The sequence below is a fragment of the Salvelinus fontinalis genome, chromosome 4, assembly GCF_029448725.1.
Source record: "Salvelinus fontinalis isolate EN_2023a chromosome 4, ASM2944872v1, whole genome shotgun sequence".
NCBI lineage: Eukaryota > Metazoa > Chordata > Actinopteri > Salmoniformes > Salmonidae > Salvelinus > Salvelinus fontinalis.
The window spans coordinates 11,778,764-11,850,852 of record NC_074668.1 but is presented as its reverse complement, the minus strand read 5'-3'; the positions used below and the strand labels follow the sequence as shown (position 1 = coordinate 11,850,852).

General features: G+C 45.0%; 1 protein-coding gene across 2 annotated transcripts; it reads left to right on the top strand.

The window, feature by feature from the left end:
• The first annotated feature begins 20,298 nt into the window (after positions 1-20,298).
• On the top strand, positions 20,299-43,912 carry LOC129853088 (transducin-like enhancer protein 1). Of its 2 annotated transcripts, none has more exons than XM_055918783.1 (20): positions 20,299-21,001; positions 21,347-21,447; positions 21,983-22,046; positions 22,546-22,590; positions 28,081-28,143; positions 28,243-28,347; positions 30,277-30,463; positions 30,729-30,745; positions 33,883-33,999; positions 34,211-34,264; positions 34,505-34,657; positions 34,854-34,992; positions 35,436-35,635; positions 36,468-36,544; positions 36,658-36,907; positions 37,079-37,326; positions 41,426-41,573; positions 42,117-42,267; positions 42,945-43,021; positions 43,170-43,912. In XM_055918783.1, exons 1-20 carry the CDS (start codon positions 20,978-20,980, stop codon positions 43,275-43,277), a joined length of 2,328 nt encoding a protein of 775 aa, XP_055774758.1. In that variant the 5' UTR covers positions 20,299-20,977; the 3' UTR covers positions 43,278-43,912. The 2 variants fall into 2 exon arrangements, with proteins under 2 accessions (XP_055774758.1, XP_055774759.1); XM_055918784.1 differs by having other exon boundaries at positions 20,300-21,001; positions 35,454-35,635.
• Positions 43,913-72,089: the final 28,177 nt, after the last annotated feature.

Sequence of the window (72,089 nt, the reverse complement as noted above, 5' to 3'; positions counted from 1 at the left end):
CCGTTACTTTCCCCAAACGATGAGCATCATTCACATTCCTTATTTCATTTTGTATCTACACTTTAATAATGTTTACATATTGCATTGCTCATCTCATATGTATATATTGTATTTTATATCGTCTATTGCATCTTGCCTATGCCGCTCTGTCATTGCTCATCCATATATTTATATGTATATATTCTTATTCCATTGCTTACTTAGATTTGTGTGTATAAGGTAGTCGTTGTGAATTTGTTAGATTACTTGTTAGATATTACTGCACGGTCGGAACTAGATGAACAAGCATTTCGCTACACTTGCAATCACATCTGCTAACCATGTGTATGTGACCAATAACATCTGCTAACCATGTGTATGTGACCAATAATATCTGCTAACCATGTGTATGTGACCAATAACATCTGCTAACCATGTGTATGTGACTTTCATTTTTGTCTTTACGTATATTAAATAATACACACTGATTGTACAAAACATTAAGGACACCTGCTTTTTCCATGACAGACTGACCAGGTGAATCAAGGTGAAAGTTATGATCCCTTATTGATGTAATTTGTTAAATCCAATTCAATCAGTGTAAATTAATAGATGGGAGGAGACAGGATAAAGAAGGATTTTTAAGCCTTGAGACAATTGAGACATGGATTGTGTATGTGTGCCATTCAGAGGGTGAACGAGCAAGAAAAGATGTAAGTGCCTTTGAACGGGGTGTGGTAGTATGTGCCAGGCGCACCGGTTTGTGTCAAGAACTGTAACGCTGCTGGGTTTTTCACGCTCAACAGCGTATCAAGAGCGGTCCACCACCCAAAGGACATCCAGCCAACTTGACACAACTGTGGGAAGCATCTGAAGGCAAAAAGGGGGTGCAACTCAATATTAGGAAGGTGTTCTTAATGTCTTGTATTCTCAGTGAATGTGTGAAATTAGTTTTTAGTTAATGGGCCATTAAATCGTCAGTGCTCATATGCTGGTTTGTTTCAATATCTATGTTTTTGCATGTTCATTAATTGATTAATTCATATTATGCTACGTAAATATAAATAAAAATGTGTTAGCTAATCCAATCTATTGTTTTCTCCGGTTTAGATGCTTAAGGTAGTGTCATATTTTATATTTCCAACCTGGCAGTCACTCTGAATGCAGGTTGCAGGTGAATAAAAATTCCAAATGTTGGATATCCCTATCCCCAATCTGGCTGAATTCCAATAGGAATTACACATCACTTTGCCAGCCAGCATAATGTGATTATAAGTTTCAGGCCATTTTATTAGGGTACAACTAGTATTATTGAATTTTAATGATATCATATTCGCTTAGGATCTCATTTGGTGAAGTCCACAGGACTGAAAATGGATGAATGTAACAACCATGTCTCTGTCACTAACAAAAACAGTCATGGGTGGTAACTCGAAAGGCATGGCACTCTGGGAAATATGCAAATAAGGCTTTACACTAAGCAGTGTGTTAATTTAACGCTGAAAAGTGTGGACCCGTATAGACACTGGACCGGTTTTACATTTAACACTCTCAGTGTTGATTTAACACTGTAGAATTTGCAGTGAACACCATAACAGTGTACATTTAACACTGACCTAGTTTTAACATCGAATTCTAAAGTGTTAAATACAAGGCATTAGTGAACACCATGTTAGTGTAACATTTTAATGCCACTGGTGTTGGAAAGTATTGGTGTTAAAAGTGCAACACTTTGAAAACTGTAAATTCAACACTTTCTGGTGGTTCTAATGTAAACACTTCAAAAGTGTGAAATAGAACACCCACAGAGTTCAATGTTCTGTGTGCACCTGTCGAAACAGGGATTAAAAAGACAGGTTATCCTTGAATGGAGGACGTTTTTCCGCGGTTTATGCCAGCCAGGTAGGCTACTCTGGTTGTAAAGTGAAGAAATGTGCTTAGTATTAGGAAAGTTGAGAAATAAATATAGTAGACCTAGCCTATAGAAATCTGATGGGATCCTCCTCTTTTTAATAGAGGCCATCAAAATATTTTTTGCTCACGCAATTCCATGGCATAGCCTATAGAAATGTTGCGTGACATGGGTTTATAGGAACACCTATTTCGTTCCATGCATCAACCAGCTACGAGGAGCTGGCTCTCGCTGAGCAACGGGTGATCCTATTCCACTCAAACTCTGAATGCCAGGGCTCTCATTAAGTGTTTGATTTGATTTGCGAATGCATTTGCATTGATGTCAGAGTAATTAGAGGGACTGAGTACCAGGCCATCAGCGACTGGCCATTAAATTTGGTAGGTAATACGGTCACCGTAAAAGCTCAGACACACCGGTAGGATTGTCAAAGGCTTGCCTGCGATAGCACTTAGCACCTATGAACAGAGTGTCGGCAGTCAATCTCTTTTGTGGTCACACAGCAAAGACCTTGGAAGTCGGCAGTCTTGTTAAAATACTTCAAACCAGAAGGTGGCAGTAGCATTGTTTGGCAATGCATATCCGTGTGTTTTGCATATGGTCTAGATTCCAAGTTATCTTTGCTGATGTTGCTATTTCGTAGAAAGCCCTTGTTGATACTAGCCAAATGGCCACAGCTAGATAACTACCTAATGTTAGCATACTTGCTAGATAGCATGACATAGCTAGCTAACTAGCTAAGGACACTGCACTAACTCGGCAGCTAACACAGGCATCTGTTTCATTGAAACTAGCTAATCCATTGGGATTTAATTATAATGTCAATACTAGCTACAGTAGTTAGCTAGCTTGGAGAAAGTATTTAGTGTTGTGTGCATTGCGTCTGTGCACTTCGCTAACTACCATCCCATAGCCTACATTACATATGAAGTGTGACTGGCTCATCTGTGGATGTACAGAGAAAATGCCCTCTTTTTTCCTTTTTTGGGAGGGGGGGGGGGGGGGGGGGGTTCCCTCACGTGGGGTTCATGCTCTCTGATTGGCTCAAGTTGTGAAGTTGTTGGCCACTGACGAGCATTGCGATTCTACAAGTAGAATTGGTAGGTTCATCGCTACCGGATCAACACGCAGCAGGTACTGCTTTTGTTTTAGCAAGAGAAGGATCTGCCTTCCACTGCGATAAGTACCTATTGGCAGTCTATTTGCAGGGAAGTTTTCGGTGTGGTTCACAGGGCTTTACAGCCCTACACATGTACACACACACACTCTACAGATTAAATCAGCCCCCCACCAACCCAGTTGTTTGTGTTTGTGTTTATATTTGTCTTTGTTGTGTGTTGTTGCTATGCTGATTTCAGTGCTACTCTCTCTGTGTAGATAATCTTCTAATCCTGAGATAGGAAACCGAAACAATGTCATCAGTGATTCACTCTCCCAATGTCTGCGTTCCCTAGGCGCATAGGAAAGAACAATCAAATCGAACACAGCCTACATGAAACCTGGGGGGTAGAGGGAGGGGAGAGAAAGAGAAGATGGAGGAGGGGAAAGAAAGGGAGAGACATAGAACAGAAAATGGGCACGTGAGAGTCAACATAATTAATGCATGTACTTGTTTTGTTTCCGTGTTTGTCAACCCGTCCTCCCCTGGTGAAAAAGCCACAGGTTCTGAGAGAGGAACCAAACACACCCTACAAAGAGTTGATAAATATTTACAGTTTACACACAGACACAGTGTGTGTGTGCGCCTCAGCCGGTTACATGTGGTGCCTGAGCGTGTGACCACACACCGTAACCCCAGTGACCCCAGATAGATAGAGAGAGAGAGAGAGAGAGAGAGAGAGAGAGAGAGAGAGAGAGAGAGAGAGAGAGAGAGAGAGAGAGATCAAACACATTCGGTCATATGGTCTGAATTAGGGTGTAGTCCTCATGTTTCATTATAAAATCCAATAAAGCAGCTCTTACATAACACACACACACACTTAACACTGCTCATACACCACAAACACTGCATACATAAACATAACACACAGACATGTGTGGATGTGGTCGCAGTTGGGAACATTTTTTCCTACACCACAGTCCCACAGTGCAGCATGAGGTTCTGCCCCCTGTAGGTTCCGTGTTAGGGGCTAATGGGCCCACCCACAAACAGGAAACGGAACATGTACACACACACACCGACGCACGCAAGCATGCACGCACACACATGCCCAAACTTTATTACAGCTCACACAATGTCCCATTATAAGACGCTCTAACAAGCCTTAACATCCTGTTGGAGATCATGTGTCGGCAGTCTGATATTTTAATACTGTTATTTCCAGTGAAACAGAATGGACTTATTTCCTCATCCCAGCACACCTGACGGACACACCGTCCTGTGTCTTGGTCCATCTGAAGTAAAAGGGTGGAAAACAGCTAAATAAAAGCTGAGTTGTCAAGCTCTCACGGTGACTTTATGCTTTTCATTAGAGCCTGAAACTCCCCAGGAGTCCACCCCTTCCCACACACGCATGCACACAAACGCACATACAAACACACATACAAACACACACACACACAAACACACATACATGCCCACACGCACACACAAACACACATACATGCCCACACGCACATACAAACACACATACATGCCCACACGCACACACAAACACACATACATGCCCACACGCACATACAAACACACATACATGCCCACACGCACATACAAACACACGTACATGCCCACACGCACATACAAACACACGTACATGCCCACACGCACATACAAACACACATACATGCCCACACGCACATACAAACACACATACATGCCCACACGCACATACAAACATACATACATGCCCACACGCACATACAAACGCACATACATGCCCACAAGCACATACAAACACACATACATGCCCACACGCACATACAAACACACATACATGCCCATACGCACATACAAAAACGTGTACAAACACACAAACCGAGCCCCCATGTGTGAAGATGTTTCAAATTACTCAGGACACACACAGCACTTAATGCGTCAACAGCAGGAGCAGCCGTCCTCTCAGCAACTGAGCTGCTTTGTTCTCAAACATGGAAAATCTCCTTTTAACTATACTAAATGTGATAGCGATCACTACAGTGCACACAGACAGAAACACACACACACACACACACACACACACACACACACACACACACACACACACACACACACACACACACACACACAGCCTTGATGTGATACAGCTGCTGCTTTGGCGGATGATTAAACAGGAGCAAGACACAAATAACAGGGGCGCCAAAAACCACACGCCCTGGCCCCGGAATATTCCACAGCACCACCGCTTTGCTCTGCTCTGCTCTACCACATGATGCACAAACCTGCTCAGCATTATAGCTCTATCAACTAGAAGATATCAAAGCTGATCTCAGGGAGTATCCATGTTCATCTAGAACAGGGGTGTCAAACTAATTTTTCCTGGGGGCCACATTCTGTCTTTAACACAGCACTGCATTGAAAATTGGTTATATTTCCTCGCTGTCAAAATCTTCTCCAGCGTTTTTGGAATTTACAAGGCTCTCTGACTGTCAAGCTTTCAGTTCGGTGATTATTAAAGAGCTGGACAAAGAAACCGTACAATGTAGATCCATTATAATTTCTACACATTATCGATTTGGTTTCAGTCATTTTAAAGTATATTAAGTTTGTTTACCCCCCTTAAAAAATATATTTATATATATATATATATATATTTATTTATTTATTTTACTCAAACCGTGCCGGACTAAACCCTGTCGCGACAATATGAGGCTGTTACTGTACAGTTGGCCTACCACAAGGGAGTGAGGGTAGAGAGCTGTGTGGAGAATGGGAGCTAAGTATTCCAGGTTGAGTAGTAATGGTATAGACCCAGTCAGTATTAGACAGAAAGCCTCGACCTTGCTCACATGTGGGGAAAACAACTTGTGGTTACCTAGGTTACCCCATTGGCTCACAGTCAAAACTTGTACTTAAAAAAAAAAAATGGTATCCCCTTTTCGCCCCAATTTTCGTCGTATCCAATCCCTAGTAATTACTATCTTGTCTCATCGCTACAACTCCCGTACGGGCTCGGGAGAGACGAAGGTCGAAAGCCACGAGTCCTCCGAAGCACAACCCAACCAAGCCGCACTGCTTCTTAACACAGCACGCCTCCAACCCGGAAGCCAGCCGCACCAATGTGTCGGAGGAAACACCGTGCACCTGGCCCCCTTGGTTAGCATGCACTGCGCCCGGCCCGCCACAGGAGTCGCTGGAGCGCGATGAGACAAGGATATCCCTACCGGCCAAACCCTCCCTAACCCGGACGACGCTAGCCCAATTGTGCGTCGCCCCACGGACCTCCCGGTTGCGGCCGGCTGCGACAGAGCCTGGGCGCGAACCCAGAGACTCTGGTGGCGCAGCTAGCACTGCGATGCAGTGCCCTAGACCACTGCGCCACCCGGGAGGCCCGCTTGTCCTTTTTTAAATGCAATTTTCTTGTTATTTGCTTGTTTTAGTCAATTACAAAGCTAAATTTAAGAAAATTACAGCATGTCTAAAGATGACTTGCCTGATCCCGAGCGATGTCCCTACTTAGAACAACATAATACTGTAGGGCTTCCCTCATGCCCCTTTTCATGATGATGCTACGGTCACTTGAGTGAGTGTTAGCTAGCTACCGACTGAAACATTTAGCTAGCCGAGACCAACAGCACAAACAAACAGACTATAGAGCTACAAGTAGTGATTGGAGTCCCAACATTTCCCACTCTCCCCCACGAATAGCCTGAAGCCACAAGGCTCTTCTTGCGAGCTCTATTTCCCTACGTGGGAGCATTGCGAACCGTAGGTCGGGATCTTTGACCTGGCTAAATGTACATTGAACAGCACAGCAACTTTTGTTGTTGTTATTTCTGTATAACAAAATATCTACAACTAAGTTGTCTCGTTTACAATGGGGGTCATTAGGAAATCATGTTTTTTGTTTCCCCCAATTTGTGGGCGTGGTCGAGGGGAATTCCTTATTATTACATGAATATCGACTGGGACTATGAGATGTATTCTATAAAATGGGTGTAGGTGGTTCTGTCACTTCTTCTTCAAAGTGTTTGACTGTTTCTGCAGAGTAGGTCAAAGCCTCAGCAGGTCATGCATGCTGGTCAGCAGGTCATACATGAAGGTCAGCAGGTCATACATGCTGGTCAGCAGGTCATACATGAAGGTCAGCAGGTCATACATGCTGGTCAGCAGGTCATACATGAAGGTCAGGGTTTACAGCGATCACCAGAAGACCAGGTCTGGCGAGATGAGACGACTAGACGACTAGTCACAAAGGTACTTTAGTCTGAGGGCCAAATGCAGCCACATCACAAGACTGTTCTGAAGCACCCAGCAGACCCCTCCATGAGGTCAGGTGTTACCCTGGCCACACAGGGTTATGGTCAAGATTAGGATGGGGGTGGCAGGGGGGCATCAGATGGTTGACGGTGCTTTGAAAACCTCTTTTATCCGAGTCTGTTAATGATAACCGCTGATCATAAATTCACAGCCAATGCTCTCTTCTGGCCTAGTACTCTAATTCTATTTCACAGATCCTCAGCACATAGGATGTATTGAGTGGAGGAAAACCGTAGCACGCGCAGACACGCACATGACTGCACATCAGCTCAGAGGCATAGAGACTGGCTAATCAGAACAAGATCATCAGAGTCGGGACCTGTCATTATTGATTATAGACTCCAAACTGAGACAGTTGTTAGAAAGACTCATCTTAATGTATATGAGTGTCTATTCATGTATCTGTAAAAATGTACAGTTACAAATCAATAATTTCCATTATGATGACATTAAAGAGAGAGAGAGAGAGAGAGAGAGAGAGAGAGAGAGAGAGAGAGAGAGAGAGAGAGAGAGAGAGAGAGAGAGAGAGAGAGAGAGAGAGAGAAAGAGAGAAAGGGAGAGAGAGAGAGAGAAAGGTAGAGAGAGAGAGAGAGAGAGAGAGAGAGAGAGAGAGAGAGAGAGAGAGAGAGAGAGAGAGAGAGAGAGAGAGAGAGAGAGAGAGAGAGAGAGAGAGAGAGAGAGAGAGAGAGCAGATAAGAAGAGAACACATACTGTATCTGACCCTACAGGAAGAGTGTGTTGACTCTGTCCTGCTCTCTACATCTCTGTAGGGAATATAGCTTGCTAATTCAGAAAAGGTTTGTCTCTTCCTTTCAAGTCCAGCAACTCAATTTCCTGTGGCAGGGAGTGTGTGGAGCGAGGTGTGAGTCTGGGGAGCGAGGGGTGAGACTGGGGAGCGAGGGGTGAGTCTGGAGAACGAGGGGTAAGTGTGGGGAGCGAGGGGTGAGTGAGGGGAGCGAGGGGTGAGTGTAGGGAGCGAGGGGTGAGTGTAGGGAGCGAGGGGTGAGACTGGGGAGCGAGGGGTGAGTCTGGAGAACGAGGGGTAAGTGTGGGGAGCGAGGGGTGAGTGAGGGGAGCGAGGGGTGAGTGTAGGGAGCGAGGGGTGAGTGTGGGGAGCGAGTGGTGGGTGAGGGGAGCGAGGGGTGAGTGTAGGGAGTAAGGGGTGAGTGAGGGGTGAGTGTAGGGAGTAAGGGGTGAGTGAGGGATGAGTGTGGTGAGTGAGGGGTGAGTGTGGGGAGCGAGTGGTGAGTGTGGGGAGCAAGTGGTGAGTGTGAGGAGTAAGGGGTGAGTGAAGGGAGTAAGGGGTGAGTGTGGGGAGCGAGTGGTGAGTGAGGGAAGCGAGGGGTGAGTGTGGGGAGTAAGGGGTGAGTGTGGTGAGTGAGGGGTGAGTGTGGGGAGTGAGGGGTGAGTGTGGGGAGCGAGTGGTGAGTGAGGGGAGCGAGGGGTGAGTGAGGGTAGCGAGGGGTGAGTGAGGGGAGTAAGGGGAGAGTGAGGGGTGAGTGTGGGGAGTGAGGGGTGAGTGAGGGGTGAGTGTGGGGAGCCAGTGGTGAGTGAGGGGTGAGTGTGGGGAGTGAGGGGTGAGTGTGGGGAGTGAGTAGTGAGTGTGGGGAGCGAGGGGTGAGTGTGGGGAGTGAGGGGTGAGTGAGGGGAGTGAGGGGTGAGTGAGGGGTGAGTGTGCGGAGTGAGGGGTGAGTGTGGGGAGTGAGGAGTGAGTGTGGGGAGCGAGTGGTGAGTGAGGGGTGAGTGAGGGGTGAGTGTGGGGAGTGAGGGGTGAGTGTGGGGAGCGAGTGGTGAGTGTGGGGAGCGAGGGGTGAGTGTGGGGAGTGAGTGGTGAGTGAGGGGTGAGTGTGGGGAGCGAGTGGTGAGTGTGGGGAGCGAGGGGTGAGTGTGGGGAGCGAGGGGTGAGTGTGGGAGCGAGGGGTGATGGAGGCAGATCAGCCTGGCAAGCAGAAATACACAGGGCCTCATGTGGACAGTCTGATGCCTCTGTGTGTGTGTGTGTGTGTGTGTGTGTGTGTGTGTGTGTGTGTGTGTGTGTGTGTGTGTGTGTGTGTGTGTGTGTGTGTGTGTGTGTGTGTGTGTGTGTGTGTGTGTGTGTGTGTGTGTGTGTGTGTGAGCATGTGAGTGTCTCACATGAGCATATGTTTGTTATAACACTACCCGTTGATTATGCATCTGCTTCCTGATTTTATCCCGTTGGGGCCACGAGACACCCCCAGTCTGCGAGGTAACCTCCAGTAAGCCTGCTGATTGGCCCAGATGTGTGCCCTTGTTAAACCTAACTGCTGCTTACACTAGTCTGATCACAGGATCAAGGGCCCTAATGGACTTTACTGCTTATCCCTGGGACCGGTCTCTCCAGCACACCCGGGTGCTCCAGGTTGAAACTAAAAGCTATAAAAGCACTGTTCCACGAAGACCCATCACTGAGCCATTTATTTTAGACTCAGAGGTCATGACCTCTGTGTATAGACATATGAAGAGTCCAGGGATCAGCCACAAACCAGAACATCCATTTAATTTAGTGTAAGCTAAATATTAGGTAAAGACCAGTAGCATAAGCTAAATATTACATAAAGGCCAGTAGCATGAGCTAAATATTACATAAAGGCCAGTAGCATAAGCTAAATATTACATAAAGGCCAGTAGCATAAGCTAAATATTAGATAAAGGCCAGTAGCATAAGCTAAATATTACATAAAGGCCAGTAGCATAAGCTAAATATTACATAAAGGCCAGTAGCATAAGCTACATATTACATAAAGGCCAGTAGCATAAGCTAAATATTAGTTAAAGGCCAGTAGCATGAGCTAAAATTTACATAAAGGCCAGTAGCATAAGCTAAATATTAGATAAATGCCATTAGCATAAGCTAAATATTAGTTAAAGGCCAGTAGCATGAGCTAAAATTTACATAAAGGCCAGTAGCATAAGCTAAATATTAGATAAAGGCCAGTAGCATAAGCTAAATATTAGTTAAAGGCCAGTAGCATGAGCTAAATATTACATAAAGGCCAGTAGCATGAGCTAAATATTACATAAAGGCCAGTAGCATAAGCTAAATATTAGTTAAAGGCCAGTAGCATAAGCTAAATATTAGATAAAGGCCAGTAGCATAAGCTAAATATTACATAAAGGCCAGTAGCATAAGCTAAATATTACATAAAGGCCAGTAGCATAAGCTAAAAATGTGTGAAAGGCCAGTAGCATTAGCTAAATATTACACAAAGGCCAGTAGCATAAGCTAAAAATGTGTGAAAGGCCAGTAGCATGAGCTAAATATTAGATAAAGGCCATTAGCATAAGCTAAATATTACATAAAGTCCATTAGCATAAGCTACAGTTTAGATAAAGTCCAATAACATAAGATACAGTTTAGATAAAATCCATTAACATAAGCTACAGTTTAGATCAAGGCCAGTACCATAAGCTAAATGTCACATGGCCTATGTACCTGCTGGTAGTTTGAATAAGCAAATGTTATCAGGAATAATTCAAATGAGCCAATGTAAAAATAAAAATAAACAGTTGTGAGTATTAAGGGTATTATAGGGCATTGTACATTCATTTACACAATGTAAATTGTTTATCATAACAATAATATTGTCACGATCGTGTGGGGGAGAGACGGACCAAAACGCAGCATGTGGAAAATAAGCCATCTTCTTTTATTTTGAAGAAGGAAAAACGAAACAAAACACTTACAAACTAACAAAACAACCGTGAAGCTATAAACGTAGTGCACACAGGCTACAAACGTTCAACATAGACAATTACCCACAACAAACTAAAGCCCATGGCTACCTTAAATATGGCTCCCAATCAGAGACAACAGAAACCAGCTGTCTCTAATTGGGAACCCATTCAGGCAACCATAGACTTTCCTAGACAGCTACACACAACATTAAACCATCTATACACCTTAACCCTCTAAACCATACAACACCCTATACAATACAAAAACACACAAACTTCCCCATGTCACACCCTGACCTAACTAAAATAATAATGAACACAAAGATATTAAGGCCAGGGTGTGACAAATATGTTACATTCACTGAAAAATGTAACTACATTTCACCGTCAACATATTTTATGTTGAAAAAAAATCTGTGACTCACAAATGGTGGTCCTAAAGAGCTTTAAACAGTGATTTGGTGGTCCTAAAGAGCTTTAAACATTGATTTGGTGGTCCTAAAGAGCTTTAAACATTGATTTGGTGGTCCTAAAGAGCTTTAAACATTGATTTGGTGGTCCTCAAGAGCTTTAAACAGGGATTTGGTGGTCCTCAAGAGCTTTAAACATTGATTTGGTGGTCCTAAAGAGCTTTAAACATTGATTTGCTGGTCCTCAAGAGCTTTAAACATTGATTTGGTGGTCCTAAAGAGCTTTAAACAGTGATTTGGTGGTCCTAAAGAGCTTTAAACATTGATTTGGTGGTCCTCAAGAGCTTTAAACATTGATTTGGTGGTCCTCAAGAGCTTTAAACAGTGATTTGGTGGTCCTCAAGAGCTTTAAACATTGATTTGGTGGTCCTAAAGAGCTTTAAACATTGATTTGGTGGTCCTAAAGAGCTTTAAACATTGATTTGGTGGTCCTAAAGAGCTTTAAACAGTAATTTGGTGGTCCTAAAGAGCTTTAAACAGTGATTTGGTGGTCCCTGGAACAGAAGAGGTTGGGAACCGCTGACCTAGAGAGTGTGATGTCCTATAGTACACACAATGTGTGTGTGTGTGTGTGTGTGTGTGTGTGTGTGTGTGTGTGTGTGTGTGTGTGTGTGTGTGTGTGTGTGTGTGTGTGTGTGTGTGTGTGTGTGTGTGTGTTTTTCAGGACTTGTTTGTAGATTAACACATTTCTAATAGCCTTAAAAGTGGGTGGTATTATGCCACCAGTTACCAAGCAAAAACTTAAAATATGGCCAACTTTCTTTCTATTCTCACATTCTCTCTCTCTCTCTCTCTCTCTCTCTCTCTCTCTCTCTCTCTCAGTGTCTCTCTCTCTCACACACACACACACACACACACACACACACACACACACTTCGGGTGAGACATTTTGAAACAGGCCTTGATTAGTGTTAATCCTGGATCAGATTGGGTTAACAGGAGCTTCTCAGTCCTGGCCCTGTTGTAAACTGTTGTTGGATAACACAGGCTGTTTTGAACTACTTTTAGAGATCATAGTGAGGACCTACAGGGCTTTATTTATTTTATTATTTTCTATTTTTTGAACCTTTATTTAACTAGGCAAGTCAGTTAAGAACAAATTCTTATTTACAATGACGGCCTACCAAAAGGCAAAAGGCCTTCTGCGGGAGCGGGTGCTAGGATAAAATATATATATATATATATATGTATATAAATATAGGACAAAACACACATCACGACAGGAGAGACAACACAACACTACATAAAGAGAGACCTAAGACAACAACAATATACTGCATTATACTTTATACTAGTCCTACTGAGACTGGGGCTGTCCTAATATGGACACCTTACTTATTGATCACACAGTGGCCTTATGGGTCATTCCTCCTAGTCTCCTATACTCAGTTGTCGTGATCAGGGTTTACCATACATCAATATAGGTCATCTTGTCCAAACCTCCATGGACAAAAGTTGAACATCAGGTCAACCTCAGCTGTAGTACAGCGAATCATCTGGTTGTTGGCTTTGATGCTTCCTTGTGTCAAGTTACAAGCAGAGCTATCATTTAAGAGAAAAATATAGTAAAGAGTGAGCCCCATGTGCAGACGCACACACGCACACACAAACACACACGCACAAACACACACAGTTTTAATATGATAACTAGTGGTCTGTCTTGTGGAGTGCAGGATGCTGGATCAGTCATGGGATGTGTTTGATGGCTCTAATAAACACCAAGGATTATTCTAGAACATTATATTAGGGCAAGAATTTGTCACAGCAGCACGTTGCCGTGGTGACAGAGGAGCGTTGTTGCCAAGGAGGTGTTTTGGAGATCAGAGGATCAGAAGATCAGAGGATCAGAGAGCAGCCTTGTTACTGGAGGAAGTAAACAAGAAAATGGATTCCGCCCCATAACACACATTACACCCCATTGTGTCTTGAGTAACATCAAACCATGAAGAATCCCTGAATGTCTGGTCTATGGCCCAGATAGCCTTTCTCTCCTTGTCTCTGTACAGAGGAGGACTTAGCCCTCCCGGATAGATGGATTAGGTGTAAGGCAGTCAGAGAAAGGGCATGATTTACCCCCCTCCACCACTCCACCTCTCCAGTGTAGGCTGTATGACTTGTATTTTTCTCCCTGGTCAATTTCATATCCAAAAACAAACAGTGGATCTGTGCCCCTGTCTACCTCAGGGGAGGCTAGGGAGGGGGAAGGAATAATCTGATTGTTATTTCATATTTTCCTGGGTGTAAGCTGCTGTGGTGATCCACCCCTCCAACCTCCACACCCCTCCCCGATTAAATGAATCGGCCGCAGAGGCAAGTTCCCAGGCACTGTGATCCGGTCTGATCCACTGTGATCCGATTGCCTGGCAGGCAATGTGGGATGCAAGGCTAAGCCTTGTTAACACAAGTGTTTAATAACTCAGCTAAATCTGCTTAGTTCCTCCCCTTGTCCCCCCCCCCCACACACACACACACACACAGGGCCATTAGTGTAAGTACAGGCCTATATAGGGTCACATGGCCACAGCAAGCTGCCAGTATTATCCTGTGTTGAGGGTATTTCCCAGAGCGTGTTGTCATTAGTGTTAAACAAACGCTTTTTATCCAACTATGGAGCCATCTTTGTTCCCCTTGAGCTTTACAGTAATGTCACTCAGATCACGGGTTCATTATCACTGAGCTTTCTGAAGACACAAAGAGAATGCCTTTTACAGAAAAACGCTTCCACGTACAGCGATGCCTCAGAAAGTGATTGAGCTAAATCGATATTTTTTCTCCTACAGATATAAAATAATTGTATGCTGTTGAGTGCATTGACAACTAAGTTACAACCAGGAAAAATACTGCTTTCTTTTTTATGTCGTCAGAAAACTTTTCAAAGAGAATGGAGAGATCAAGTAGAATGCCCTAACGTTAGCACTGTCACCATGTTTTAAAAGAAAAATGTACTTCTCCTGTGAATGTGAATCAGTGTGCGTGTGCGTGTGCGTGTGCGTGTGTGTGTGTGTGTGTGTGTGTGCCTGCTCCCTTAACCCCCACCCCACTGTAGGGAAAACAAGACCAGGGTAAACACCACAGTGCAGTTCAAACATACCCAAACCACAACAAGTCAAAACGAAAACAAACCCAGACTCAACCCAAACACACACACACACGCACACGCACACACACACACGGTGGGCCGGTGGGAGGAGGGCTTGTAGAAGAACAAGGGAGGTCTTTGGGATCCTCGAAGCAGGATGGTGTTGATATTGTACTGGTGCTCTGTCCTATCGAATCAGCTGCCCATAACTACGTCTACCGTTCATTGATGAAATGAAGCATCGCTCTTTCTTCTTTTGACAACCTACATGTCCTCCAGCAGGTAGAGAGGTGTGGTCAGAGAAGGGGTGCAGCTTGGCCTGTGGGTTGTTGCGTTGTTGGGTGGTGTTAAGCATCACTAATCAGAGGGCAAAGCTCCAGCTCTTCACAGAGAGCTTGAAGAGACACTCAGCCCTGATACATCTGATATACATTATGAGTTCCGCAGCTACACATGTAAGGAAACACAAACAGAGCAACCACCACCCCCTCCTTCTCATCACACACACACACACACAAAAACAAACACACATACACGCCTCAGGGTTGGGCTCAATTCAGAATTTTGTAATTGACTCCCATTCAACTTATGATCTGAAATTCGGATTTAACTGCTCACACTCAACAGGATGTAGAATTTGAATGTCGGTGACAGGAAGTACAATTTAATTCACTGCAATTCAAATAAATTCCACTCAGTCATAGAACATGAGAGTATTATTGAATCTGACATGTCACACTTCCAGATACCAAGGAATATATCCCTTTTCTCTGGAAACAATGTTCATATCCTCTTTTAACCTTAGTGCTTAAAATAGCCAATTATATTTCCACCAACCATTTCATTTGTTTGGCTTCTTTTTGAAAGCCTTAGGGTCAACTTGAGGATTAAACGAATGCATTCTGGGAAATGTTGTATTTTTTCCCCCAATATTGAACACAATTTAAGTGATTAATGAATATAAAAACTAAGAATATTCACATATAGGTTTTGTTTTCCTTGATCATTTATTTTGTCCTGAAAATCAATTATACATGTTTTATGTGCAATATGTACTGTATATTTGTATACACTACACATAATATAGAATAGAAAAGGCATTTGAATTTCATTGAATTTCACTGAATTCAATTATATTTCCTTTCATTAAAATTATAATTTAAATTCTGTATCCTGTTTACTACAATTCAAGAATTGAATTGGAATTTCTGAGGCATTCTCAATTCAATTCTGAATTGAATTGGGTGGTGTTAATTCAATTCTGAATTGAGCCTAACCCTGGCATGCATGCACACACAAACACACACACACAGTGTTATATACACAAATACCCTCCTGAAAGTATGTGTGGGACACCCAGCAGAATGGCTGTGGCCCATCTGGGCCCAATATCCCGGTCAGAACCAAAGCAGCTCCACATGTTGCCTTTGAAGTGGCTCTGAGCCCAGCTGGGGCTGATAAACCAGGGGGTTTACGTTGGTTCAGAGGTCGACCTGGAGGGAGGAAGGGATTTGGGCTGTTGGAGTGGGGGGGGGGAGGTTGGGGGTGTCATTTCCATATTGTCTGGTTCTCATGCCCCACATGTTTTCCATTACCTTTTTTCCGGGCCCTCCTGTGAAATGTAATAGCCCTACCCGTGATTGGGCTGCTGTGTCCCTGTGTGATCTTGGTGTCAGTCTGCTGGTGTCTGGTGGTGGATATACTCACACCTCTGTGCTGTTCCCAGGTCAGTGGCAGACAGACAGACAGACAGACAGACAGACAGACAGACAGACAGACAGACTGGCAGGTAGGTAGGTGGGTGAGTAGGCAGGCAGAAATGTAGGTAGGTAGGCAGGCAGGCAAGAAGAGAGAGAGAGAGAGCGAGAGAGAGAGAGAGAATGAGAGAGAGAGAGAGAAGGAGAGAGAGAAAGAGAGAGAGAGAGAGAGCGAGAGAATGAGAGAGAGAGAGAGGAGAGAGAGAAAGAGAGAGAAAGAGAGAGAGAGAGAGAGAGAGAGAGAGAGAGAGAGAGAGAGAGAGGGAGAGAGAGAGGGAGAGAGAGAGAGAGAGGGAGAGGGAGAGAGAGAAGGAGAGGGAGAGGGAGAGAGAGAGGGAGAGAGAGAGAGAGAGAGAGAGAGAGAGAGAGAGAGAGAGAGAGAGAGAGAGAGAGATACAGATAAATTCAAATGATGCCCTTGGTTGTACATTAAGACATCAAGACAGGGCCTTTTCAGTTTCACAGTGTGTACAAACACAATGCATTAAGGGGCCCCAAGGGAAATGAGTGCAATACAATAAGGTAACATCTATCACAAATATTATCAAAACAACTATTGAAATTCTAATCGCAGTCTTCACAAATGAATCAGTCTTCACAAATGAATAACACCATCCCGACGTGTCCACCGTCATGCCTGAATGACTACACCATGAAGCCGAGGGAAACAAACGACTGGCTTCATAGAACAGCTCAACCGAAAACCTCAAGCAAATTTCTATTGTTGACACACCTCAGGACCATAAATCCCTCGCAGCCCCCTCCCCTCCCCATTGTGGTGAGTGGCTAGAATGGGATCACTCCATGTAACCTCCCACACAAAGGTGCTTGTTCAACCATTATCTGTGAGAGCCTCTTCTCATCACTAAGCAGGGACTGACCTGGCCACCGTTGAAATATCCACTTCTCCTGTCTCTCTTGTTCTTTATAAAAGCCCAGTCATTTGTTTAGCCACCAAATCACAAATGAATGAACATTTGCAAACCAAATGGGGGCTTGTTTGCTGGTTATATCTGTCATTCAAAGCAGGCGTTAAAGGGATAGTTCACATAAATAACAAAATTACATATTGGTTTCCTCACCCTGCAAGCAGTCTATGGACAAGGTATGACAGCAATCAATGCTTTGGTATACTTTCCCTGGCACTATTTCCACATGCTAACGTTTCAGCATTTGTGGCACAAATTGTTAGGATCATGTTCAAAAACATCTATAAGTGACTTTGTTGAGTTTCACACTCAATTTTAGATACTTTCAGATGATTTGGACATGATGCACAAAAAATTACAATATCAGTCCCATGACGTTTTGTTAAAACGGGAAACTAAACCAAAGCATGGATTGCTGTCATACCTTGTCCATAGACTGCTTGCAGGCTAAGGAACCCAACGTGTCATTTGGGTAAACTGTCCCTTTAATGGAGTGCATCTCCACTCCAAACTAATGTAGTTTGGGGGGGTGGGGGGGGGGGGGGGGGGCAGAGAAATGGTGATTTGGAAGGGAAATTAAGTGACACTGTGATCATTTGTCAATATCTACTCTGTCTTTCAAAATACAGAAAGACCAAACATTGTTGAAAACATCGGGCTTCAAAACAGTTGGAGTTTGCCTGGAACACACCTTCCTATCTACTCTGATGGAATCAACATATTGTGCACACAGGATTGGATTGTAGGGGTAGTATGTAATTTACTTACAACAAGCATACGTATTCAGGCGTATCTACGTATAACATCTACATATTTAGATGTATCTACATATAATATTTACGTATTTAGACGTATCTACATATAATATTTACATATTTAGATGTATCTACATATAATATTTACGTATTTAGACGTATCTACATATAATATTTACATATTTAGATGTATCTACATATAATATTTACATATTTAGATGTATCTACATATAATATTTACATATTTAGATGTATCTACATATAATATTTACATATTTAGATGTATCTACATATAATATCTGCATATTTAGATGTATCTACGTATAATATATACGTATTTAGACATATCTACGTATAGCATTTACGTATTTAGACGTATCTACATATAATATATACGTATTTAGACATATCTACGTATAGCATTTACGTATTTAGACGTATCTAGACAAATGTGTGGCAGAGCACGTCATCTAGTATACTTAATAGCTCGTTAAAGTCTACCCAGAACTCCCAATCCCCTAATATACTCACTACTCACTCAATACTATCAGCCAATCTACAAGCATCAATGAGAAAACCATCACATATTCTATGGTTGAATGCCTTAAAGAAGAAGATGAACTACATATTGTAAGGCTCATCCCACCTGTTTTATGACAAGTCACGCATTGGGTACAGACATGCAGCATTCAATCATATGTCTATCATGGCACAGTATCTTTGACATTGACGCTGTTCAATATCCTGTACTATTCTATATGATTCTATGTAGAATGGATATTTTCTACTGTCTACAGACCTGATATTCAAGGAATAATGATGATAGGAGAGCTTAGCTGCTTAAGTGGAGACTGTAGTAGGGAGCAGACTGCAAGGGTCTGTCTGGTTCCTGGTTCCTGATTGGTTTATGTGAGGGCTGGGGTGCAGGAATAAATGGCAGCGATCTATTAAGATGGCCCGGATTGAACCAGCCTATGGCCCGTCACGTGACTGGGTGAAGCCGGTGAGGGAGGAGAGCTCTACTCAAATCAAACAACAATCTGAGGCGCTCGGTTATGTTGTCAACAAGGCGGCATGAGCCGTTGTTCAGAAACATACAACATCTCTTTTCCACAAAATATAGTTCAAATTTTCAAACTAGTTTTCATTGGGAAGGCAGATAAAGAGTTTTTATCAAAAACAATCACTTTTGCATGTGAAGACACAGAATCCACATCTAAGGAGGTTGGTGGCACCTTAATTGGGGAGAACGAGCTCGTGGTAATGACTGGAACGGAATCGGTGGAATGGTATCAAATACATCAAACACATGGTTTCCATGTGTTTGATGCCAATCCATCCTCTCTGTTCTAGCCATTATTGTAAACCGTCCTCCCCTCAGCAGCCTCCCCTGATCCACATGCTAACCTACGTCCCTTTTTCACCATTGCCTATAACGGGACAGCCAGCTGATGCCCAGGATACATCCCCAATTTTCGTGGTATCCAATCGCTAGTAATTACTACCTTGTCTCATCGCTACAACTCCCGTACGGGCTCGGGAGAGACGAAGGTCGAAAGCCATGCGTCCTCCGAAGCACAACCCAACCAGCCGTACTGCTTCTTAACACAGCGCGCCTCCAGCCCGGAAGCCAGCCGCACCAATGTGTCGGAGGAAACACCGTGTACCTGGCCCCCTTGGTTGGCGCGCACTGCGCCCGGCCCGCCACAGGAGTCGCTGGAGCGCGATGAGACAAGGATATCCCTACCGGCCAAACCCTCCCTACCCCGGACGACGCTATGCCAATTGTGCGTCGCCCCACGGACCTCCCGGTCGCGGCCGGCTGCGACAGAGCCTGGGCGCGAACCCAGAGACTCTGGTGGCGCAGTTAGCACTGCGATGCAGTTAGCACTGCGATGCCCTAGACCATGCTGAACCTACAGGATAACCTGGAACTATTTTAAGACATAACTATAGCAGGGGAAAAGGCAGTGATACAAAATATCTTTAATATAATAGTTTATTTGTGCATGTGTGTGCGCCTTTAAGGATCTCTAATGTCGCCACGTTACTTTGACTGACAGCTGAGATCTGTCACTCTGCAGTACACTAGCCGCCTTGTGCTTTACTCCTCGCTAAACCTATCCGTCACTCGGATTGGCTGGTGTCTGTGTAGCTCAAAATAATCGACAGACTTGAATGCATTCAGAGGAAATCTATTGGTGGATTCTACATATTGCGTCATTATCCCACGTGGAAAGACAATCCCTATTGGTCCGTGTACATTTTCGGGGGCAGTTCATTTTCTGGTTAGCTGGGGGAGTGTGAAACCGCGTGAGAAAGTTGCCATTGGGGTAAAGCGAGGCTTGACGCTACATTGTTGAGTTGATAGTGGGAGTTATTATCAAAACTAACAACATTTTCCCCTTACTAAACCTTTCTTTAGACTGAAGTATTTTCCAATCTTACGTTTCATCGAGTACAGGCTATTCGGATAACGAATAGTAATTTATGTTGAGCATTCACCACAAGCTACCACGGCAAGTCAAGTGGGAACTCTTCATTACAATTAACTTATGTGGATTTGTTCTAGTAACCTACGCTTTTTTTCCTGAGCGCGTTGTGGTCTTGGCTCTGTTGACTACAACTGGAGTTTCGGCTATTCGGATATTTCTGCGTGGACAGGATCACACAGCCTACAACAGAGGAAGACCGCTCTTGTTTTTCTCCTCTGGATGACCGTATCCCTTGTTTTTACGTTTGATACATGGTCATATGCTGGCGTAAAGAAAGAGTATTCTTCCGCGCATCAGTCGCCGGAGCACCGCTGTTGAGGAGTTGACTGGAGATCTAGGAGGACAAACGGTCGGACGTGTTGTGTCAATTTACGGCCAGTCTCGGAAGGACCTAGGATGCATTTATCGTAAGGTGGAGAATCCCCACGCCGGTCCCTATTTTGATACCAGACTGTTTTTTAGGAAGAGGACGTCTGCGGAGGTAGAACGATGTTCCCCCAGGGTCGACACCCGGTAAGGTTGGCCAGTGAAACGCATCCCCCATCCGCAGGTTCTCTGCACTCATTTGTCATGTCGAACCATTCTGTATACCGGCGATGGTGGGTCGGTCCCGGATGTCGGGCGAAGCCCCTTTGTTTGTCTTTGGCTTAGAGGCTGTCAGCCTGTAACAGTTCTGTAATGAGTTTAACATGATGCACTCTCAGTAATTGGGGCTAGGCGCACATCGCACTTGGCAAGCCACATCGCACTTGGATGCTGTATTGCTGTTTGTAATTCACTGCTAATTAGACTACATCTATGATGCAGAATCAAACGGACAGGTATTGAGTGATGTGACTTTTTATTTTATTTTGATAGACGCCCCACCAGGCCCCGGGCCAACCTTTCAAATTCACCATTCCAGAGTCACTGGACCGCATCAAAGAGGAGTTCCAGTTCCTCCAAGCCCAGTACCACAGGTGAGTGGCTGTTCACACACACAACCCCCACACACACACACACCCCACCCCCACACACACAACCCACCCACCCACATACACTCCGAGGGCAGTATGTTACACCTTTTGTGCTCAGACTGTGGTAGGTATAAGCCATGCTGATGTGCTTAAGCCAGAGGGTAGAGTCGAGGTCAGATTTTCATAAATCACCTCTTATTTTCCCATGTGTGCAACTGTGCATGTTGCCATATGTGGGACTGGGGAGGAGGAGAGGAGAGCGATGAAGTGCCCTGCATGATAGTAGGCAGTAGGCTAGACTGCTGCTATCATAGCCATATGACCTAGAATGTCTTAATGGCCTATGCAGCAGGTAAACAAATATTGGTGTTGCATGATTCCAAGAGGTTTTCCAGACCATGCCGCTCTGCCCTATAGACCATATTAGATATGTTTATCTGAACTACATTTGGAATGTCTTCTGGGTATGTGTTCAGGATTGGTGGTGGTGGCTATGTGGCGTCCTGTTTTATTTTGATAGTGTCTCTGTCCTCGGCAGTTTGAAACTGGAGTGTGAGAAGCTGGCCAGTGAGAAGACAGAGATGCAGAGGCACTATGTTATGGTGAGTCCAATCAGCACACACATTCTAGATGTCAACGCACTATCACTGTCTGGATTGATACTATTGCCACATTGCAAGCATACTGTCAACGTTTATTTTTTGCTTACACACACAAACAGGCCTATGCACACACATTGATTTCCACTACATTAGCTCTATTATATATATATCTACATTCTGAGGTTGTTTTTTCTTTTCATTTTAGTCGTTTAGCAGATGCCGTTATCCAAAGTGACTTACATTTAGTGCATTCATCATAAGATAGCTTGGTGAGACAACCACATATCACAGTCATAGCAAGTACATTTTCCCTCAATGAAGTAGCTATCGGCTGGGTCAGTGCTAGTAGGAAAAGAGAAGTGGCGTTAGGGTGGGGAGACTGACTGAGATGCCTTACGATACTCTTTGAAAAGGTAAAGCTGTTAACTAGCCCTCTCTTTAAGATAGTTTACTTCCCTTTCCTCTGTCAGCCTAATGATTACAACTCTGTCATCCACAGTACTATGAAATGTCTTATGGGCTGAACATTGAAATGCATAAACAGGTAAGCCTTGCTCACACTCGCTCTTACTATTTCCTATATTGTGTGTGTGTTCACGCAGAGAATGGGCTTTTAGCCTGCCAGGAAGTGTGTGTGTGTGTGTGTGTGTGAGAGGGTATATCAGTGATGGATGGTGCTCTGTTTCTCTCAAGTTAGACCTGGTGGTACGAGCTCAGAGGCAGGATGAATTACTCTGTTGATTGATTGGTACTGTCTGGGGGAGTAGCCTGTTTTATTGCATTGAAGTGGCTGGGCTGGGGAGGGCATAGGAATCAATCATAGAGTCCTTTATCGAAAAAAATGCAGAGGAGCACTCTTCCTCAATACACACACAGGCTTGCCCCACAGGAACAGAGCACTCTGGCTCACAGCATTTACCAGTAATTACCACACAAATCGATTGGTCAGGACAGAGGAAATTGGAGGTGGAATAGCCTGGGTGGTTTGCTGAGGAAGGATTATGTGTGGTGTCGCTCGCTGTCCCTCTCTCTCTCGTTGTCTCGCTGTCTCTCTCTCTCGTTGTCTCGCTGTCTCTCTCTCTCGTTGTCTCGCTGTCTCTCTCTCTCGTTGTCTCGCTGTCTCTCTCTCGCTCGTTGTCTCGCTGTCTCTCTCGCTCGTTGTCTCGCTGTCTCTCTCGCTCGTTGTCTCGCTGTCTCTCTCGCTCGTTGTCTCGCTGTCTCTCTCTCTCGTTGTCTCGCTGTCTCTCTCTCTCGTTGTCTCGCTGTCTCTCTCTCTCGTTGTCTCGCTGTCTCTCTCTCTCGTTGTCTCGCTGTCTCTCTCTCTCGTTGTCTCGCTGTCTCTCTCTCTCGTTGTCTCGCTGTCTCTCTCTCTCGTTGTCTCGCTGTCTCTCTCTCTCGTTGTCTCGCTGTCTCTCTCTCTCGTTGTCTCGCTGTCTCTCTCTCTCTCGTTGTCTCGCTGTCTCTCTCTCTCTCGTTGTCTCGCTGTCTCTCTCTCTCTCGTTGTCTCGCTGTCTCTCTCTCTCTCGTTGTCTCGCTGTCTCTCTCTCTCTCGTTGTCTCGCTGTCTCTCTCTCTCTCGTTGTCTCGCTGTCTCTCTCTCTCTCGTTGTCTCGCTGTCTCTCTCTCTCTCGTTGTCTCGCTGTCTCTCTCTCTCTCGTTGTCTCGCTGTCTCTCTCTCTCTCGTTGTCTCGCTGTCTCTCTCTCTCTCGTTGTCTCGCTGTCTCTCTCTCTCTCGTTGTCTCGCTGTCTCTCTCTCTCTCGTTGTCTCGCTGTCTCTCTCTCTCTCGTTGTCTCGCTGTCTCTCTCTCTCTCGTTGTCTCGCTGTCTCTCTCTCTCTCGTTGTCTCGCTGTCTCTCTCTCTCTCGTTGTCTCGCTGTCTCTCTCTCTCTCGTTGTCTCGCTGTCTCTCTCTCTCTCGTTGTCTCGCTGTCTCTCTCTCTCTCGTTGTCTCGCTGTCTCTCTCTCTCTCGTTGTCTCGCTGTCTCTCTCTCTCTCGTTGTCTCGCTGTCTCTCTCTCTCTCGTTGTCTCGCTGTCTCTCTCTCTCTCGTTGTCTCGCTGTCTCTCTCTCTCTCGTTGTCTCGCTGTCTCTCTCTCTCTCGTTGTCTCGCTGTCTCTCTCTCTCTCGTTGTCTCGCTGTCTCTCTCTCTCTCGTTGTCTCGCTGTCTCTCTCTCTCTCGTTGTCTCGCTGTCTCTCTCTCTCTCGTTGTCTCGCTGTCTCTCTCTCTCTCGTTGTCTCGCTGTCTCTCTCTCTCTCGTTGTCTCGCTGTCTCTCTCTCTCTCGTTGTCTCGCTGTCTCTCTCTCTCTCGTTGTCTCGCTGTCTCTCTCGCTGTCTCGCTGTCTCGCTGTCTGTCTCGCTGTCTCTCTCTCTCTCTCTCTCGTTGTCTCTCTGTCTCTCTCTCTCTCTCTCTCGTTGTCTCGCTGTCTCTCTCTCTCTCTCTCTCGTTGTCTCGCTGTCTCTCTCTCTCTCTCGTTGTCTCGCTGTCTCTCTCTCTCTCTCGTTGTCTCGCTGTCTCTCTCTCTCTCTCGTTGTCTCGCTGTCTCTCTCTCTCTCTCGTTGTCTCGCTGTCTCTCTCTCTCTCTCGTTGTCTCGCTGTCTCTCTCTCTCTCTCGTTGTCTCGCTGTCTCTCTCTCTCTCTCGTTGTCTCGCTGTCTCTCTCTCTCTCGTTGTCTCGCTGTCTCTCTCTCTCTCGTTGTCTCGCTGTCTCTCTCTCTCTCGTTGTCTCGCTGTCGGTCGGGCTGTCTGTCTCTGTCTCTTGCTGTCTGTCTCTCTCGGTGTCTGATAGTAATGCATGTCTCTTATTGTGGGGAAGATGTCATTTCTGCTCATTGTCTCAGTAGAGGGTGGTATTGTGAGTGCTGTATCCCTGCCCCTGCCACACTGTAGCCAGTTGCTCTGGCCACACCAGCCCCAGGCCTGCCTCCCCTTTGTCTGCACCGCTGCCTGATTGAATGAAGTTGGAGGAGATGGGAGTGCAGACCCATTCTCCTGCTGCTCATATTAGGGTATTGGGGCTGAATTCCAAACTTATCCTTAACCCCTACACCTACCCACTTTATGTAGACCTGAATGTTTTGATTCAGGTTTAATGAAGCAGTATGGTATTAAGCCTAGCTCCATCTTGCCCTCTGATAGGTTAGAGGTAAGTTTAGCCTATCCAGCCCTCAGGTGTAGTATAGATCCAGAAGTGCCTTGGGGTTCAGGGTAGATCTGGAATTCAACATGTTCATGTAGGGCTCTCTCTCTCTGCCACCTGGCAGGCCCTCAGACCTATGGCCTGTAGGCCCTCGTCACTGATATACTAGCTGATGGCTCGACAACTTGCCATGATTTCCATGTGCGGTTCGTTGTGTCACCTACTACCATAGTTGAACACACTGGTTATTGTTCTGAATCAGAGCGGAAGTCTGCTCCATTACCAAAGGCCTTCCTTTCGTTGTAAGCCCCTGGCATGTGTGAAAACCTCCACGCTGTCTGTCTCCTGGGGTTGGGTCGGGTAAGAGATGGGCGAGGTGAGGGACTTTTATTGGCCCATTGATTTTCTGGCTCCTCTGACCCACTTGGGCATCTGGCTCTGGGTCGCGCAATGATTCCCTTAACCGTTCCTTAATGAATCCCTGTTAATGCTCTCCTGTGGGTTTAGTGCCCAAAGTGTCTTGGAACTCAGCCTATTCCCAGCCTGCAGCACCTATCTGCCGGCTAAGAATACCCCTCAGAGATGGTGCTTCCCTTCTGGGAAAGCACAGTGGGGAGAAGCAGGTCTTTTCTTGGCTTACAGGTATATTCTAGGAGCTAGGCAGGTGTATTCTAGGCCAGCTGCTGTGGTTCTAGGAGCTAGGCAGGTGTATTCTATGCCAGCTGCTGTGGTTCTAGGAGCTAGGCAGGTGTATTCTTGGCCAGCTGCTGTGGTTCTAGGAGCTAGGCAGGTGTATTCTAGGCCAGCAGCTGTGGTTCTAGGAGCTAGGCAGGTGTATTCTAGGCCAGCTGCTGTGGTTCTAGGAGCTAGGCAGGTGTATTCTAGGCCAGCTGCTGTGGTTCTAGGAGCTAGGCAGGTGTATTCTAGGCCAGCTGCTGTGGTTCTAGGAGCTAGGCAGGTGTATTCTAGGCCAGCTGCTGTGGTTCTAGGAGCTAGGCAGGTGTATTCTAGGCCAGCTGCTGTGGTTCTAGGAGCTAGGCAGCAGACAGAAGCAGGTGTGCTAACGGGAAACCGGTGAGGCTGCCTCTTTCTAGGGCGTGTCACAAAGGCTGCTAGAAGATTGGCTGGAGGATCTCTTCTGATAATGTAGCCAGCATCTGATATCACAGAGATCTGTATGTATCAAGCGTCTGATCTAGGTCAGCACTCCTGCTCTGAGAAGCTCAATACATACGGCCCATGGGCCCTGACTCCATTTCTCACTCGCTTTTCAAAAGAAAATGGGGTGTGTGTGTGTGTTGTTTGTGTGTGTCTGTCTGTCTGCGAGTGTGTGTGTGTGTGTAATGTCCTATTACTGCGTTCGAAGGGTCCTCTAATTCCCCCTGTACCCTGACCCGCCTCAGATCAATTTGATTGGACGATATGTAATTTGAGCTGCATCATCTGATTTGCAGCCTCAGTGGGGGTATAGGGTATCCAGCCAATCGCAGTCACCTCCGGGGGCCGGATGCCCAACCATGGATATGAGTGGGACGAAATTAAATTAGGAGTGATGAGATTATCTTAAAGCACCGATGGGAATAGTAGCGAGGCAGAGGGTGAAACTTAATCTAAGGCTGACATGATAGCAAGGCAGGAGCCTTGGTATGATTCATTGCTGTGTGTGTGTGTATGGTGCGTGTGTTTTCTGAGAACTGTGGCAGGCAGCAAGCTGTTAACTAGTCCTCTCTCCAGTGAATTGTTTATGGAGTCACTCATACCAATATTTACTTTTTTAATTTTATTTATCCTTTATTTAACTTGGTTGGTCTCATTGTGATAAAGATCTGGACCAATACAGCATTGATCCTATATCTTGACAGATGGTGGCAGTTGGTCCTGAAAGCAGTTAGACATGTCTGGCTATCCTTCAGCACATCTCCAGCATCACATGCACACTAGGGTTTACCGATATTTGGTCAGACCTCTTCTACAATATGCTACTCCTAATATCCGATATAATCGTTTTGCAATGTTAATGACTAGATAATTCAAATGTTAGTTTTTATTTCCGATATAATAGTCACATTCTCATTTCTATGATCTCTCCACCATTTCCTGGTTGCTAAAACATCAGTTTGTGACAAAACAAGCAAGTATAGTGTAGAGAATCATTGTACCATCTAAACCGCTGTGAGAGAAGTTTTCCAGAACCAAAAAGATAGTATTTTCAGCTGTTTGAAGCTGCTGTACAAAACCGGAAGTAAAAGACACAAAAACAAAACTTAAGAACAGGGAGCATAGAAATAGTGCACATAGAACAGATCTACTGCTTCTTAGACTTGCTTTCAATGAGAATGACAGATCAAAACTCACATTTCTATATATTTCTATATATATGTATATATCTATATATTTGTTTGGGTCGCCCAAAAGTTACATATTGCAGCTTTAAATAATCTTAGTATGACTACAAAATACGACTTAGTTCATTCATTTACACTTTTATTTTCAACATATTAATAAAGCCTAACTGACAAAACTGCACAGTTTTGGTATTTGTAGAGTTCAAATTGTCTTAACCCTCACAATACATTTTCAATGTCTAATATCATGATATTTAATCATATATAGGATATTGGGTGCAGTTGACCTGGGCTGTATTCACTAGGAACCACTGGGGAGGGACATACCTGAATTAGTCCATTTAAGAAACTCTCGATTTCAAAACTGTTTTGCTACACTGTGCACTGATGAATAAACCCCAGCTGGAGTTGACCTGCACATGGCTGTGTGAATACAAGGGGGAATGTTTTTATGTCCGACGGCCCCTAGGCACTGCTGGATGTATCTTCTAAACTGTGGTGGTCACTGCACTATCCATACTGATCCATCCATCCTCTCTCTACTCCGTCCAACAGACAGAGATTGCCAAAAGGCTCAACACCATCTGTGCACAAGTCATCCCCTTCCTCTCACAGGAGGTAAGTGTGTGTGTGTGTGTGTGTGCATATATGTTGTCAGTACATTTTGTGTAGTAGGCCCAGGATATTAGGTGTGTAATGCTGTGTGTGCCCATGCAGCACCAGCAGCAGGTGGTCCAAGCGGTAGAGAGAGCCAAGCAGGTCACCATGGCTGAACTCAACGCCATCATTGGGGTACGGGGACTTCCCGGCCTACCATCCACTGTAAATACACTCTACTGCAACTTCCTGTGTGTGTACTGTGAGAGTGTGTGTATGTGTGACATGCTATTAGTGAAATGTCGACATGTCTGTGACAGTTCTTTACCGGGATATGCTGCTGCTGTGTTTGGTAACCATAACAACATGCATATTTTAAGTTTTTATTTTCTTTAACCTTTATTTAACTAGGCAAGTCAGTTAAGAACAAATTCTTATTTCCAATGACGGCCAAACCCGGACGACGCTGGGCCAATTGTGCACCGCCCTATGGGACTGCCCTATGGGACCCGGAATCCAGGTTGTGATACAGCCTGTATTTGAACCAGGGTGTCTGTAGTGACGCCTCTAGCACTGAGATGCTTTGCCTTAGAACGCTGCGCCACTCGGGAGCCCAGCAGCGTAGCTGCTGCTGTGTTTGGTAACCATAACAACACGCGTAGCTGCTGCTGTGTTTGGTAACCATAACAACACGCGTAGCTGCTGCTATTTTTGGTAACCATAACAACACGCGTAGCAGCTGCTGTGTTTGGTAACCATAACAACACGCGTAGCTGCTGCTGTGTTTGGTAACCATAACAACATGCGTAGCTGCTGCTGTGTTTGGTAACCATAACAACATGCGTAGCTGCTGCTGTGTTTGGTAACCATAACAACACGCGTAGCTGCTGCTGTGTTTGGTAACCATAACAACACGCGTAGCTGCTGCTGTGTTTGCTAACCATAACAACACGCGTAGCTGCTGCTGTGTGTTGGCTGTTTGGATTTTCTCAACGGTTCTGTGAGGCTTTGGAAGAGGGGGAGGCTGAGGTGGTGGGGGAGGTGGGTTTGATGGCTGTGGCGGTGGTGGCGGTTGCCATTTGAGTCTTAATTGCACGATTCCAGTGTGTATAAAGTGGGTTTGAGAGTCTGGTCCCCCCCCACCAAGCTGTCAGTCACTGTGTTTGTGTGTGTTAAATGAGTGTAATGAAGCATGGACACCCTCACCCCTCCCTCCACGGCTCACCCTAACACCCCCTGACACACAGGCTCCCCCCGCCTCCACCAATACTTCCCCTCCATTTACTCTCACCAGTGGGGGGGGGGTGTGTGTGTTCGCATGTGTGTGAGCGAGCGCTCCTTGCCATGCTGTTTTGGCACATGGAACAAGGGCTCGGTGGTATGTGTGTGTTTGGCGGGCAAGCCCAGGGATTAGCGCTGTGAAAGAGTAGGTATGGGGTTAGAGTGCTGTGGCGTCTCTCTCCTGTGGTTCTGAGGAGGAGGAGGGGGGGGGTGTGGCTTAGTCAATTAGAGATAAAGAGGAGGGTTGACCTTCACCACCGCCCCTCCCCCACTCTCCTGCTGAGACCCTCCCTCCCCCTCCCCCCGCGGCAAATCTCCGAGGTTTGATTCCTGCGGCTACTGTCTGAAGACGCAATAATGATGTTTTGGAACACAAAGGCATTTCACGCTCAGACGAGCGCCTGATTTGGTGTGAAAGAGACCGAGACCTGACAGCTAAACGCCCCCAATCCACCAGAGCCCTACTCTCCTCCCCACCTTCCCTCCCTCCCTGGCCCGCAGGCAGCAGCTGGGGCTCTCCAACCCCCTCCTCCCTTCCTCTTCAAGCTCTGGGCTGTGATCCCAGCTGTCAGTATTGTTCTCTCTCTCTCTCTGTGTGTGTGTGTGTGTGTGTGTGTGTGTGTGTGTTTAGAAATATAGAGTGTGTGTTGAAGGGAGAGGATTATGGCTCTGCCATTATTTGTGAGAAGGCCACATCATAGAAAGCTACTCTGGAGGAAACACTGAAGGGTCATGAATTCCTCTAGGTTTTCACATTGATCACTCTGCTCCATCAGTGTGTTAATGGCTTGTTCTATCGATTGACACACTTTCAAGTGGATTGGGGAATATTGATTGATTATAAATTAGTAATTGATTGCCTCTCTCCTGTAGCAGCAGCACCTGTCCCACGCGCACAGCTCCCATGTCCCGCTCACCCCCCACCCCGCGGGGCTCCACCCGGCCCATTTGGGGGGAGGGGCCAGTCTGCTCGCCCTGTCCAGTGCCCTGGGGGTGCCGCCACCCCACCTGGCCAGCAAAGAGGACAGGAAACACCCAGTGGAGGCCGAGCACCTGAGAGGTGAGACCCACCCGGCCTTGTTGCTGGGCCTGCATCTGAGGAGGAGTCTGTCTGGCTCGCCCACATAGTCAGACAGAGGGAGGAGAACGGACTGGACTGTGTTATCATTGGGTTTGTTAATAATAAATATACTGAAAACAAGTGCACGGCTCTGGATTCTAATTCTTTTATTTTTCTCTCCGTTTCTTTTTGTGTGTTTTCCATGCCTCCCTCGTGTGCGCCCTCGACACCTTGATGCTGTGTGTCATCGTTGCTATGGGAACAGAGAGAGAGCCAAGCACAGTAAGTACTTCCTGTTAGCTATGGCTGCAGCCTTGGCAAGCGCTAGTTAAATACCTGAAATGAAGCGTCATAACCCTCCTAGATGATATGATACGAGAGAGTCAACTAGTCCTGAAATAAAGCATCATACCCCTCCTAGATGATATGATAGTAGAGAGAGTCAACTAGTCCTGAAATAAAGCATCATACCCCTCCTAGATGATATGATAGTAGAGAGAGTCAACTAGTCCTGAAATAAAGCATCATACCCCTCCTAGATGATATGATAGGAGAGAGAGTCAACTAGTCCTGAAATAAAGCATCATACCCCTCCTAGATGATATGATAGTAGAGAGTCAACTAGTCCCTGGTTGCTAGGGGACCTGATGCTACTTTGCACCACAAAGTACAAGCCATCTAGTTTCCCCCTTAGCACTTTTGATGTTAACCCCTGCTAATCATTCCTTAAGCCCACTCATTATCTTTCTCTCACAGACACAGCTCTGTGCCACCCACCATCCTTGCTTTGATTCACCTCCCTTTCTCTCATTCTCATGTCAAACTGGCCTTCATTTAGAAATGCATCCATGGCCTTTAAGTGTGTGTGTGTGTGTGTTTTCTGAGGTTAACATCATGGCAGGGTGGGAGGGGGCTGGGGTGCTGGGCTGCCTGCCGTTACTGGATTGGCCTGGATCTGCCCTGGACTGTTTGGCGCTCTCTCCAAATGAGGGAATTAGCAGAGCCCTCATACACGCACGTACACAGACGTGCACACACACACACACACACACAATGACAGGAGCTCTCGCCCTCCACTGCCCGGCATTGTTGTGTGTATTAAACACCTCAGTGAGCAGATTGCCCCCCCCCCCCCCCCCCCCCCACTTTGCTGATCCTGCGCTTAAAGGGCCTCATTGTGTTTAATACGGCTGCCGGGCGGGGGGCGGGGGGCTAGAGCGTCATGACCTGAGAGACAGCGGGGAAATTGCTTGTGTTTTGTGGGTCAGCGCTCTGCTTTCCAAAGCCTTTAAATAATGTTCCCCTGGGAGGGAGACTTTGAAGGAACCTTTGGCTGAGGGTGAAGAGGGGGAGGAAGAGGGGAGGAGGCCCCTTGCCCTGCCTGTCTATTGGGGCTCTGTGTGTGTGTTCTGCGGCTCCTGGATGCACATTTCATTGACAGCGTCAGGCCTAAATGGACTCCAACATGATGGGCTAATCCACACACAATGGAATCTGTTAGCCAGGGGAGGAGGGGAGGAGGGGGGGGGGTTGTGGAAGTGAATCACACACACACACACACACTGCCCTTTAGCTATAGCAGTAATAGCTGGAAAGGGCCAGGAGAGGGAGCACTGATAAAGCGGCAGAACTACTCTAATCAGCGTCTTCTCTGCCGTGTGTCAGCCCACCACCACCACCTTGACGTGAGGGTTTTGACTGAAGACTGACAGACAGGCACACCTGCCCCTGGCCTGGAGGGTGAAGGTGCTGTAGTGCAGGGCTCTGAGACCCCATCCTGTTGGTTTTCACTCCAACACGGTTCCTGGAGAGAGACCATCCTGTTGGTTTTCACTCCAACCCGGTTCCTGGAGAGAGACCATCCTGTTGGTTTTCACTCCAACCCGGTTCCTGGAGAGAGACCATCCTGTTGGTTTTCACTCCAACCCGGTTCCTGGAGAGAGACCATCCTGTTGGTTTTCACTCCAACACGGTTCCTGGAGAGAGACCATCCTGTTGGTTTTCACTCCAACCCGGTTCCTGGAGAGAGACCATCCTGTTGGTTTTCACTCCAACCCGGTTCCTGGAGAGAGACCATCCTGTTGGTTTTCACTCCAACCCGGTTCCTGGAGAGAGACCATCCTGTTGGTTTTCACTCCAACCCGGTTCCTGGAGAGAGACCATCCTGTTGGTTTTCACTCCAACCCGGTTCCTGGAGAGAGACCATCCTGTTGGTTTTCACTCCAACCCGGTTCCTGGAGAGAGACCATCCTGTTGGTTTTCACTCCAACCCGGTTCCTGGAGAGAGACCATCCTGTTGGTTTTCACTCCAACCCGGTTCCTGGAGAGAGACCATCCTGTTGGTTTTCACTCCAACCCGGTTCCTGGAGAGAGACCATCCTGTTGGTTTTCACTCCAACCCGGTTCCTGGAGAGAGACCATCCTGTTGGTTTTCACTCCAACCCGGTTCCTGGAGAGAGACCATCCTGTTGGTTTTCACTCCAACCCGGTTCCTGGAGAGAGACCATCCTGTTGGTTTTCACTCCAACCCGGTTCCTGGAGAGAGACCATCCTGTTGGTTTTCACTCCAACCCGGTTCCTGGAGAGAGACCATCCTGTTGGTTTTCACTCCAACCCGGTTCCTGGAGAGAGACCATCCTGTTGGTTTTCACTCCAACCCGGTTCCTGGAGAGAGACCATCCTGTTGGTTTTCACTCCAACCCGGTTCCTGGAGAGAGACCATCCTGTTGGTTTTCACTCCAACCCGGTTCCTGGAGAGAGACCATCCTGTTGGTTTTCACTCCAACCCGGTTCCTGGAGAGAGACCATCCTGTTGGTTTTCACTCCAACCCGGTTCCTGGAGAGAGACCATCCTGTTGGTTTTCACTCCAACCCGGTTCCTGGAGAGAGACCATCCTGTTGGTTTTCACTCCAACCCGGTTCCTGGAGAGAGACCATCCTGTTGGTTTTCACTCCAACCCGGTTCCTGGAGAGAGACCATCCTGTTGGTTTTCACTCCAACCCGGTTCCTGGAGAGAGACCATCCTGTTGGTTTTCACTCCAACCCGGTTCCTGGAGAGAGACCATCCTGTTGGTTTTCACTCCAACCCGGTTCCTGGAGAGAGACCATCCTGTTGGTTTTCACTCCAACCCGGTTCCTGGAGAGAGACCATCCTGTTGGTTTTCACTCCAACCCGGTTCCTGGAGAGAGACCATCCTGTTGGTTTTCACTCCAACCCGGTTCCTGGAGAGAGACAAAAACAACCTACAGGATGGTCTCTCTCCGGGAACAGGGTTGGAGAACCGTGATGTCGATGCTGATTTCCCCACTAATGTTAGGTTAGCATTGGGATGAAGGGAAGCTGATCTGTACCTAGGGCAAACCTAGGGCCTGTAGAATGTCATGTCTCATCCCTTCCTCCTCCTCCTGTCTTTGGCAGAGTAATACCCTGCTGGTTGCTGACAGTTTGCGTAACTCAGACAAGCGGCGCAACGGACCAGAATTTGCCAACGACACCAAGAAGAGAAAAGTGGAGGACAAGGACTCCAGTCATTATGTAAGCAGCAGCTGTGAGGGTGATACGTGTCAAATCAAATTGTCACATGTGCCGAATACAACATGTGAAATGCTTACATAGAAGCCCTTAACCAGCAGTGCAGTTCAAGAAGAGTTGAGAAAATATTTACCAAATAAACTAAAGTAAAAAGTAACACGATAAAATAATGTGTGTGTGTGTGCGGTGACTGACACCCTGTTTGTCCCCACAGGATAGTGATGGGGAGAAGAGTGATGACAACCTGGTGGTGGATGTCTCCAATGAGGTAACGTGTGTGTGTGTGTGTGTGTGTGTCTTTCTGACGTGTACATGCCTGTCTGAATGTTCTGTTAGGCCTCGCTAGATGGCTCAAAAATAGATGGATAGATGGATGTCATATAGGCCCTGGTCAAAAGTAGTGCACTATATAGGACATGGGGGGCTCTTTAGGACGCAGACTATTATTACACATGGGGGGGGGAGTGGTGCACCGAGTGAGTCAGTGTGTGAATGAACCCCCCTCCAGGACCCTGCCTCCCCACATGGTACGCGCCTGCCATCCCCCAGGGAGAACGGGCTGGACAAGACACGTCTCCTGAAGAAGGACCCCTCCTGTAGCCCTGCCTCCACAGCCTCATCTGCAAGCTCCTCCTCCCTCAAGTCCAAAGAGATGGGAATGGTGGGTGTAGCTGAAGCCCTCAATACACCTAACCCAATTCTGTCTAAACAAGACTTAAACTCTGGATCACAAACACACAACTGACCTTCAGCAGAATATCTCAGCTCTGTCTCTCTCTCGCTGTCTCTCTCTCGCTATCTGTCTCTCTGTCTGTCGTGTGATATCTGGGTAATGAATGCCTCTGTTTCCATGGCAGCGTGATAAGCCGGGTACGCCTGGGCTGAAGTCGAGCACACCTACTCCCAGAGGAGACTCCACCCCCGGACCCAGCGCCACTCCCAGTCTCCGGCCAAGCCTAGTCAAGCCCCCCTCCATGGAGCTACCTCACCCACCTAGTAAGATGATAAAAAGTCACACCTTTTGAATTGACCTTGTGCCATTTCCAAGCCTTCCTAACAGCCTACAAGGCGGCAGGTAGCCTAGCATTAAGAGGGTTGTGACAGTAACTGTAAGGTCACTGGTTTCGAATCCCCAAGTCTGTGCACTTGAGCAAAGCACTTAACCCTAGTTGTCGCTCTGGAGAAGAATGTCTGCTAAATGAATAAAATGGTGCATGTATATTATAGGCCACCTACTAGTATACATTGGTTTTTGTTAGGGATTCTACACTCAAACTCTTTTGGTATTTATTTCATTAGTCCTTTAATACAATCCCCAAAAACTGCAATTCAGCAGTCAAGTTTTCAAGAAAGCTCTTTCAGTACAGAGCAAAAATGTGATGTGTTTGGCATCATATGAATATGACTGAATACAGTTCCATTAACCCATCTGACAACAGCTCTTGTGTACCCCTTAGCTGCTGGTCTGCGAACCCCGCTGGCGGTGCCTGGGTCGTACCCTGGGCCTTTCGGAATGCTGCCCCACGCCACCATGAACGGGGAGCTGGCGGGCGCCGCCTACGCCGGCCTCCACAACATGTCCCCTCAGATGAGTGCTGCGGCTGCTGCCGCCGTGGCCGCATACGGACGCTCCCCTATGGTGGGTGTGTGCTTGTGTGTTCGCTTATTCATTCCATACGAGTCCATAATATGTGCTCATTGCATGTCTAAACGGCTAACATGCTGACCAGACCGGACACGTCGCGTGTGCGAGCGTCGCAAAATAAATGTAGAAATCCATGTTATTCAATTATTGCACCCACACTGCTAGCGCGCGCCAAGAAGCGTCTGCGACACCAAGGGCTAAAATAGAACTCCTTTCTATTTCTGACGCAGATCACGTTGCAAGTCCTGCCTCTCCCATCTCCTCATTGGTTATACCACATGGGTGATTGAAAGACAAACTGTTTTGCCGGTTGTCGTGGTAATACTATGAAAGTTTAGATGCCAATCACCATATAAGTTCAAAGATGAAAAAGCCTGGAAGGAGGAGAGATGACTAGAAACGATTCGGTTGGCCGTTTTATGTGTGGATTAATTGTCGGAGTAGAGGTCCTTGTGCAGTTCAGGTAAAATAACAACTCAATGTTTACATCCCAGGGCAAATTAGCTAGCAAGTGCAAGCCAACTAGCTAAATTGTTATACATGCTTTTCGACCTGTCCCCAAATTAATGTAATTGGTTCAGAGTTTGTTTTGATATTTTAACCTGCGTGTCGTGATCACGTTGTGTGGGGGGACAAAATACATTTATGCAAGATAGCGCACGATGGCACACGCGTGCAGCCGGTTTGGGTTCCGTGTAAGTGTCTGTTTATGTAGAACCCAATACGCTGTCAACTGACCTAATTTCTCGTGTGTGTGTGCGCTCGCCTGCGCCCCCATGGATCTTTGAGTGTGTACTCATCCCTTTCTCTCTGTGTTCTCCCTCAGGTGGGCTTTGACCCTCATCCTCACATGAGAGTCCCTGGAATGCCCCCCAGCTTATCAGGCATCCCTGGAGGCAAACCGTGAGTGTGTGTGTGTGCGGAGACAGTGACCACTGTCCCAATACGTTTGGTGCTCACTATCTCAAATGTATTCCATGCCTCAAGTCCACCTTCCCTCTTCATCCTCCTCTCAGGGCCTACTCTTTCCACGTTAGCGCCGATGGACAGATGCAGCCGGTGCCCTTCCCTCCGGACGCCCTAGTGGGCCCGGGCATCCCACGCCATGCTCGCCAGATCAACACTCTGAGCCACGGCGAGGTGGTGTGTGCCGTCACCATCAGTAATCCCACGCGCCACGTCTACACGGGCGGCAAGGGCTGCGTCAAGGTCTGGGACATCAGTCACCCTGGCAACAAGAGTCCCGTGTCCCAACTGGACTGCCTGGTGAGTGCTACACAAATATACACGCTTTTATCCAAAATCACGCAGTTGACGCATGTATTGAGTAGCGTTGTGCGTATTTAAAGAGAGATCTTTAAAAACACACCTACCTACCACTTTATTTCATAGTTTGTGTATTAGAGACCAAAATGAGTGTGTGTGTGTGTGTGTCAGAACCGAGACAACTACATCCGCTCGTGCCGGCTGCTTCCCGACGGCCGGACGCTCATCGTGGGGGGCGAGGCCAGCACGCTGTCAATCTGGGACCTGGCCACGCCCACCCCACGCATCAAGGCGGAGCTGACCTCCTCTGCCCCCGCCTGCTACGCCCTGGCCATCTCCCCCGACTCCAAGGTTTGCTTTTCCTGCTGCAGCGACGGGAACATCGCCGTCTGGGACCTGCACAACCAGACCCTGGTTAGGTAAGGAACACTGGGAGGAGAATACATGGCCAGTTGGTAATAGGTAGAACTGAATAGCCTTTACTAACCACAGGTCCAGCGTCAGCTAATGTATTATCCCCCTACTGTGGTAGGTAAGATTGGGGTAGGGTGATCTGTTCCTAGATATGTGGTTAAGGGCAACTTCTTTCCTTGAGTGAATACACATGAATGTTTGTACAGGTAACTGCCAAAATAAAGGGAACACCAACATAAAGTCTCTTACTAATCCAACACTAACCACTAGGCTGCCTGCCAATTTACGTTGACATCTGAATTAAAATAGTCACTGTTTACACCAGTCTCAACGTCAACAGTGAAGAAGCGACTCCAGGATGCTGGCCTTCTAGGCAGAGTTCCTCTGTCCAGTGTCTGTGTTCTTTTTCCCATCTTAATATTTAATTTTTATTGGCCAGTCTGAGATATGGCTTTTTCTTTGCAAGTCTGTCTAGAAGGCCAGCATCCCGGAGACGCCTCTTCACTGTTGACGTTGAAACTGGTGTTTTGTGGGTACTATTTAATGAAGCTGACAATTGAGGACTTGTGAGGCATCTGTTTCTCTAACTAGACACTAATGTACTTGCCCTCTTGCTCAGTTGTGCACCGGAGCCTCCCCACTCCTCTTTCTATTCTGGTTAGAGCCAGTTGGCGCTGTTCTGTGAAGGGAGTAGTACACAGCGTTGTACGAGATCTTCAGTTTCTTTGCAATTTCTCGCATGGAATAGCCTTCATTTCTCAAAACAAGAATTGTCAAGTTTTGACCTCCTTGTGCAATTCCCCACTTGAAAAGGACAGTCCCTCCACATGAAGATTTTAACTGGATTTCACTCAATAAACAGCCATGGAATCAGTTGTTTGTCTTTTATTTACCATTCTTTGGTTGGCAGTAAACAGGTGAAAAACCTCAAAAAAGAGATGACAAATACAAGTTATTATGAGTTGACAGCCAAATTAAATACACAAAATTATCCACATTCACCTCAGATAAACACATTTCTGCCATTATAAAATACAAGGTTTCCACTTTTAAGCAAATGTTTCCAAAAATAGAAACCCACCATTTTTAATCAAATGAGCAGAATCAGTATATTTATCTAAATTTGCATTTTAGCCAAATACATTCAAAATATTTTTAGTAAAAAATTACATTTATTTTCTAATCAGTAGTTAAGCAGACAAATCTTACATTTTTTTGCCAAAGATTTTTTTAGACTATACATTTGTTACTGAATTAAGAACTTGATTTACTAAGATTTCTACAAAGTTTAAATTACTTTTAACCATTTCAAACAAGTTCTTTGTCAACAATGAATTTGGCTCTTCTTACTTTTCCTTTATACCCCACAAACAACATTTGAAGTTATAAATACCACTGCAAAAGTCCTATCAAAGTTAAGAGTCTGTGTTTTCCAGAGTATCATTAGCAGTCTAGCCAAGCATGGCCAATATGGCGCTTACCGGCTGTCTTTCACAGTTTTGTGGAGGGCTTGGACTTGCACAGTCACCTTGATCACAAAGATGAAGTTTCCTTGGTCTTGTGGTGTTATAAAGGCTCCTTTCACTTCGGTCTAAAGACAACAGCAGAGCCAGGTGCTGGCACGCCCAGATTGCCTGGAAGATTTGTTCCACCTGGTTCACCACTGATTGAAGGAGGAGGAGTTTCACCACTGAGGAGCTCCCAGGCAGTTTGTCAGCACAAGAATGGACTGACGAGTTTCAGAAGAAAGTGCTTTGTTTCTGGCCATTTTGAGCCTGTAATCGAACCCACAAATGCTGATGCTCCAGATACTCAACTAGTTTAAAGCAGGCCAGTTTTATTGCTTCTTTAATCACCACAAACGTTTTCAGCTGTGCTAACATAATTGCAAAAGGGTTTTCTAATGATCAATTAACCTTTTAAAATTATAAACTTGGATTAGCTAACACAACGTGCCATTGGAACACAGGAGTGATGGTTGCTGATAATGGGCTTCTGTACGCCTATGTAGATATTCTATACTTTTGAAAGGTAGTGTACATTACTGTAGTGTTTCCTTTTCTATACATTACCCTGGCGTGTCCCATTCCAGACATTACCTTGGCATTCCAGACATTACCCTGGCGTGTCCCATTCCAGACATTACCCTAGCGTGTCCCATTCCAGACATTACCCTGGCATTCCAGACATTACCCTAGCGTGTCCCATTCCAGACTTTACACTAGCGTGTCCCATTCCAGACATTACCCTGGCATTCCAGACATTACCCTGGCGTGTCCCATTCCAGACATTACCCTAGCGTATCCCATTCCAGACATTACCCTGGCATTTCAGACATTACCCTGGCGTGTCCCATTCCAGACATTACCCTGGCATTCCAGACATTACCCTAGCGTGTCCCATTCCAGACATTACCCTGGCATGTCCCATTCCAGACATTACCCTGGCGTGTCCCATTCCAGACATTACCCTGGCGTGTCCCATTCCAGACATTACCCTGGCGTGTCCCATTCCAGACATTACCCTGGCGTGTCCCATTCCAGACATTACACTTGTGTGTCCCATTCTAGACATTGCCCTGGCATTCTAGACATTGCCCTGGCGTGTCCCATTCTAGACATTGCCCTGGCGTGTCCCATTCTAGACATTGCCCTGGCATTCCAGACATTGCCCTGGCATTCCAGACATTGCCCTGGCATTCTAGACATTGCCCTGGCATTCTAGACATTGCCCTGGCATTCTAGACATTGCCCTGGCATTCTAGACATTGCCCTGGCATTCCAGACATTGCCCTGGCATTCCAGACATTGCCCTGGCATTCCAGACATTGCCCTGGCATTCTAGACATTGCCCTGGCATTCTAGACATTGCCCTGGCATTCCAGACATTGCCCTGGCATTCCAGACATTGCCCTGGCATGTCCTTTATTTTGGCAGTTACTTGTATATGTTCATGTGTTACCTCTGAGTGTACAGTGTAGTTACATGTGTGCTTGAGCTGGTCGTATATCATGTGTGTGTATTTGAGCATGTTCTGAATTGATATAATATATATACTTTATGCAGACGTGGGCCCAGCTGGAATTGAACCCACAAACCTTGGTGTTGCAAGCGCTATGCTCTACCAACTGGGCCACACAGGACCATGTACAGTTAAGCAATAAGTCCCGAGAAGATGTGGTATATGGCCAATATATCATGGCTAAGGGCTGTTCTTAAGCACGACGCAACGTCCGGACACAGCCCTTACACGGAACCCAAACTGGCCGAGCGCCATCGTGCATAAATGTATTTTGTCCCCCCACACCAAACGCGATAACGACACGCAGGTTAAAATATCAAAACAAACTCTGAACCAATTACATTAATTTGGGGATAGGTCGAAAAGCATTAAACATGTATGGCAATTTAGCTAGCTAGCTTTTAGCTAGCTAATTTGTCCTGGGATATAAACATTGAGTTGTTATTTTACCTGAAATGCACAAGGACCTCCGACAATTAATCCACACATAAAACGGTCAACCGAATCGTTTCTAGTCATCTCTCCTCCTTCCAGGCTTTTTCATCTTTGAACTTATATGGTGATTGGCATCTAAACTTTCATAGTATTACCACGATGACCGGAGAAACAGTTCCTCTTTCAATCACCCACGTGGGTATAACCAATGAGGAGATGGCACGTGGGTACCTGCATCTATAAACCAATGAGGAGATGGGAGAGGCAGGACTTGCAGCGCGATCTGCGTCAGATATAGGAATGACTTCTATGTTAGCCCTTGGCAACGCAGATGCTCCTTGGCGCGTGCTAGCAGTGTGGGTGCAATAATTGAAAAACGTTTCTACATTTTTCTTTGCAACGCTCGCGCACGCGACGTGTCTGGTCAGGTCAGCATGTTAGCTGTGGTATATTGTCCATATATCACAAACCCCCGAGGAGCCTTATTGCTATTATAAACAGGTTACCAATGTCGTTAGAGCAGTAAAAATAAATGTTTTGTCATACCTGTGGTATCTGGTCTGATATACCATGACTGTCAGCCAATCAGCATTCAGGGCTCGACCCACCCAGTTTATAATATTTGATAACGTGTGTTGTCCAACACAGGCAGTTCCAGGGCCACACAGACGGAGCCAGCTGTATTGACATCTCCAATGATGGGACCAAGTTGTGGACAGGGGGGCTGGACAACACAGTCCGATCCTGGGACCTAAGGGAGGGACGCCAGCTGCAGCAGCACGACTTCACCTCACAGGTACACACAGACACACACACACACACCTGAGAAACACAACTCATGCAGCACGACTTGAAACCGCAGGTTGACGCACACACAGGCATCTCACATCACTGGTGATGAAGGATCTCATGCACTTTGGTTGCAGCTCATTGTCACCTTGCAACGGTGTATTCTTAAGGACCTCCTTGTGTAACAGGAGAATCCAGAATAATGCAGGACTGATCACCTATCACAGGTTACAATGCCCAGCACAATATAGTGTATTAACAGGTTTGGCGCGGAGCAGGATGATATTAGCTTGATACCTAAGGAGTCAATTGTAAAGGGGAAAAGACTGGGCTTCTTGTTGTGGCAGCTGGGGCAGTCCTCTGTTAATTCACACATTATATACAGGACATTAGCCACAGCTGTGTGCTAGCAGAGATGCTATTGAAACAACAAGGCCTGGAGCGATACTTTACTTTTAATACCGCAAACGGCAATCAGTGTTTACCCACCTAGTTGTTGTTGTTTTACCACTTCATCAGTGACACACACTCTGCCCTTCCCTCTCTCCAGATCTTCTCTCTTGGGTACTGTCCGACGGGAGAGTGGCTGGCGGTGGGGATGGAGAGCAGTAATGTAGAGGTGCTCCATGTCACCAAGCCAGACAAGTACCAGCTGCACCTTCACGAGAGCTGTGTGCTCTCCCTCCAGTTTGCCTCATGTGGTAAGACCATGTCACCAGATCTCTGTATGACTGACGTCCTCGAGGTCTATATGACTTCTTGTTAGCTGTGTACAGTAACTTAATGTCAGATCCACTTGTGTCGCTGTGTTTTGTCTCCCTGTATCCTGTTTTTATTTTAATTTTATTTTTTTAACTAGGCGAGTAATTTAAGAGCAAATTCTTATTTACAATGACGGCCTAGGAACAGTTGGTTAACTGCCTTGTTCAGGGGGCAGAACGACAGATTTTTACCTTGTCAGCTCAGGGATTCGATCTAGCAACCTTTCCATTACTAGTCCAACGCTCTAACCACTAGGCCACCTGCCGGGTAAAATTTTCCGCTTCCGAACTGTGGTTTTGTTTTCCATTTTGAACTGGGATGTATTAAACTTCCTGTTTTATACAAGTATTCTGTTTAACTTTTCTTCTCCACATTCTGACCTGATATCTGACCTCTGGTGATATCTGACCTCTGGTGATATCTGACCGTGCCATAGCCTGACATTCTGTTTCCATGTGTCCTCATATACAGTACCTCTAATCCTGACTTGATGTGATTATAAGCCCTACTCTGGTATTGGCCCCTACAGTATTAGCTGTCATAGCTTTATGTGATTCCTAAAGCTTTCTCTCTCTCTCTCTTTTTCTCTTTCTCTCTTTCTTTCTACCACCACCAGGTAAATGGTTTGTGAGCACAGGGAAGGATAACCTGCTGAACGCGTGGAGGACACCGTACGGAGCCAGTATATTCCAGGTACACACACACCTGTCTGTTCTCTCCGATCGGCCTACCTACCAATGTTTTTTTGTTTTTTTGATCTTGTGTCAAGGCTGGGTGTTAAGCTTTCACTAATCTTTCGCTCTATACCCCCCCCCCCTTCTACCTCTCTCCGCTTCTGTAGTCGAAGGAGTCTTCGTCGGTGCTAAGCTGTGACATCTCAGTCGATGATAAGTACATAGTTACAGGTTCTGGAGATAAGAAGGCCACTGTCTATGAAGTCATCTACTAGACTGCACTAGTGAGCGGATCGGCCACTGACAAACCAAAGTGGCTTTTTACTGTCCTACATCTGACCCTGGGTCAGGGAATCCTAAAGAACATTCTATATACGTGACCTTTCTACTGTCCTACAGCTGACCCTGGGTCAGGATATCCTACAGGACATTCTATATTCATTACCATGGGCAGAGCCCCCAGAACAATGACTGATGGAAATGCGGACCGAAAGCTCAGATATGCCGAATTAACAGCATTGTCGTTTTTATTTTGACAGACGAAGAATGTGAATGGCCTGGTGACCTCTACCCCTTGTGACCCCTAACCTCTGACCCTAGCCTGCTTTTCTGCCAGACATGAGCCCCCACACTGACTCTTCACCCTAGTACCGTGTCCCATCCTACATGTCTGCTATCGTGTGATTAGTTCAGTTTTATTCTCTTTGTATTTTTATCGGTTGAGCGTTTGTAAAAAAGTGTATATATTTCTTTTCTTACAGTAAATGCTTTAGAAATAACAGAAATGTTTGCTATGTCTTTTACATGGAAAATAATCTAACCAGGAAAAAACACTAAATGGTCTTAATGCTAGCTAATATAAATCGAAAGAAATTACTAGACAATAAATGTTATTTTTTTTTCGAACAAACGTCTTTTGTCTGGCTTCCAAAGTAGTGAACTGTATCGGTAAGGCCATGACCTTCCATCCAACAGGTTCTATATTCAGACTGCATCGTCTAGTTCAGGGGTCTTCAACCTTTTCTTGCCTCCCCCTCTCAGGCAAACCGGCGACCCAGGGACCCCATCATACATTAGCAAAAACATTTTTATTTAATTTGTCTTATCAGGTGAATGATAATGGCAAGGAGAAGTCATCAACATTTTTTTAAATGAGATTTGGTAAATAGTTATTTAGACTTTCCAGCATTATGATTGGAAGTGTGAACTCTTAACAGCCTATTAGCTAGAAAGGTAACTAAGCACATGTTCACTAAGAGCAACTGTTTAGCTGGTTAAACAAAGGTTAGCCATACTTAATGTCCAAGCTAAGAAAGCCTACTGACAGCCAGTGGCACTTGCTGCACTGGTAACCTATTATCGGGTGCTTTTTCAAAGCTCTAGTGAGTAATATTTGGCTCCAGTGAGGACAATTTGCTCAATATTAGAAAGAGGGTATTCTCTTCTCTACCATAGATGACGTCATTCAATATTTGTTTATTCTGTTGCTAGGGATATTAATCGACCTTAAGGAGGAAAAAAATACACTTATACTGAACAAAAATATAAATGCAACAATTTCATTGATTTTACTGTGTTGAAAAATGAGGAAATCAGTCAATTTAAAATAATTCATAAGGCCCTAATCTATGGCTTTTACATGGCTGGGCAGGGATGCAGCCATGGGTGGGCCTGGGAGGGTATAGGCCCATCCACTTGGGACCCAGGCCAGGCCAATCAGAATGGGTTTTTCCCCACAAACGGGCTTTATTACACAGAAATACTATTCCGTTTCATCAGCTGTCCGGGTGGCTGGTCTCAGACGATCCCGCAGGTGAAGAAGCCGGATGTGGAGCTCCTGGGCTGGCGTGGTTACACGTGGTCTGCAGTTGTGAAGCCGGTTGCAAGTACCTCCAAATGACCTAAAATGATGTTGGCAGTGGCTAATGGTAGAGAAATGAACATTCAATTCTCTGGCAACAGCTCTGGTGGACATGCCTGCAGTCAGCATGCCAATTGCTTGCTCCCTCAACTTGAGACATCTGTGGCATTGTGTTGTGTGACACAACTGCACATTTTAGTGGCCTTTTATTGTCCCCAGCACAACGTGCACCTGTATAATGATCATGCTGTTTAATCAGCTTATTCTAATGCCACACCTGTCAGGTGGATGGATTATCTTGGCAAAGGAGAAATGCTCACTAACAGGGATGTAAACAAATTTGAGAGAAATAAGCTTTCTGTGCGTATGAAATATTTCTTGGATCTTTTTATTTCAGCTCATGAAACACGTGACCAACACTTTACAGGTCTCATTTGTATTTTTGGTCAGTGTACACACACACACACACACACACACACACACTGATTGGCCAAAACTTTAGGAAGAACTATTTAATATTGACTTGCATCCCCTTTTGCCCTCAGAACAGCCTCAATTCGTCGGGGCATGGATTCTACAAGGTGTTGAAAGCGTTCCACAGGGATGCTGGCCCACGTTGACTCCAATGCTTCCCACAGTTGTCAAGTTGGCTGGATGTTGTTTGGGTGGTGGACCATTCTTGATACACACAGGAAACTGTTGAGTGTGAAAAACCCAGTAGCGTTGCAGTTCTTGACACTCAAACCAGTGCGCTGGGCACATACTACCATACCCTGTTCAAAGGCACTTAAATCTTTTGTCTTGCCCATTCACCCTCTTAATGGAACACACACAATCCATGTCTCAAGGCTTAAAAATCCTTCTTTAACCTGTCTCTTCCCCTTCATCTAAACTGATTTGAAGTGGATTTAACAAGTGACATCAATAAGGGATCATAGCTTTCACCTGGATTCCAGTCATGGAATGAGCAGGTGTTCCTAATGTTTTGTGCACTCAGTAGGTATGTAGGAAGGAAATGGGGATACCTAGTCAGTTGTACAACTGAATGCCTTCAACTGAAGTATGTGTGTGTGTATATCAATTTCGAATCAAATTGTATTCGTCACATGTGCCGAATACAACCTAATCAACAATGCAGTTAAAAAAAATGTGAGTAAGAATCAGAAATAAAAGTAACAAGGAATTAAAGAGCAGCAGTAAAATAACAATAGCGAAACTATACACAAGGGGGTACCGGTACAGAGTCAATGTGTGGGGGCACCGGTTAGTTGATGTAATATGTGCATGTAGGTAGAGTTATTAACGTGACTATACATAGACGATAACAACAGAAAGCAGCAGTGGTGTAAAGGGGGGGGGGGGCAATGAAAATAGTCTGGGTAGCCATTTGATTAGATGTTCAAGAGAAGTATGGCTTGAGAGTAGAAGCTGTTTAGAAGCTTCTTGGACCTAGAATTGAAGCTCTGGTGCCGCTTGCCGTGGGGTAGCAGAAAGAACTCTTTGACTAGGGTGGCTGGAGGCTTTGACATTTTTTAGGGCCTTCCTCTGAAACCGCCTGGTGTAAGAGGTCCTGGATGGCAAGAAGCTTGGCCCCAGTGATGTACTGGGCCGTGGGCGCACTACCCTATGTAGAGCCTTGCAGTTGGAGGCCGAGCATTTGCCATACCAGGCAGTGACGCAACCAGTCAGGATCCTCTCGATGGTGCAGCTGTAGAACCTTTTGAGGATATGAGGACCCATGCCTAATCTTTTCAGTCTCCAGAGGGGGGATAGGTTTTGTCGTGCCCTCTTCACAACTGTCTTGGTATGCTTGAACCATGTTAGTTTGTTGGTGATGTGGACACCAAGGAAATTGAAGCTCTCAAACTTATCCACCACAGCCTCGTCAATGAGAATGTGGGCGCCCTCGGTTCTCTTTTTCCTATAGTCCACAATCATCTCCTTTGTCTTGATCACGTTGAGGGAGAGGTTGTTGTCCTGGCACCACACGGCCAGGTCTCGGACCTCCTCCCTATAGGCTGTCTCGTTGTTGTCGGTGATCAGGCCTACCACTGTTGTGTCATCAGCAAACTTAATGATGGTGTTGGCCGTGCAGTCATGAGTGAACAGGGAGTACAGGAGGGGACTGAGCACACACATCTGAGGGGCCCCTGTGTTACCTACCCTTACTACCTGGATCCAGTTGCAGAGGGAGGTGTTTAGTCCCAGGGTCCTTAGCTTAGTGATGAGCTTTGAGGGGACTATGGTTTTGAACGCTGAGCTGTAGTCAATGAAGAGCATTCTCACATAGTTGTTCCTTTTGTCCAGGTGGGAAAGGGCAGTGTGGAGTGCAATAGAGATTGCATCATCTGTGGATCTGTTAGGGCAGTATGCAAATTGTGGGTCTAGGGTTTCTGGGATAATGGTGTTGTGAGCCATTACCAGCCTTTTAAATCACTTCATTGCTACAGATGTGTGTGCTATGGGTCGGAAGTCATTCAGGCAGGTTACTTTGGTGTTCTTGAGCTAGAGACTATGCTGGTCTGCTTGAAACATGTTGGTATTACAGACTCAGGCAAGGAGAAGTTGAAAATGTCAGCGAAGACACTTGCCAGTTGGTCAGCGCATGCTCGCAGTACACGTCCTCACAATCCATCTGGCCCTGCGGTCTTGTGAATGTTGACCTGTTTAAAGGTCCTACTCACATCAGCTGCGGCTCGTGTCACTGGGCAGCTCTCGGCTGTGCTTCCCTTTGTGTAGTCTGTAATGGTTTGCAAGCCCTGCCACATCCGATGAGCGTCAGAGCCGGTGTAGTACGATTCGATCTTAGTCCTGTATTGATGCTTTGCCTGTTTGATGGTTTGTCAGAGGGCATAGCGGGATTTCTTATAAGCTTCCGAGTCCCGCTCCTTGAAAGCGGATGCTCTAACCTTTAGCTCAGTGCGGATGTTGCCTGTAATCCATGGCTTCTGGTTGGGGTATGTACGAGTGGCGCAGCTGTCTAAGGTACTGCATCTCAGTGCAAGAGGCATCACTGCAGTCCTTGGTTCGAATCCAGGCTGCATCACATCCGGCCGTGATTGGGAGTCCCATAAGGCGGCGCACAATTGGCCCAGCATCGGCTGGGTTTGGCCGTCATTGTGAATAAGAATTTGTTCTTAACTACTTGCCTAGTTAAATAAAGGTTAAATAAAAAAATGTAGGTACGGTCACTGTGGGGACGACGTCATCGATACACTTATTGATGAAGCCAATGACTGATGTGGTGTACTCCTTAATGTCATTGGAGGAATCCTGGAACATATTCCAGTCTGTGCTAGCAAAACAGTCCTGTAGCTTAGCATCTGCTTCATCTGACCACTTTTTTTATTGATCGAGTCACTGGTGCTTCCTGCTTTAATTTTTGCTTGTAAGCAGGAATCAGAAGGATAGAATTATGATCAGATTTGTCAAATGGAGAGCGAGGGAGATCTTTATATGCGTCTCTGTGTGTGGAGTAAAGGTGTTTCCCCCCCCCCCCCTCTGGTTGCACATTTAACATGCTGATAGAAATTTAATAAGGCAGATTTAAGCTTCCCTGCATTAAAGTCCCCGGCCACTAGGAGCGCCGCCTCTGGGTGAGTGTTTTCCTGTTTGCTTATGGCGGAATACAGCTCATTCAGTGCGGTCTTAGTGCCAGCATCAGTCTGTGGTGCTATGTAGACAGCTATGAGAAACACAGATGAAAACTCTCTTGGTAGATAGTGTGGTCTACAGCGTACCATGAGATACTCTACCTCAGGCGAGCAAAACCTTGAGTCTTCCTAAGATATCATGCACCAGCTGTTATTTCCAAAAATACATAGTCCGCCGACGCTTGTCTTACCAGACGCCGCTGTCCTGTCCTGCCGATACAGCGTATAACCAGCCAGCTGTATGTTGATCATGTCGTCGTTCAGCCACGACTCTGTGAATCATAAGATATTACAGTTTTGAATGTCCCGTTGGTAGTTTAATCTTCCGCATAGGTCATCAATTTTATTTTCCGAAGCTTACACGTTTGCTAGCAGAATTGAAGGAAGTGGGGGTTTATTAAATTGCCTACAAATTCTCCGGCAGACGGCCCTCTGGCCTCTTTCTCTGCCTTCTCTTCACACAAATGACGGGGATCTGGGCTTGTTCCCAGGAAAGCAGTATATCATTCACGTCAGACTTGTTAAAGGAAAAAAAGGATTCCGCCAGTCCGTGGTGAGTAATCGGAGTTCTGATGCCCAGAAGTTATTTTCGGTCATAAGAGACGGTAGCAGCAACATTATGTACAAAATAAGTAAAATAATAAGTTACAAACAACACAAAGAAATTACAAAAAAAAAACAATTGGTTAGGAATACGTAAAACGTCAGCCTTGTTCTCCGGCGCCATCTTGTTTTGTGTGGCTTTTTTTCTCTCGTACCCCCTTCATTAACCTCCACGGACCTCCGGTTGAATACCTGGGGTCTAGCTCATCATATGACAGTGATTCCACACCAGCGTAGGCAGAATTTTTAAACTATATACTCTTCATACACATCAAATTTCCAGAGTGGGCTCTCTGGTACTTTTAATGATATGACCCATTTTATATATAGAAATTGATATTATAGGTCATTAACCAAATCACAGGTCTCTATTAGGATTGCCCATTCAGAAAATCACCAGCAGAGGGAGTTCCCTTTGAATCCATTTTCCCATTCACTGTTGGTGGGGCTCATAACATGTATGATACCTTCAGAATTAGCAGAGAGCCCACATTTGATGTATATTATTCCAAACAATGTCTTAAAATGAACTAAATTCAAAAGGGTATCTTTTTAGATATTTGTAATGTAATAAATGAACATGAAAATGTGTATTTCAGGATCTAGACATACTCCATATGTTAGAGCACACTACACAGAGTATAATGACACCAAGATGTCTGTATTGTGTATAGTTCACGGATCATAGGGTCTTACAGGAAGCATGGATTAGATTTAAGATGGCCATTTTCATCCTGATTTAAAAAACAAAACAATGTTGATACAAATGTAAACAAGTCAAACGTCCCCCCCCCCCCCCCCCCCCCCAATGAAGTTTTTATGTGAGAATTGTCAGAATAATCTGAGACACCCATAATTTTTTCTGCCTACGCTGGTGTGGAATCTCCCATGTAGAGATGACTGATCAGATATGGGTGAGAGTGTCAGACGGCACTCATTGCTGTAGTTAGAATCTAGATGTTCTATAGAAGCTCTTCAATGGCAGAGACATTATCCAGTGGGGCGTTAAGTATGTGTTGAGGCTAATGATGTTGAGAACATAAAGGTCTGGATGAGGCCTCTGGGAAGGCTTCATTAGCGGAGCACGGCAGAGCAGACGGCCACCAGGTGTTGAAGGTAGGTGCATTAGCACAGTAGCGATTGTAGGTTAATGCTAAAGCAATGATCATTAAGGCGACGGTGTGGAGGTTAATTTGCAAGCTAATGTCCATTAGAGAAGGGCTTCCAGGGGGAAGTGGAGGCGGAGCTGCTGCTACTCTGACAGCTTGAATAATGAGCTGCTCTACTTTCTAGAGAGAGGGCAGTGAGACTGGCTACATCCGCAATGGGAGACAGTGTGTGTGTGTTCGGTTGCATGGACATGTGTACTTCAATTTTTATTTGTTATAAGCACAGAAGTGTACACAGTACAATGTAACGTTTGTGTGTGTACCTGTCGTGCATGTTTGTGTGCTTGCAGAAGGAGTGTGGAGCACTGCTTAGGGCACTTGGGCCGTAGTACAGATGAAGTACAAGGTACCCTAAACTTGACAAGCTGTGTACATGGAATCAGTGTTAAATGAAGACAAATCTACTGCTAAGTACTGTAGTAACAACCATGGCAACTAGACTGTCAGTACAGTATTTAGTCTTATCTGACAATTACACCAACTAGACTGAATCAGGACAGTATTTAGTCTTATCTGACAATTACACGGGGCAAGGTGATGCAATTCCACTGATTCTCTGAGCAAATGGAAAATGTCAAGCCTAAATTCCATCCATCTGTACTCAGAGAGTCCCCTTTTGATCTGTGCCAATGCTGCCCCTCTCTGATATCCGGAAGGATTATTCTCCAAATCTCTCTCAAATCCATAATCTCATTTATCCCCACGGCACACCAAAGGTGTTCTCGCTGTGTGTGTGTGTGTCAGTCAGTCTCCCACTACTTGTGTCCAATATATGTCTCAAACAAAGAACAGTAGCACAGTACTGATGCAGCACAGCATGGCTTTCACAACATTCTACGATCATGTTATCTTCAATCTTCAATGCTAACCTAAATGATGGACAGAATAGAATCCATTGAACATCTACAATCTAGATGTTTCTCTGAGCTGCTGTTCACTCTCCTGTCTCTCCCAGGTGTACCATACGTTCTTCTCTCTGCTTTGTTGTTCAGCCAGTAACACTGTGACAGTGGAAGTGTTAGCAGGCTAATGAGCTTAGCGCTGTCTCCCACCTGAGGCGCTGAACCATACTGGGCTGATCAGAGCTGATTGAGCTGCGGGTATCTGACAGAAACACCTGGCTGGCTCTGTACACCTCTGTCTTCCTCCCAGCGCCCTCTTCCAGCCCTGCTTCCACACCTCCCCACGCTGCACACGGCTGATAGCACAACTCAGTCCTGTCAACACGCAGGATAATCAGGAGCCGGGGATTCTGGGTAAGCCGTGATAATCCCTCAGATGGAATATGGAAAGCATCAGAGAGTTATTCAATGGGATACAGATAAAGGTAGAGGAAAAGTGTGTGTGTGTGTGTGTGTGTGTGTGTGTGTGTGTGTGTGTGTGTGTGTGTTGGTTGTGTGAAGGGAGTGTGTGTGGTGTTTGTTTCGGTGCTGGTTTTGTGAAGGGAGAGTGTGTGGTGTGTTTGTCTATAATATGTCTGCCAGCTGTCTGTATGTGCATGTGAAATTGACAATTTATTTCAGGGAAAGAAAAAAAGATGTATTCAGAGCCCTCCAAATCCCAGAGAAGGTACTACTGCTCGACACCCTTCCACAGTAACTTCCTATTAATATTAAGTCAATCCCCAAAAGCCTAATTTAGTCAAATGCAAAAGAGGATTCACATTTCACATTCTCATCTTAATCAAGTAACAGCTGTGGATACTGTACCACTAAAGCACCTCTGTCAGACAAATCTCATGAGCCATATAAAATCCTATCTTAATTTGCTGCTTTGTAGGCTAATAATTATGCCATATACTGTGTGTGAATGTCGTGTTAATGGCAGTCTATAAATGTCTGAGGAAAGGAGAGCATCAGATGGAGAGAAGAAATAACGCTAGTTTGAAACTTTAATAACCTTTTTCCTCTCATCTCTCTATCTTCCTCTCTCTCTCTGTCTCCCTTTCTGTCTCGGTCTGTCTTCCTCTCTCTCTGTCTTTCTATGTTCTCTTCCTTCTCTCATTTCTTCACTACTGAGGCGATTAGTGTAATCAGCTGGCTGTGAGAATGATGCCGTTATTAACTGGTCTACTGTCAGGAGGCTTTCTGGAGCAGTGGATGATTGTGGGAGCAGGCAGGGATTGTGTAGCTTCATTTCAGATAAGTGGCTAATCACCAAATTACTAATTGCCCCTTTACAGTCTTTAAGTGGGAGGCAAAGAAATCCATTTTTACTCCATGTCTCTTCACTACAGAGAGAATATCCAGAGAATATAACCTCATCCACATATACCCCCTAAATACCTGTCCCTCTATGCCACTCTTCTCACTCACTGCTACTCTTCATGAGTTTCTGATGTGTAGACTACTTTCATCAATGCCAAAGCCCTGACAGAGCTCATCAATCAGTGTTCAGAGTCAATGGGCTTAAATTAAGTTGCTAGACGGGCAATCCGATATATTGATTTCTGCTACACACACACAGTGAGTAGCCTAAACATAAATCCAATGACATTCACACGATATAGGACTGTGCCGATAGATACTTATCGCTTCTCACATCAGACTTGAGAATCAATGTTTCATCAACATAAAACACCCTTGACAAGAGATGAAAGGTTGAAACTTTTGATTGAGCCCAAAAGACATGAAAACCCTGCCGTCTCTCCGATAATCTCTCATCTCTGTGTTTAGCCTTGGCGTTCTCCCGCGCGACACCAACTCAGTCATCTAAATGATGTGAAACCTTGGTTAATTATGCCCCAACAGCTATGGAGCCTGAGCCCAGCAGACCCTCCCCAGGGCCCAAATTTCGAGGGTTTTAATCGGTAAAATATGTGCACGCGACGTCGCTAATCTCAAAGTAATCTCAGACACTTTTATTTTATGGGATTTCACACAGCCACAGATCAGATCAGATCTGATTTGCGTAATCCTCTGATTCTGATAAAACAAACGTTTGTCCTTCTGTTAAAATAAATGTCATCTCCCTCTATGAAATATTCCAAAAATTCCCCATGATTCTACCTCTGAGGTGATATTAGTGTAGGTGAACCAGACATCTGGTAATGTTACACCGCAAATAATCATCCTGATGATATTATGATAATCATAAATGTATTAACTACATTAATTGTAACTAGTCAGTGAAAATATCTGTATATTTGTGTGTGTGTTTGCATGCACTACAAGAGTGCATCTGTGTCTGCGTGCATCTCTGCATATGGATGTCTCTCCGATGAAACTCTTGCGGCTCCTCCACTGACCTCCATTTTCCGCTTAGTGAGTTTAGTGAAATCCTTCGTGTGGAGAAGCGGTGATAAACTGGGGAGGAGAGCGGGAGGGGAGGGCAGCCCGGAGGCGAATAGGAGGGGGCACGCTCTGCTGACTCCATCACTCCTGGAGAGGGTGAGTTAAGGTGGAGACAGACCCTGGGCCTGCCTCCATTATCATCTGCAATCTCTCTCCATCCACCCCCTTCTCTCTCCATCCCCCCTTCTCTCTATCTTCCCTCCCAGTCTCATCTCTTGACTCTCCATCTCTCTCACACTGCTGCCAGATTAGAGCTGGTGAATCGATGCTGCCTCTGCCCTCACTAAATGCTCTACAAGCTCCTTTGGTGTTTCAATGGCTACTGCCCTCTCTGCTACTGCCCTCTCTGCTACTGCTCTCTCTACCAATCATCCTCACTGTCTTCCTAATGACTCAGTCATTTTCTCTCTCCATCTCGCTCTTTGTGATGTACACTACCATTCAAAAGTTTGGGGTCACTTAGAAATGTCATTGTTGTTGAAAGAAAAGCCTTTTTTTTTTGTCCATTTAAAATAAAATCTAATTCATCTGAAATACAGTGTAGACATTGTTAATGTTGTAAATGACTATTGTTGCTGGAAACGGCAGATTTTTTAATGGAATATCTACATAGGCGTACAGAGGCCCATTATCAGCAACCATCAATTTTTAGGGCCTACATCTGACACCAGCTGGTATTGTAACGCTTGTTCTCCTCCTCTTCGTCCGAAGAGGAGGAGTAGGGATCAGACCAACATGCAGCGGGTTTTGAAAACATAATGAATTTATTTAACGACGAAGACGAACACGAAACAACACTTGGAATAATTACAAAATAACAAAAACGAACGAAGACAGACCTGAACTAGAGAACTTACATACAACACGAAGAACGCACGAACAGGTAATATACTACAAACAAAACGCTACAGTCCCGTGTGGTACGAACATACATACAGACACGGAAGACAACCACCCACAAACAAACAGTGTGAACACCCTACCTTTATATGGTTCCCAATCAGAGGAAACGTCAAACACCTGTCTCTGATTGAGAACCATATAAGTGTAACGGCTTTCCTCTTCCTCTTCATCAGAAGAAGAGGAGCAGGGATTGAACCAATATGCAGCGGAGTTTGAAGACATTATTTATTAAAGAAAACATGAACTCGACTATACACTAACAAAACAACAAACGACGTAGACGCACCTGAACATAAGAACTTACATATAACGAAGAACGCATGAAACAGGAACAGACTACATAAACCGAAAAACAAACCGAAAACAGTCCCGTGTGGCGCAACGACATACACAGACACAGGAGACAACCACCCACAACGAACACTGTGAAAACACCTACCTAAATATGACTCTTAATTAGAGGAACGCCAAACACCTTCCTCTAATTAAGAGCCATACCAGGCAACCCATAAACCAACATAGAAACACAAAACATAGAATGCCCACCCCAACTCACGCCCTGACCAACTAAATACAAAAAGAACAGAAAACCGGTCAGGAACGTGACAGGTATAGAGGTCCTGGATGGCAGGAAGCTTGGCCCCAGTGATGTACTGGGCCATGCGCACTACCCTCTGTAGCCCCTTGCGGTCGGAGGCCGAGCAGTGACCGTAACAGACGTTCGTCAAATCCTTTTTGAGGATCTGAGGACACATGCAAAATCTCTTCAGTCTCCTGAGGGGGAATAGGCGTTGTCGTGCCCATAACTGTCTTGGTGTGTTTGGATCATAATAGTTAGTTGGTGATGTGGACACCAAGGAACTTGAAGCTCACAGCCTGCTCTACTACAGCCCCGTCGATGAGAATGGGGGCGTGTTCGGCCCTCCTTTTCCTGTATTCCACAACAACTCCTTTGTCTTGATCACGTTGAGGGAGAGGTTGTTATCCGGGCACCACACTGCCATGTCTCTGACCTGCTCCCTATAGGCTGTCTCATCATTGTCGGTGATCAGGCCTACCACTGTTGTCGTCGGCAAACTTAATGATGGTGTTGGAGTCGTGCTTGGCCATGCAGTCATGGGTGGACAGCCTTTTAAAGCACTTCATGGCTACAGGCTACAGATGTGTGTGCTATGGGTCGGAAGTCATTTAGGCAGGTTACTTTGGTGTTCGTGAGCTAGGGACTATGCTGGTCTGTTTGAAACATGTTGGTATTACAGACTCAGACAAGGAGAAGTTGAAAATGTCAGCGAAGACACTTGCCAGTTGGTCAGCGCATGCTCGCAGTACACGTCCTCATAATCCATCTGGCCCTGCGGTCTTGTGAATGTTGACCTGTTTAAAGGTCCTACTCGCATCAGCTGCGGACAGCGTGATCACACAGTCTTCCGGAACAGCTGGTGCTCTCATGCATGTTTCAGTGTTATTTGCCTCGAAGCAGGCATAGAAGCAGTTTCTCATCTGGTAGGCTTGTGTCACTGGGCAGCTCTCGGCTGTGCTTCCCTTTGTGTAGTCTGTAATGGTTTGCAAGCCCTGCCACATCTGACGAGCATCGGAGCCGGTGTAGTACGATTCAATCATAGTCCTGTATTGACGCTTGCCTGTTTGATGATTAGTCGGAGGGCATAACGGGATTTATTATAAGCGTCCGGGTTAGAGTTCCGCTCCTTGAAAGCGGCAGCTCTACCCTTTAGCTCAGTGGGGATGTTGCCTGTAATCCATGGCTTCTCGTTGGGGTATGTACGTACGGTAACTGTGGGGACGACGTCATCGATGCATTTATTGATGAAGACGGTGACTGATGTGGTGTACTCCTTAATGCCATCAGATGAATCAGGAGGATAGAGTTATGGTCAGATTTGCCAAATGGAGGGCGAGGGAGAGCTTTGTACGCGTCTCTGTGTGTGGAGTAAAGGTGGTCTAGAGTTTTTTTCCCTTTGGTTGCACATGTAACATGTTGGTAGAAATTAGGTAAAACAGATTTTAAGTTTCCCGGCATTAAAGTGAAATGGCCACTAGGAGCGGCGCCTCTGGATGAGCATTTTCTTGTTTGTTTATGACCTTATGCAGCTCGTTGAGTGCGGTCTTCGTACCAGCATCGGTTTGTGGTGGTAAATAAACAGCTAGAGAAAAATATTGATAAACTCTAGGTAAATAGAGTGGTCTACAGCTTATCATGAGATACTCTACCTCAGGAGAGCAAAACATTGACTTCCTTAATACTAGATTTGTTGCACCAGCTGTTATTGACAAATAAACACAGACCACCACCCCTGGTCTTACCGGAGGCAGCTGTTCTATCTTGCCGATACACGGAAAACACGGTCAGCTGTATGTTATCCATGTTGTTGTTCAGACTCTGTGAAACATAAGATATTACAGTTCTTGATGTCCCGTTGGTAGGATAGTCTTGATTGGAGCTCATCCAGTTTATTCTCCAATGATTGCACGTTGGCTAATAGGGCTGATGGCAGAGGCGGGTTACCCACTCACCAACAAATTCTTACAAGGCACCCCGACCTGCGTCCCCTATATCTCCGCCTCTTCTTCATGCAAATTACAGGGATTTGGACCTTGTCCGGTGTTTTGAAGAAAATTCTTTGTGTCCAACTCGTTAAAGAAAAAATCTTTGTCCAGTACGAGGTGAGTAATCGCTGTTCTGATATCCAGAAGCTCTTTTCGGTCATAAGAGACGGTGGCAGAAACCTTATGTACAAAATAAGTTAAAACAACGTGAAAAAACACACACAATAACATAATTGGTTAGGAACCTGCAAAACGGCAGCCATCTCCTCCAGCGCCAGTAATATAATGATAGTACAAAAAATAATTGTATCAGTATGCCAGTGTCTGTAGTATAGTATAAATTTCGGCAGTACAGTGACAGTATCTGGAGTATAGTATTATTTGCTGGAGTATAGTGACGGTCTCTAGAGTATAGTATCAGTGTCTGGAGTATAGTGACAGTAGCTAGAGTATAGCATCAGTGTCTGGAGTATAGAATCAGTATCTAGAGTATAGAATCAGTGTCTGGAGTATAGAATCAGTGTCTGGAGTATAGTATCAGTGTCTGGAGTATAGCGGCGGTATCCGGAGTATAGCGGCGGTATCCGGAGTATAGCGGCGGTATCCGGAGTATAGCGGCGGTATCCGGAGTATAGCGGCGGTATCCGGAGTATAGCGGCGGTATCCGGAGTATAGCGGCGGTATCCGGAGTATAGCCGCGGTATCCGGAGTATAGCCGCGGTATCCGGAGTATAGCCGCGGTATCCGGAGTATAGCCGCAGTATCCGGAGTATAGCCGCAGTATCTGGAGTATAGCCGCAGTATCTGGAGTATAGCCGCAGTATCCGGAGTATAGCCGCAGTATCCGGAGTATAGCCGCAGTATCCGGAGTATAGCCGCAGTATCCGGAGTATAGCCGCAGTATCGCTGCAGTATCTGGAGTATAGCCGCAGTATCCGGAGTATAGCCGCAGTATCCGGAGTATAGCCGCAGTATCCGGAGTATAGCCGCAGTATCCGGAGTATAGCCGCAGTATCCGGAGTATAGCCGCAGTATCTGGAGTATAGCCGCAGTATAGCCGCAGTATCCGGAGTATAGCCGCAGTATCTGAAGTATAGTGACACTATCTGAAGTATAGTATTCGTGTCTGGAGTATAGTGACACTATTTGGAGCATATTATTAGTGTCTGGAGTATCGCATCAGTATATGGAGTATTGTGACAGTACTACAATATAGTACTATAGTGTCTATGGTGTTCTACAGTTATAAATAAAAGCTGGTACTGTGCGTTTCTAACAGGCCCAGAGTGGCAGAAACATGCCTGTTACTCATCACTGAATGAAGGGCTCGTCACTGAAAGAAGGGATAATCACTGAAAGAGATAATTGCTGCCGCTTCCTTGTCTTTTCCCCCACTTTTATTCCTCTCACTCTCCAGCCTAGTGATTACCCCTCGTTAAAATCAGAGTAAAACAGTGTTAGCGCCGATCGTTAGGGCTCTTCTGCTTCTCACACGCTCAGTCATTACCTCTTACTAAATGAATGGCCTTTGAGGAATGTTATTCTAGTTCCAATTAGCTCTCAAAGATTGGAGGAGAGCCAAGCTAGGAAAACACACACAGATGAACACACACACAGATGAACACACACACAGATGAACACACACACAGTTGCACACGCACACTCACACAGTCAAGGCACAGACACAGCAGCTAATGGCTCTGGCAAATCTCTCAGGGAACTCAAGAGCTTTAAACTACACATTGTAAATCCCTCTCCGATTAGTGAATTCACACACCGCTCCAAACGACTGTTTATCTGCCACCAATTACCACTCACAGCCACCAGAGACCTTCACTATACAAATAAGCTCTACACATGCACATATGCACGCATTAATACATACGCACACACACACCCACACAGTCTTAACAGCAGATTGCTAGGTGTCTTATCTGTCCATGTTAGTATGACGGGAGGATTTAGTCACATGACCTGAGAGACAGGAGCAGTCAGGCACCAAAATTCATTTCCACCTTCAGAGTCTCTTATCTCTTCAGACTGCTCCCCGTGTGTGTGACAGTGCGTATGTGCGAGAGTAAGTTGAGATTTTATGCAGTTGCTGTCTATGTATATACAGTACTGTATATATTTGTATAGCTCAAATGCATTTAACAGCAAAAATCTAATATGTCTACCCTCTGTCCCATGCACACAACAAGGTCCCAGGGTGTGCTGCCCTGCCACTCAACTGTAGTTGCCAGGGTGATGTATTATGGCTCCTACTGTATGGTCACCTAGCTCGGCACCATCACCATGGCGACTCCAGATGCAATCTTCCTAGCCAATCAAATGGTTGTGCTGACCTGTGGAGAGCAGTGGGCCAGCCTGTGACCTGGCCTTCAACGCTACACTAATCAGAAACGCATTAGGCTAATCCTACAGAACTCAGCTGTAGCACCACACAGATGACAATAAACTGCATTATTAATAATAAACACAGACAGCATAAGCAGCTTTATGATGTATGACAACATTATACTGTCAACATCATCCATGAGTTCTTCCTTTTTTTTTTTACCACCATGTTATGTTATAGCAGTGTGGGGGGGGGGGGGGCAGCAGCAGAAATCAATATATCGGATTGCCCGTCTAGCAACTTAATTTAAGCCCGTTGACTCTGAACACTGATTGATGAGCTCTGTCAGGGCTTTGGCATTGATGAAAGTAGTCTACACATCAGAAACTCATGAAGAGTAGCAGTGAGTGAGAAGAGTGGCATAGAGGTATTTAGGGGGTATATGTGGATGAGGTTATATTCTCTGGATATTCTCTCTGTAGTGAAGAGACATGGTGTAAAAATTGATTTATTCGCCTCCCACTTAAAGACTGTAAAGGGGCAATTAGTAATTTAGTGATTAGCCACTCATCTGAAATGAAGCTACAAAAATCCCTGCCTGCTCCCACAGTCATCCACTTCTGCAGAAATATCTGAATTAAGTACTTGAATATATGATATTTAAAATACTTTGTATTTTCAAATAGACAGCCCAAAACAAGTACTTATATTATTTGTAAAAACCAATTGGTCTGCCAAATTGTATTTGATAGTATTTTCAAATACTATTGTCAAACACCTGGGTTAAATGCATGGGAGTGTATTTCAGTCTAAGAATTGGAGTATTCCCAAATACATAATATTAAACTACTTGTCTTTTCAAATAAAAGATATCTGAATACTTACTTTGAATGTATGTGAAAGTAATTGAGATATTTGAAATAGCATTTGAACCCAGAGAGAGAGTACATACGGTGCATTCGGAAAGTATTCAGACCCCTTGACTTTTTCCACAGTTACATTACAGCTTTCTCCTAAAATTGAATTTTTTTTCCCTCAATCTACACATAACGACAAAGCAAAAACAGGTTTTTCGAAGTCTTAGCAAATTTACACAAAAAACAAACTGATATTACATAAGTATTCAGACACTTTACTTTGTTGAAGCACCTTTGGCAGCGATTACAGCCTACAAGCTTGGCACACCTGTATTTGGGGAGTTTCTCCAATTCTACTCTGCAGATCCTCTCAAGCTCTGTCAGGTTGGATGGGGAGTGTCGCTGCACAGCTACTTTCAGGTCTCTACAGAGATGTTCGATCGGGTTCAAGTCCGGGCTGAGACTTGTCCCGAAGCCACTCCTGCGTTGTCTTGGCTGTGTGTTGTCCTGTTGGAAGGTGAATCTTCACCCCAGTCTGAAGTCTTGAGCGCTCTGGTGCAGGTTTTCGTCAAGTATCTCTGAACATCTTTCCCTCGATCCTGACTAGTCTCCCAGTCCCTGCAGCTGAAAAACATCCCCAAAGCATGATGCTGCCACCACCGTGCTTCACCGTAGGGATGGTGCCAGGTTTCCTCAAGACTTGACGCTTGACATTCAGGCCAAAGAGTTCAATCTTGGCTTCATCAGACCAGAGAATCTTGTTTCTCATGGTATGAGAGTCCTTTAGGTGCCATTTGGCAAACTTCAATCGGGCTGTCATGTGCCTTTTACTGAGAAGCGGCTTCTGTCTGGCCACTCTACCATTAAGGCCTGATTGGTGGAGTGCTGCAGACATGGGAGAACCTTCCAGAAGGACAGCCAATCACCACAGAGGAACTCTAAAACTCTGTCAGAGTGACCATCGAGTTCTTGGTCATCTCCCTGACCAAGGCCCTTCTCCCTCGATTGCTAAGTTTGGCCGGGAGGCCAGCTCCAGGAAGAGTCTTGGTGGTTCCAAATTTCTTCCATTTAGGAATGATGGAGGCCACTGCATTCTTGGGGACCTTCAATGCTGCAGAAATATTTTGGGACCCTTCCTCAGTGCTTTGCCTCGACACAATCCTGTCGCTGAGCTTTACGGACCTTCGTCTCTAATTCCTTCGACCATGGTTTTTGCTCTGACATGCACTGTCAACTGTGGGACCTTATATAGACAGGTGTGTGCTTTTCCAAATCATGTCCAATCAATTGAATTTACCACAGTTGGACTCCAATCAAGTTGTAGAAACATCAATGGCAACAGGATGCACCTGAGCTCAATTTTGAGTCTCGTAGCAAAGGCTCTGAATACTTATGTAAATAAGGTATTTGTTAAATTTTTTGGGGAATTTGGAAAGATTTCTAAAACCTGTTTTCGCTCTGTCATTATGGGATATTGTGTGTAGATTGATGAGAGAAAAAAAGTATGTAATACAGTTTAGAATAAGGCTGTAACGTAATAAAATGTGGAAAAAGTCAAGAGGTCTGAATACTTTCCGAATGCACTGTATCAGTGTTTTGATCCAGTGAAACGTGTTCCATGACTAAGTGGCAAAGAGCAGTAGGAGGTCGAAGGGAATTGTGATGCTCTGGCATGTCTGTTTGTGAGGACTTACCAAGCTCTCCATACACAAATGGGAGTTATGCTAATAGGTAATAACTGGTAGTTAAGGCTATAGAAATATAATGAATAGAACAGACTTGGAACCTCTAACCCTGGCAATTTGACTGGTAAACTCATGAGTACACTCGCAATGGCTGCCTGGTATTGTGTTGCAATAATTTCCATGGTAGTGTATAATGTTCATTCAAATTATGCTAATTGATGTGGCTCATGCAATTGAATATATTTTTTTGTAATGTCAGTTGAGTTGATTCAAAAAAAGCACAGATTGATGGGTACACTTCCTGCTTTGCTCCTATGGGTACACTCAACGGTCGCCATTCCACCCATTTTACCATGGGGACGGCCCCATTCTATTTCTATGGTTAAGGCATTCTGTGGTGAAGATTATCCAGTTAGGGATTATAGTCCTAGATGGAGGCTTAATCCTGGAATGGTGTACCATCAGTGCTTTTACTCCAGAAGACTTAATTTGTGTGTGGTTTTGAATCTATGGTGAGAATAGGGCCACTTAATTTCTAGATGAATACTGCTGGTTACGGTGAACAGTGTTTATAGTTTTGTGTTTTTAGATTTTTATTTTAAATTCGGTTTCGTTTCAGTGATTTGCTAGTTTTTATTTCGATTTAGTTGTACAATTTAGTTATTTCGCTTTGATATTATTTGGTGTTAGGGACAGAAAGCATGTGTTGGAGACATTTGTGTTGCATAGTTTTTTGAGGATGTCTTCTTGCAACTGGGAGGCAGTAATACATAAAGTGATTTGTCAGGTCATAGATTAGGTTCTATTCAATCTCAATGTGACTTGGATTTAAAAGGAATAGCGCTGAGACTGGTGCAAAAAAATATGGTGGAAGCCAGGAAACTTTATATTGCGTATGTTTACACGAATCCATTGTACATGTACGAAGAATTTATGTTGGCTACCTAGCCAAATTTCCCTTGCTAGCTAGTGATAACTAATAGAACAGGATAGCTAACAACTGAAGTTTCTTCTGGAAAAATAAAGTAATTCAATAGCTAGTGATACTGATCAAATATCTATATACTGACAACATACTGGACTGACCTCTCTAACAATGGGAATAAATGTCTGCAAAAGCTGAGGAGGTGGGATCCGGCGGGGATATTCTAGCCAATGAGAGGGCGGATACACGTGTGAACAACAGGCACAACGCGGATATAAAATATTTTTTTCTGAAAGTTACCAGAATGTCACATTCTTCCACTTGTATCAGTACGTTAGAAACAACCTAAACATTAGGCTGCATTTATCCACTAACTTCAGTAGCTTGAACACCCCCAAAAAGCTTGAAACCTTCATTGAAAAACCCATTAGATATTTGCCCAAAGTTTAAAAATATAAATATTTTTTAAGTTTTTATTTTTGTTCGTTTTGGAGTTAAAAGATGAATAGTTACAGTATAGCTTTCGTTTTTCCAAACAGGTTTGTTCATTATTTTATTTGTTTACTAAATAGTTTATCATTAGTTTTGGTTTGTTTTACTATAATAAACTTGCTGTGTAGATGCTATTTTCAACCAGCAACTATCAGGAAATAACACTGATCAATTAAAAATATATAATTTTACAGTGTTAGTTTCATCAACTGTTGTACAATATGATACAAAACACAGCAAAACAGAATTGAGTGCACTGGGCCTTTAATATAATTAGAAATGGCAATGGGTACATCAGGAATGGCCATGGCCTTGTAGTTTGTGTACACATCGAGAAAGACAAAAACACACAAAGCAATCTTATTTGTCCATTTCACTTTAACCTGCACACAGGAGAATTTATTAAACTATTGATTAAAAAACAAAAATATGGACAATATGAGTTTTCACAAGGCAGTTGGTAGCAATGCGCTAAGTAATAGTGACCTCAGAAATTGCTTGATAACCACTCATGATTGTATTCTATCCCTGCTCCAGATTAACATGCAGTTAGTTCAACTGCTCCCGAATGCTCGATTTTCTACAGAGATCTGTATATCATGACGAGGTGCTCATGTCTTCACCCTAACAATGGGAGTCGTTCCAAAGGCGGGAAGGCAGACATGTTTGGGTCCAAATAAACCCATAGTATTTATTTTGGACAGATTTCCGCTCTGTTTTCTCTCGAGGCAGAAGAGTTTAAACTTTAGTCAATAGTGACCTCCAGTGGTGGATAGAGCACTTTGTCAAAGGCCATTTTCAGTGGTGCAGTAGTTTACAATGAAATACATCTCAATTCATCCTGAAGAACTGGAAAGATATGAAACATTCATAAACCCTGTTAACTGGATTGTGACGCATTGATGATTGTGTCTAACCAGGTTTCCATCCAGCTTGTGTATGTGAGTAAAACACATGTCGAATATTTTTTTTTAATGACAGGCCTGATGGAAACATTTTCGGTAAACTTTCTAAATGTCACCAAAACAAAACACGCTAGATAAGGTGGTATCTTTTTGTGTCGTTAAAATGAATTATGGTATATATTTCGGTGGGAACGATTTTATGCGCAAATATTGATTAAATAATATTATCAAAGTACATTTGGAGCACGTGATGACATGTCTGGTCTTCCCACTACGTCTCGTCGGGAAAGCATGCAGTGTATTAGTCTACGGATTAAATAAATGATGAACTTCACAGGGTGGTGGAAGTGCAGGGTGATAAACGTGATGCTCCTTTCCAATAAATATCGAGGGTCTTATTCTGGTGACATGATCATCGATGATCGATTGGTAACCGTTTGACAAATACAAATAATCTTGCTCTTTTGTCCATAATAATGTCATTAGGCTATACGTGCACTAGCACGTACCAATACCAGCGAGAAATCAATCAGTAGTGTTAAATGCGATGGAAACCCATTTAACCTTGCATTTTTCATTTGGTACGTGGGAATTTAACCGCAAAGGGTATGTTGTCCTTTACGTCATCACGCACAGCCTTGTATCTGCAAATGAAAAATCTGGTGGGAAAATGCGTATATTGTTTTTATATTCTCATGAAATTCTGTTGCCAATTGGATGGAAACATAGCTACTGACGTTCGTGTAACCATGCATTTATCAGCTGTGTTCCGTTTTGATACTTGGAGTTGATATTCATAAAAATGAATTCCCCTCGAACACGCCCACAAACTGGGGAAAACTAACATTCTTTCCACTGACCCCTTAAAAGAGCTAACTTCGTTGGCGATTTTTAGTTATACAGAAATAACAAAACATGCTGCTGTGTTGTTCAACTGAGTTTGCAAAAACATGAACACCTGCTCTTTCCACGATCGACTGACCAGGTGAATGCTATGATCCGTTATTGGTGTCAATAGCTAAATCCACTTCAAATCAGTGGAGATGAATGAAGTAGACAGATTCAATAAAGATTTTTAAACCTTGATAATTGAGACGTAGACAAAAGATTTAACATGGGCCAGCATTCCTGTGGAATGTTAGGAAGGTGTTCTTAATGTTGTCTCAAGGCTCCTCCCTTTAATCTTGAAGTGGATTTAACGGGGGACATCAATAAGGGATCATAGCTTTCACCTGGTCAGTCTGTCAGGGAAAGAGCAGGTGTTCCTAATACTTTGTACAATCCGTGTACGTGATCATATACAAATTTAAGTAAGGTTTGAAATTATGTTTTTAAGTCTAATATTATATCTGTTTGGGCTTTTTGCAGTCAATTTGCAGTCTCCAAATGTGAAATTATGACCATCCGCTAAAGAAAAAAAAGAAAAAAAATTGTCCTGAATCTAGTTGATGATCCCCAATTGATGATTCTCTCTACTATTATTCTGACATAATAAAGCGGTGATCCTAACTGACCTAAGAGAGGGAATTTTTAAAGGGATTAAATGTCAGGAATTGTGAAAAACTGAGTTTAAATGTATTTCATGGATATTTAATCATAGTAAAAATTCCCTGTCTTAGGTCAGTTAGGATCACCACTTTATTTTAAGAATGTGAAATGTCAGAATAATAGTAGTGAATGATATTTCAGCTTTTATTTATTTCATCACATTCCCAGTGGGTCAGAAGTTTACATACACTCAATTAGTATTTGGTAGCATTGCCTTTAAATTGTTTAACTTGGGTCAAACGTGTCGGTTAGCCTTCCATAAGCTTTCCATAATAAGTTGGGTGAATTGTGGCCCATTCCTCCCGACAGAGCTGGTGTAACTGAGTCACGTTTTTAGGCCTCCTTGCTCACACATGCTATCAGTTCTGCCCACAGATTTTCCATAGGATTGAGGTCAGGGCTTTGTGATGGCCACTCCAATACCTCGATTTTGTTGACCTTAAGCCATTTTGCCACAACTTTGGAAGTATGCTTGGGGTCATTGTCCATTTGGAAGACCCATTTGCAACCAAGCTTTAACTTCCTGACTGATGTCTGAGATGTTGCTTCAATATATCCACATCATTGTCCTACCTCATGATGCCATCTATTTTGTGAAGTGTACCAGTCCCTCCAGCAGCAAAGCACTCCCACAACATGATGCTGCCACCCCCGTGTTTCACGGTTGGGGCTGTGATCTTCGGCTTGCAAGCCTCCCCTTTTTTCCTCCAAACATAATGATGGTCATTATGGCCAAAAGTTCTATTTTTGTTTCATCAGACCAGATGACATTTCTCCAAAAGGTACGATCTTTGTCCCCATGTGCAGTTGCAAACTATAGCCTGGCTTTTTTATGGTGGTTGTGGAACAGTGGCTTCTTCCTTGCTGAGCGGCCTTTCAGGTTATGTTGATATAGGACTCATTTTACTGTGGATATAGATACTTTTGTACCCGTTTCCTCCAGCATCTTCACAAGGTCCTTTGCTGTTGTTCTGGGATTGATTTTTACTTTTCGCACCAACGTACGTTCATCTTTAGGAGACAGAACGTGTCTCCTTCCTGAGCGGTATGACGGCTGCGTGGTCCCATGGTGTTTATACTTACGTACTATTGTTTGTACAGATGAACGTGGTACCTTCAGGCATTTGGAAATAGAGTTGAGAGAATGCCAAGAGTGTGCAAAGCTGTCATCAAGGCAAAGAGTGCCTACTTTGAAGAATCTCAAATATAAAATATATTTTGATTTGTTTAACATTTTTGGTTACTACATGGTTCCATATGTTTTATTTCATAGTTGATGTCTTCACTATTATTCTACAATGTGGAAAATAGTACAAATAAAGACCCTGGAATGAGTAGGTGTGTCCATACTTTTGAGTGTATGTGGATCCTTCAAATTAGTGGATTTGGCTATTTCAGCCACACCCATTGCTGACAGGTGTATAAAATCGAGCACACAGCCATGCAATCTCCATAGACAAACATTGGCAGTAGAATGACCTTACTGAAGAGCTCGGTGACTTTCAATGTGGCACTGTCATAGGATACCACCTTTCCAACAAGTCTGTTTGTCAAATTTCTGCCCTGCTAGAGCTGCTGTTATTGTGAAGTGTAAACATCAAGGAGCAACAACTGTTCAGCCGCGACGTGGTAGGCCACACAAGCTCACAGAACGGGACTGCCGAGTGCTGAAGCACGTAAAAATCGTCTGTCCTTGGTTGCAACACTCACTACCAAGTTCCAGTCTGCCTCAAAGCAACGTCAGCACAAGAACTGTTAGTCGGGAGCTTAAAATAAAGGGTTTTTATGGCCAAACAGCCATACACAAGCCTAAGATCACCATGCGCAATGCCAAGCGGCGGCTGGGGTGGTGTAACGCTCGCCGCCATTGGACTCTGGCACAGTGGAAATGCATTATCTGGAGTGATGAATCACACTTAACCATCTGGCAGTCCGACAGTCAAATCTGGGTTTGGCGGATGCCAGGAGAACGCTACCTGCCCCAATGCATAGTGCCAGCTATACAGTTTGGTGGAGGAGGAATAATGGTCTAGGGCTGTTTTTCATGGTTAGGACTAGGCCCTTTGGTTCCAGTGAAGGGAAATCTTAACGCTTCCAACTTTGTGTCATCAGTTTGGGGAAGGCCCTTTCCTGTTTCAGCATGACAATGCCCCCCTGCACAAAGTGAGATCCATACAAAAATGATTTGAAGATGTGTGTGGAAGAACTTGATTGGCCTGCACAGAGCCCTGACCTCAACTCCATCAAACACCTTTGGGATGAATTGGAACGCCGACTGCGAGCCAGGCCTAATCGCCCAACCTCACTTGTGACTGAATGGAAGTCCCTGCAGAAATGTCCCAACATCTAGTGGAAAGCCTTCCCAGAAGAGTGGAGGCTGCTATGGCAGCAAAGGGGGGACCAACTCCATATTAATGCCCATGATTTTGGAATGAGATGTTCGAGAAGCAGGTGTCCACATACTTTCTCATGTAGTGTGTGTGTGTGTATATATATATATATATATATATATAACATTTTCCTTCGAGTATTGTTTTAGATTACTAATGGTACGATGCCCAATACAACAAAAAATACTTAAACATGTAATTTTGTCCTTGAAACATTTAATTGAAATACTGTAGATTTCCATTCATTCCTACGGAAGACTGCTCCTACTAGGGAGTGCCAATATGGCCGACTACTGGCTTCAAAGCCTCTCAATGGCCAATGCATAGCATCAGCAATGAAGTGTTTATATACACACCATTGGTCATACCCCCATCAGAGCCCAAAATATAATCTTGTTTTAAACCATTGTTTGTAAACAAATACTGCAAAGCATCAAAACATTAAGTGTAATTTTGATTTGGATGGTCAGTCCCTGCACCCATAGCTCCGGCTATAAATTTGAATGGTTACATTTCTCCAGGCCTATCCCCCAGCTTTTTCCAAAACAGAGGCGGAGTGCTAGATTCTCAATATTCTAGCAGGCATCATCGCTGCGCAGAATGTGGGGATCTTCTCAACATTACTGTGCAGAGGGAGATCCCCCTAACATCAGGCCTCATTGGTGTGTGTGTGTGTGTGTGGTGGAAAATTACAAACTAGGCTCTGTCTATTCTGTATTAACCTTAGAGAACTCGACTGACACAGACCGCCCTTGTCTGTTCTAGTCATAAGACTGGGTGAAGCCACAGAATGTGACACATCCTGTTACTCAGTATCTACAGGATCCCAGTGGAAACCTACTGAGGAGAACAGAAAAGCATGATTAGCAGGGTCATGATCTAAAACATTCAGACTATACCCGGTGTCAGCATATAGTTATTGGTTAGAATTACCACGACATGTGCAAAGGGAGGGGACCCTATCAACAGCCAACACCACTGCGCAGAGGGAAGAGATCTTCCTAACATCAGGCCTCATTGTTGTGCAAAGGGAGAGCATCCTATCAACAGCCAACACCACTGTGCAAAGGGAAGGCATCCTATCAACAGCCAACACCACTGTGCAAAGGGAGGGCATCCTATCAACAGCCAACACCACTGTGCAAAGGGAGGGCATCCTCTCAACAGCCAACACCACTGTGCAAAGGGAGGGCATCCTATCAACAGCCAACACTACTGTGCAAAGGGAGGGGATCCTCTCATAACCAACATCTCAGCACAGAGCTCCATTTTCATGTCATCTGATCTGACCATATCAAACTCCGGGCGGTGTTTAATGGCATTGGCACTTGGATTCACACTTGGCAAGACAATAAACCAAAGTACTAATACAAATCCACAAAGAAATAGTTAATTGACTATAAAATCAGTTTCCGGGACTTGAACCCCATTGAAAACCTGTGATTTCAGTTGAAGAGGGCAGTCCATAAGAGGATATCAAGGATCTGGGAAAATTCTGTATGGAGAAATGGTCTAAGATTCCTCTAATATCATAAAACATTTTTAGAAAAAGGCAGTGTTATGTATTGAAAAGAGGGGTGCCAATCATTTTGACCCCCCCCTTCTCTTTTAGATTTTGTATTACTTGGTAAACAAAATGTCTGAGCAATTTTATTAGTATAATATTTTGGAGCATACAATATAGCTCAGTATGTATTATTTATCTTATACAATCTTTTTGCTCATCTTTATCAAGGGATTCCAATAGTGGGGCGGCAGGTTTAAATATATATTTAACTAGGCAAGTCAGTTAAGAACAAATTCTTATTTACAATGACAGCCTATCCCGGCCAAACCTGGGCCAATTGTGCACCGCCCTATGGGACTCCCAATCACGGCCGGATGTGATACAGCCTGGATTCAAACCAGACTCTTGCACTGAGATGCAGTGCCTTAGACCACTGCGCCACTCGGGAGCCCTGGCAGGTAGCCTAGCGGTTAAGAGCATTAGGGCAGTAACCAAAAGGTTGCTGGTTCTAATCCCAGAGCCAGGAAGGTGGAAAAATCTGCTGTTCTGCTCTTGAGCAAGGTAGTTAACCCACAATTGGTCCCCGGCCACTGATGACGTTGATTAAAGCCGTCTGCATACTTCGCAGCCTAAACAGTTCGGAAGAGTTTGTGCATATGACAACATTGAGGTTTTTGTTAGTTTTGGACTTCAGCAAGGTTATTTTTTTGGCTGTTTGGGCACACAAAACATGTATTTTTTTTAGAGGCAAGCTGAAGTCTATGCCTCTTCATTGGTAATTGGTCAAGAGTAGAGATTCTTCAATAAAGCCTTCTCATTCAAAAAGAGACTATTCGTTTCCATGCACTTTTTTCATTGACCTCCCGGGTGACGCAGTGAGTCTAGGGCACTTTTATTAACCTCCCGGGTGGCGCAGTGGTCTAGGGCACTGCATCGCAGTGCTAGCTGCGCCACCAGAGTCTCTGGGTTCGCGCCCAGGCTCTGTCGCAGCCGGCCGCAACCAGTAGGTCCGTGGGGCGACGCACAATTGGCATAGTGTCGTCCGGGTTAGGGAGGGTTTGGCCGGTAGGGATATCCTTGTCTCAGTATGTAAAATGTAATAAAATGTATGCACTCTACTGTAAGTCGCTCTGGATAAGAGCATCTGCTAAATGACTAAAATGTAAATGTAAATGTAATTGAGAAACTGTACCAAACATCTTAGATGTAAAACTGCTGGACTACGATCTCCTCTGCAAAAACAGCTAAATTAATGACAGATTTGAGTTACAGTGCCTAAGTATTGACATTTTCCACGTTACAGCCTTATTCTAAATTATTATTATTTCTTAATCTCAATCTACACGCAAAAACAGGTTTAGAAATGTTGGCTAATTTAAATCAAATTAGTACTTTATTGAAGCATCTTTGGTAGCGATTACAGCATAGAGTCTTGGGTATGACGCTACAAGCTTGGCACACCTGGATTTGGGGAGTTTCTCCCATTCTTCTCTGCAGATCCTCTCAAACTCTGTCAGGTTGGATGGGGAGAATTGCTGCACAGCCATTTTCAGGTCTCTCCAGAGATGTTAGATCGGGTTCAAGTCCGGGCTCTGGCTAGGCCACTCATGGACATTCAGAGACTTCTCCCAAAGCCCCTCCTGCATTGTCTTGGCTGTGTGCTTAGGGTTGTTGTCCTGTTGGAAGGTTAACCTTCGCCCCAGTCTGAGGTTCTGAGCGCTTTGGAGTAGGTTTTCGTCAAGGATCTCTGCTCCATTCATCTTTGTCTCAATCCTGAATACCCCCCCCCCAACATTAAACTTTATAACATGCTGAAACACTCCACCCTTAGGATTGTTCAGCATGTCAGCAGCATACCACTGCTGGCTTGCTTCTGAAGCTATGCAGGGTTGGTCCTTGTCAGTCCCTGGATGGGAGACCAGCTGCTGCTGGAAGTGGTGATGGAGGGCCAGTATGAGGCACCCTTTCCTCTGGTCTAAAAAAAACATCCCAATGCCCCAGCGCAGTGATTGGGGACATTGCCCTGTGTAGGGTGCCGTCTTTCTGATGGGACGTTAAAACGGGTGTCCTGACTCTGTGGTCACTGAAGATCCCATAGCATATATTGTAAGAGTAGTGGTGTTAACCCTGGTGTCCTGGCTAAATTCCCAGTTTGGCCCTCAAACCATCATGGCCATCTAATCATCCCCAGTTTACAATTGTCTCATTCATCTCCTCTCCCCTGTAACTATACCCCAGGTCATTGCTGTAAACGAGAATGTGTTCAGTCAACTTACCTGGTAAAATAAAATGTCAACAACCATTAACATTGGTTACAGCCAATATCTATTTTGCAGTCTCCACAATTACCTTCCACCAGGCATTCTGCTTTCCACAACCCAAGTTGTATTGAT

Coding starts and splice junctions, on each gene's coding strand:
- LOC129853088 (XM_055918783.1), top strand. CDS start 20,978: ATGTTCCCCCAGGGTCGACACCCG. Junction 28,348..30,276: donor TTCCCGGCCTACCATCCACT/GTAAATACACTC, acceptor TCTCTCCTGTAG/CAGCAGCACCTGTCCCACGC. Junction 34,993..35,435: donor GGAGCTACCTCACCCACCTA/GTAAGATGATAA, acceptor ATCTGACAACAG/CTCTTGTGTACCCCTTAGCT.